Here is a 72089-nt window from a genome sequence, read left to right as displayed (position 1 = left end):
TATGACGTCACGCGACATTTTCGTCTGTGACGTCACAATACATTTCGTATCTAAGCATCGTTGATTGATTGCCTCTTGACTATCATACCGATAAACACACAGAAAGCATTCAAGTACGAAAAAATGGGTTGTAATAACTCGAAGTGGGAGGAAAATACAGAACAAAGGTCGTTTACGTTATGTTGGAGGAAACGGAACAAGGTAATGTTAAATGTTCTTTAGTTGACGAACAATATACAATCATCGGCAACAAGGTAACACAATTGGTAGAGCATCCGGCTAGTGTGCGGAGGTCCCAGATTCGAACCCCGATCTGGCCGTGCATTTTTCCACTCCTACTGCACATGTACCATTTATGTGGCGGGAACGTAGAAAGTTAGTCAATGGATTCAACTATTTTTTTTATCTTTCGTTAAATTAGCGTGATATTGTTAAAAAAACCACGACACTGGACGATTGCCTCTTTTAGTATTCCAAATAAAGTAATATTTTCCCGACAGGTTGCGTCCATCCATGTTCCTGTGGCACACAAAACTGGGCCATCGTACGACTCTGATATTGACAACACCACACGTAAAACTGAACAGACGGTGTTGATGCAGCTTAAGGAGGAGGGAATAGTCCCAAGGAAGGGAGATGGGGGCGTGGCCTTCGTTGTGGAGTTTGACGATTCCGAATCTGACGATTTGACATCTCTTGCTCTCCCCGGTACTCCTGGATACAGAAGGAAATACCCCCAGTACGCCACACACTCCTGGGAGGCATGCAGAGCTGTGATCTATGGACCTCCACGTCGTCTTCCTCCGTTAGACAGGGCAGCTATTGACGACAAACAGACAAAGGCAAAACGGAATCGAGAAAGGAAGGCAGCTGAACGAAAAGCCAAATGGGCCAGAAGCTATGCAAGAGTTCAGGCAACGATGCAGAAGACAGTCGATTGATAATACCCTAAATCGGCAAAAATTCATATATAATGGTGTTTCTACTATTCAAAATAAAACACATTGCGAATGCTATATTTACGTTCTTCATTTTATTTTACATACATTCATAAACCGGTAATGTTATGTGGATGTTGAATCTTCATTAAGATAATTACTTAGAAGATTCACAAGATAAGAACAGTCATGGAACTCGATCTCTTCTGCTTTCCTCTGAACTGCAGGACAGTGTCCATATTTGGAAAGTTTTGCTAATCAACATGGCTCCCAGAATATGACGTAATAGTACATACCCCCTTAAAACCATGTCGCATTGTCCCCATCATTTAATTAAAGTATGCCAACCATAAGATATTAAATGCATTTTAAAACTTACATCAAGAATGTATAAGCAAGACGAATTGGAATGTAAGAAAGATGCACAGACCTTTGACGGAGATACACTTCCATGGTGTTAACAAGACAATTAAATACCAATGATTGGTTAAATCATATCAGATTACAAATGTTTCCGGTAAAGCATTGTTTTATAGAGTTAAAATGTTATTCAGTGGGGCGGAATGACATACCAGTATGTTATCGAAGAATAGATTGGGGACCAGGGAACGAGAAACTTTACATTAATGCTCTATTAAAAAAAAACACAAGCAGAATTAAATCCACAATACATCTTCATCTGTCGTAAAACGTTTGCAATATTTGCTGCTGCTGCTGCTGACGACGACGATGACGACGACGACGATGATGATGATGATGATGATGATGATGATGATGATGATGATGACCACCTCTGTCTCCACTGTCATGTGAATCAAAGAATTTCCATCCTGTCCATTTCACGCGACATCTGGCAAACTGCGCATGGGCCGCAACAGGTCACGGTCAAACAGTCATTACACACTGAACCCTAGGGGGAAAAAATGTAAACTAAATCAAGTCATACTTCCGCCTTGTCAACAATTTTGTTTTTAAATGCTTGAATGGCTGATTTAAGATACATTTTAGTTTTAATTTTTTTTTTTTTTAAAAGGAGTTTATTTTATTCTTGACTTTATATACTTTCTCTGATTTGATTTTTTGCACTCACCCCTATTCCTCCAAGGGTTCGGAGCCTCGATCTGACTATGATAGTGCCACCCGGTACACAATACGGGTGTGCAGCAACACTCGCCTATACGGGAGGCGTTTCTACACTCAACGAGTGGCATACAGCACAATGTCAGCAAGCCTGGTGAAACAATGAATAAACAATTCAGAATAAAAGTCCTGGAATTTGATAATTAAGAAAATATCCCATATATTGCTTATTAAATTGATCTATTGACCCCCTTTTTAAGCGGACGTATATGTCTCGTTTTCTGTAACATGTTGGCCTACGTATTAAAACAAATACAGCTTTAAAAATCACTGTCGAAAAATGTTATCAGGCGTACTATTTCTTAAAATCATTTCATATAACTTAAGACTTTCCCTTAATTAGGTAAACGAAAGGAGTCCGCATCCACGTTTGGGGTTTTGTAAAAACCTAAATCAGAGCAAAACAATGACATGACAATTCCGTAGGTCCTACATGAATGCATATATAAACGTTCGTAGGCAGAACGCCAGCTCCCACGTGACTGCATTCAGCTTTTTCCGTGCTTCCTTCTTTACAAATATCCAATGAGGTAAACAATGTTTTAAAACTAGTAAACATCTATTTATAGAACGTTTGTAGGCTCGGGTATCGCTACTTCCTAATACCACTTCACTATTTATCAGAATGAATCACCGTTTAATGAGTATGAAATCTACAGTTATAGTCGCTTTAATGAGTATTAAATCTACAGTTATAGTCGCTATAATGAATATGAAATCTACAGTTGTAGTCGCTTTAATGAGTATGGAATCTACAGTTATAGTCGCTTTAATGATTATGAAGTCTACAGTTATAGTCGCTTTAATGAGTATTAAATCTACAGTTATAGCCGCTTTAATGAGTTTGAAATCTACAGATAAAGTCGCTTTAATGAGTATTAAATCTACAGTTATAGCCGCTTTAATGAGTATTAAATCTACAGTTATAGTCGCTTTAATGGGTATGAAATCTACAGTTATAGTCGCTTTAATGAGTATGAAATCTACAGATATAATCGCTTTAATGGGTATGAAATCTACAGTTGTAGTCGCTTTAATGGGTATGAAATCTACAGATATAATCGCTTTAATGGGTATGGAATCTACTGATATAATCGCTTTAATGGGTATGAAATCTACAGTTGTAGTCGCTTTAATGAGTATGAAATCTACAGTTGTAGTCGCTTTAATGAGTTTGAAATCTACAGATATAGTCGCTTTAATGAGTTTGAAATCTACAGGTATAGTCGCTTTAATGGGTATGAAATCTACAATTATAGTCGCTTTAATGAGTTTGAAATCTACAGTTATAGTCGCTTTAATGAGTATGAAATCTATAGATATAGTCGCTTTAATGAGTTTGAAATCTACTGTTATAGTCGCTTTAATGAGTAGGAAATCTAAAGTTATAGTCACTTTAATGAGTATGAAATCTACAGATATAGTCGCTTTAATGGGTATGAAATCTACAGTTATAGTCGCTTTAATGAGTATGAAATCTACAGTTATAGTTGCTTTAATGAGTATGAAATCTACAGTTATAGTCACTTTAATGAGACATGGTAAATATTCTAATTTCTTTCGTACATGAACTCTATAACATTCTTTGAAGTCCTATCTTTTCTCATGCTTTTGGATCTGTCAGAGCAACACGGATGTCCACCCCGCGATCATCAAAGAGACCCTTGGATTTTGTAAGAGCTGTGCTCATGCCTATTCAGAAAAAGTCAGATATAGGCTGACCGAAGAGGATTGTTTACAGTATAAGTTAATTACCAGCTGGCCTGGTTCAAATTTCATTTGAGATCATTCAACCCGGACAATATGATGGAAAATGAATACTTCCCCTACTCAACTTACACTCGGGAAGATCGTCAACACAATTGAACAGTCCGGTTGACCATTGCCGGTGTCCGTAGAGAGTAGTGACCATCAGAGGATACCCGGTCGAGCTGGGCTGTGTAATAACCACGTTTGTCGTAGTTACGGTTTGTCCGGTGGCCAGCTGGCTTCCATACTGCAAATGAAGTAAAATGGACAGTTTGTCTGTTTGTTTTTAGTGGTTTCACGTCCTTGCAACAGCTGAGGTCATATGAGTACGGGTAACAAGGAGACACTCAAACACAGAAAGAGGGAGTTGTGAGGGAAAAAGAAATGAAAAAATTAATATCCCAAGTGTTGTAAAGGGGCAGAAAATATATTTTGGTTTCTTCAATATCCTCCAAATATAAAATACGGAAGAAATCTCTAATCCTGCATGGGCATCCCTTTAAGTCGACTCTTACGACATGTAATAAGTCAATCGGACAATCTCGGGCCTTTCCGGCAAGCTCGGAAAAACACGGATTATTCAATCGGAACCCCTCGTCATTTTCCCCGAAACTACGTTCGCAGCAATCGGAACACCTCGTCTCCGTCTAATTTCGAAGAAAAAGACGAGGAGTTCCGATTGCGTTCGCAGACGGAGGCGAGGTGTTCCGACTGGTAGATTATTGAAAATAATACCCGAGGAGTTCCGATTGGTAATAAATTAAAGTAGACATTTTCTCTCCCCGCTCTTGTATGAATACAGACAGATTATCACCAGACAAAAACGCATGCATCCTTCTGAGTGGTGGGTTGATTGGTATAGATAAAGTACTGCTTTAAAATGGAAAGTTGCAAATGTTATTCCAGTTTTCAAAAAGGGTGACTCTTCTTCTGTAAATAATTATAGACCAATATCCCTATTGAGTACACACTAACAGTATATTAACTAAACATCAGTCAGGATTTAGGCACGGCGATTCCACTATAAACCAGTTGGTAGACATAACTAATAGATTCTATTCGGCAATTGATGATGGCAAAGAAATTCGGGTTCTCTTTTTCGACATTAGCAAAGCATTTGATAAGGTATCGCACAGAGGTCTTCTTCATAAATTAGTATCTATAGGTATCACTTACAAAGCCCTACAATTTTTCACAAATTATTTACATGGACGTCAACAATGTGTTGTTATAAATGGTGCTTCTTCATCTCTTAAAACTTTGTATGCTGGAGTTCCCCAGGGGTCTATTCTGGGACCAATTTTATTCTTAGTTTTCATTAATGATATTGTTAATGAAATTACTTGCGATATTCGTCTTTTTGCAGATGACACAACACTTTCCATTGTAGTAGATAATCCCATCGCCGACTCAGAACTTCTCTCTTCTGACATAACAAAAATTTCTAACTGGGCTAGTTCTTGGCTTGTTACATTTAATCCTAATAAAACTGAATCATTGATTATTTCCAAAAAACTTTACAAACCTTTTCATCCAACTTTATATATGCTTAATACCCCTATTTCTGAAGTCGAACACCACAAACACCTAGGTTTAAATTTTAATAATGATGGGATGATCACGTTGATACAATAATTAATAAATCACAGTCAAAACATGGAATTATGAGAAAGCTAAAATTTTTATTAGATATATCTTCTCTTGAAAAAATATTTATATCCTTTATAAGACCCCTCATTGAATACGGGGACGTGGTTTGGTCTAACATCCCACAAAACCTTTCAAATTTATTAGAAAATATCAATATTGAAGCCGCAAGAATCGTCACTGGCTCGACACGTCTAGTTAACACTGACAAACTTTTACGAGACGTAGGTTGGGATACACTTGTGACAAGACGTAGACACCATCGACTGATATTATTTCATAAAATGTATCAAAGCCTAAGCCCTTCTTATTTGTCGAACCTTATTCCTCGTCTTACTGACCATCGCTTTCAGACAAGACAGGCTAGAAATATACCTACAATCCTCTGTAGAACTGCAACATATTTCAACTCATTTCTTCCTTGTGTCATTCGCGAATGGAATGCATTGCCTGAACATGTACAAAACCTAACGGTCCCACATTTTAAATCATATCTGTCTAGAAATAAGGTGCAAGTTCCAAAATATTACAACAGTGGAAGTCGATTGGATCAGATATACCACAGCAGATTACGACTTGGCTGTAGCCCCTGTGGGCTGTAGCAGTCTCTCACAACACCTCTTTCTCAAAAATATTACTGATAATCCTCTTTGTCACTGCGGTGAAGTAGAATCTCCTGAACATTTCCTCTTTCATTGTCCCCAATATACTCGTATTAGAAGAGAAACTATAGATACCCTCCCTTATAATGTTAACTTAAAGTCTGCTCTCTGTGGGGACAGTACTCTTCTTCCATATCAAAATGAAGACATATTCCTTACTGTTCAATGTTTTATTCTAGAAAGCAGACGCTTCTCAAATTGATATCGTATATCAAGAGCTCGATCGGGTGATTCTTGGAGCTTTATCTGTCTTTCAATGGCATCATATCTCTAAATAAAATACATATATAACATGTTTATCATAATAATGTATTAAATAGAATACGCGCCAACATGTATCATGTACATACTGGTACTGACACAGTTGGGACATGGATTAAGATTTTGAATTATGATTTTCATTATTACCTAATTTTTCTGGTTTAGACTTTGTATTAAACTTACCATATCCATGCTCTTTTGACTTACCGTCGCCTGTATATATTTTTCTATTTCTTTTATAAGGAGACGAATTAACATAAGCTTTAGGCTTGTTTTCGAATCCTTACATTCATGTAATGTGTACAACTTTGCTGTTTACAAAATAAAATACTGTTTAAACCAAAGTACTGCTTAAATTTTCAAGTCACGTGGCCCTTTTTCCGTAGCCCGTCCTTCAACAATTCTTGTTATAATTATTTTTTGAGTGAAGTATCTACTGAAAAGTTTAATAAGGAATTGATTCTCCCACGAAAGTGAAGTAAGATATTAATTCATCAAGAAAGTGAAGTAAGATATTAATTCCCCCACGAAAGCGAAATAAGATGTTAACTCATCACGAAAGTGAAATAAGATGTTAATTCCCCCACGAAAGTGAAATAAGGTATTAATTCATCAAGAAAGTGAAGTAAGATATTAATTCCCCCACGAAAGTGAAATAAGATATTAATTCATCAAGAAAGTGAAGTAAGATATTAATTCCCCCACGAAAGTGAAATAAGATGTTAATTCATAACGAAAGTGAAATAAGATGTTAATTCCCCCACGAAAGTGAAAGAAGATGTTAATTCCCCCACGAAAGTGAAATAAGATATTAATTCCCCCTCGAAAGTGAAATAAGATGTTAATTCCCCCACGAAAGTGATATAAGATATTAAATCACACAAGAAAGTGAAATAAGATATTAATTCATCAACGAAAGTGAAATAAGGTATAAATTCACACGTGAAAGCGAAATAAGTATTATAGAAGTTCAAAATATATTTAACCAGTAAATTATACTGACCTGATGTTGCATTCTCTCTTTGCTCTGTGTTTTGGAGAGCAGTGTGTCCTTTTATCGTAAAATGAGATGTTTATAAACAACAGGCTCTCTCTTACTGATATACAGCGTTCAGCACGTGATGTACGTCCGGGGAGGTTGCTAATTATAGATATATGGGAAAACACAAGAGGCGCAGAGCACAGTCATCCTGTCATGTCAGTTTACTCATTTTGTTGTTGTTGTTAAGCATAGATAAATAAATAAATAAATAAATAAATTAATTAATCGATTAATGAATAAATAAATAAATTAATTAATTAATAATAAATTGAAATAAGAGAAAATAATGAAAATACAAATTACATAATAAATCGATGTCATTCACGCGCATGAAATTGAATGAATTGAATTATTAGTTAGGGAACATAAAAAATATTATTGTCACTATGAGTATAAAATAAAGAAACACCCTGGCTGTACACAACATTTGTCCTGAAATTGACATTCCACGTATATATATATATTGTACATTATCTCATTGTCCTTTAGTTGCAGTGTGATTTCGGGAATTATATTGTTCTTGGACTGGTCGCAACTCTCAGCCATCAAATCAATAAAAATGTAGAAACTATTTTTTTTTACCACTATTGGATATATTTTTATTTGACACTTATACGAAATAAGAAACCATATTCACGATATGTATATTATGGAGACTCGATATTGTAGAGCTTGCCAAATGGCATGCTGACGTCACAATTGAAGTGACGTCATACAAGTAATATTGACATACTCTTTATAGGAAGTTCACTTAAGCAATGAACACTGGTTTTAATGTTGTTATCGTCGATATGGCAGCAAGATGTAAGGTGGGAAAATGTAGCAACGGGTTCCCATGCCATTTGCCCACCATTCATCTTGCTGCCATATCGACTATAACAGCATTTAAACCACTGTTCAATACTTATATTTACATTGTCTTACCATTTTCGTCAACTTTGAAAAAACTAAACCAACACAAAAAAAACCCCACCTTTTTAATGTCACATGACCCACTGGGTGTTATAGCCTGAGGCACTGGGTGTTATAGGCGTATGGTGGCAACTGCCTCTTAGCATTGTGTCAATTGAGAAATGCGGAGCAAATGTAAATATAATCCATAGAAAACGGAAGTTTTACTTATATCGAGCACTGGGCAAACAATGTATTTAGAGGCAAATTGTCAGAGGTTAGCCATACAGACGACATGTGTAAAAATGTATCAAAACAGTTAAGTATAAATTCGTAATCTTAAATTTACCCTGTAAGAATCATATTCTATAAGTCATACATTCTTCCATTATTTGTGTACTGTTGTGAGGTTGAATGTGTGTAAGGCCGCCTCCAACTTCAATGATCCAAGTGGCACTCGGGACCAACCAACTAATTATTTTCCCATAGACTTTAGTGTTAACGTTTTGGAGTATATCATTAAAATTCTTGAATTCAGTTTTGCAATTATGGCTTATAACAAAAGTTTAGGGTCTCATATAACACTTAATCAAAAAAAATAAGAATAAAATGTTGGGTCCTTCAGCTCAAACTTTTTCCAGAGTAGCCATTTTGAAAATGGGTGAATTTCGCAGCAAAAATTCTCAAAAGTCTGAAATGTTTACCTGTTAAATATTATGACCTGAAATTTTGAAGAAAAAAAAAATCAATCGGACTTACGAAATTTATATCAACATTTCCTATGGATAGTTACCTACCAGGCTACATTTTTTGTAACTTCATAATATACTGGCCAATCAGTGGCTGCCAGACATTTTATCCTTGGCTCAACTTTCGTTACACAGGGGTCGTTACACAGGGGTTGTTTCAAAGTCTATTTTTTCAATTGGTTGGTTGTTCCCAATACTATTTCCTCAGACAAATCAGCTTTTACAAAAATGCCTGGTTGTCCTGTTCCACCATCTGATGTATATTTGAATATATTATTTATAATACTTCTGTGGTCTGTGTAACACTTGACAATTCAAAATTCTTAAACGTTTTGGAATTTTAGATTTTAGATTTTTGACCAAAAACCTAAAAATATCAAATCACCAAAACTGTTTTGGACGTGTGATAAAATTTAAGTGAATTACTTCCCAAGTTGAGAGACAGCTCATCATAATTGATTTAGACAGGTTGATAAAGTTCCCATATTTTTTCAACTGTGCCTTATATCAAAAAGGTTCAAAAACAAATATTGAAAAATAGTCCTCAAAGCGAATGGTTTCCGCCGTTCTTGTGTCTGCATGGTCATCATATCACCTTTGAACTCTGGCAAATTGATTTTTTTTTGTGATTGGAAAAGACTCTTCATATTTCTTTTTCCTTTATAATGTCAATATACAACTTACAAATATTTGGTCAAATTGTATACTGTATAGCGGCGCAAATTTGTCAGCACAACTTTAACACGTACAGAGAACTTGGTGTATTTTACAAATTTTTACAATGCGTGCGACTTAGTGCACAATTTTTGTTTTTAAATCCAATATATATATATATATTTTTTTGTAATTTAACCCAAGGACAGAAAACTAAAAATACAGGGAAGTATAATTCATACAGGGTAGTCGTGTCCGGTAACAACTTCCAAGGGAGACAAATCTTACAAGCCTTGTTTGTTTGCATACTTTTTATTCGTTATATATCTTCACTCGTTATAAAGAATCGTGTTATTCGCCCAATTTCAATGGCTTCATGTGCGAGATACTGTCACAGGGAATGAAAATAAAAGACAGAAAATTACAAATGAGGACATGTTTTTTCGCATCAAACGATTCCTTTGCTTAAAAATACAATCATCTTTTCGTTTCAAAATACAAATTTCTAGAATATTTTTAGTTTCATAACAAAAAAATAAATAGATAAAAGATTCAAAATTAAATTCTTTAAGCATTTTTGATATTTGTGAAAACAACTTTTTCAAGCTCGATTTTTTTAATAGATGGCAAAAGATGATAAATGATAACAAAGGAGGACAAATGATGAAAAAGGAGGACAAACGATGACAAATGAGGATAAATGGTGACAAAAGAGGATAAACGATGACAAATGAGGACAAGGGTGGACAAATTATGACAAAGGAGGACAAAGGAGGACAAAGGAGGAAAAAGGAGGACAAATGAGGATAAATGATGACAAAGGAGGACAAAAGAGGACAAATGAGGACAAACGAGGATAAATGATGACAAAGGAGGACAAACGAGGACAAAGGAGGACAAAGGAGGAAAAATGATGACAAAGGAGGACAAAAGAGGACAAAGGAGGACAAAGGAGGAAAAATGATGACAAAGGAGGACAAAAGAGGGCAAACGAGGACAAATGATGACAAAGGAGGACAAACGAGGATAAAGGAGGACAAAGGAGGACAAATGATGACAAAGGCGGACAAACGAGGACACATGATGACAAAGAAGGACAAATGAGGATAAATGATGACAAAGGAGGACAAATGATGACAAAGGAGGACAAACGAGGATAAATGAGGACAAAGGAGGACAAACGAGGATAAATGAGGACAAAAGAGGACAAACGAGGATAAATGGGGACGAACGAGGACAAATGATGACAAAGGAGGACAAACGAGGATAAATGATGACAAACGAGGACAAACGATGACAAAGGAGGACAAACGATGATAAATGATGACAGATATTGACATGAGGACAAATGAGAATATTTTTTACCTATTCTTTGGACTTGGCTGAAAGTTGATCTCTATATAGTTGATGGTCAATAGACAGAATTATTCAGACTTTTTACCAACCTTTTTTTATTGGTCTGACGTTGATCGGTTTATCGACACCAGACAGACATTTTTACCTTATTAGCAAATTTGCTACTGACTACAGAACCATAAAGGGCCAGTAAAATGTAAAGGGCCTCGGCCTCACCTAGATAGGGATTGTACAGGCTATCTATGGGTCCATAGTACATGTAGGTCCTGAAACAAACCAAACAACGAATTTATCGGACCAAGGACCTTTTTACACCAGTTTGATACACCCGGGACGTATTTTGTCCTGTTCCATCAGTCTTACTAACGTTCAGGTAGAAAGGGCTTGAAATCTAATCTTCACTTCTCAGACTCTACACCTGTCCATTTTTGACTAAATGAATCTATAACGACATCGCAGACTGGGTCACGCCAGGATAACATTTGTTACCTCAATATTTCACTTTCAGGTCGAATTGTCTCATTTTTTATGTCATCGATCTCACCCATTCGTCACATCATGCATCTGAAGCTTACACTTTCGGTACAGCATACATATAGTTATATGCTTCGCTGGACGAAATGACTTAAAACAGATTCGACAGATTATAGAAGCCATGAACTCTAGTCATGCTATATCGGACATGCTATATCGGACATACGAAATTTACTCCCAAGATTTTGTAAGTAGTAATTTGATTGGGCAATCCAAAAGGTCATCCTGACGTGACCCCTTATGCGATGTTGTTAGATGTTCATGTAACGTAGTGACAAAGACATATATACAGAGATTGGCTACTCTCTATTTGCCCCTATGTCTATGTACGTGGTGGCACCTGACCTTCCCACAATCCTTTGCGGTCGCTCGGTTCAGTCTTCACCTGACGCCATATTGGAGAAAACTTGAAAACCAGACACATAATTATCGTTAAAACATAGCTGTTACTTAACCTTTTGTGTTTGAAATCCAATATATGTCGGTATGTACCATGGATATCCTGTATTACCTGTACCAGTCCAATAAGTTACCTGTAAAAGTCCAATATAAAAAAGATTGGACTGTAATATTGGACAGCTAAATGTAACTGTTAAAAATAACATAGCCACAGATTAGTGTTCAATCAAAATTAATATTTATTTAGTGTACAAATTAATAAACAAATAGTGAGGTAAATCCACCGAAAAATACCCTGAACATCGATACATAGAATTTCTAAACACGTGCACAAGAAGAATTCATTGAATTTTAAGGTGAATGACACATTAACAGCTGTAACACTTATCTCCCTTGCTTTGTCTCCTTTTGGTGATGAAATAGACATACATGGTTTCTTACACACAGAGCCACCTGCAGATGCACACATATTTCCTTGCACAGTATCACTGACATTTTCCATCTGGAAATCACTTGTGCGTTTTAAGATCGTACTGCTAGAGAACGGTGTCCAGTTTTTTCTGACACTAGTTGTTCGTCTAGTCCTGCATTATACAGTCTGGTAGCAGCGGTAGCGCGCAAAGAATGATTTGAATAAAATCCTTTAAATCCAGCTTCCTTGCATAGTTTCCCAACGGTTTGCTGCAGTGTATGGATACCTATCGGAACGTCACAAAATCTTCAAATATATCGGAAAAAAGGTCACTTTTAATCCTGAAATTTTGGTTATTTACCTCATTTTCTATATCGAGAATATCACTTAGAATCCCATCACTATCAGGCTTTGGATTATTTTCCTTAAAACTAGACTGGGTAACAAATACACTGTTGTCACTGTCTGAAGACATGGTGTTGAATGAAATAATATGGTGTAACAGGTAAATAGTTTGCATGAATGGAACAGTTCATTTTAAAAACAGGGATGTAAATATCTTACCTGTAGGTGTCCAATAAGTTAACAAAAGATTATGTGTGCATGGATGGAACAATCTATTTTAATAACAGGGGTGTTGCATGTTAACTATAGGTATCCAATATTTTAACAAAAGAATTGCCAAGAGTCCAATATCAACACAAAGACGGACTATGTTTTAAGTTTGTTATACGCCTCTACAAGTCCAATATGTTAGTAGAAAGAACACTTATCGGCCTAACGGCCTCCAAGTGTTCTTTCTACCAACATATTGGACTTGTATCGGCATATAACCTATACATAATTTCCATTTGAAATCATCACCAGATCCAAGGATATGCTTTAATTGTATTAATATCAATGTGCAGAAGTGTCATCATTATGAAATATATCACAATTTGCTGTCAAAGTGTTTGTATTTTAAGTATGAAAGTCATTCTTTACATTAGAACCAAATCTTGATAAACAAGACCAATGTGTCTTGAACGGTCACACGAGTTCTAATTTATTTCAATCAATTTGACTAATTTTGATCCCGCCCACCAGCAATATCACAGATAAATTCTAACTGAACTTGGAATGGCAAATTAACAAATGTTAAAAGATATGATTTAATCCCTACATAAACTTTAATATGACAACGGACAAAAAGCAATTAGAATACTGTAGTCACATGAGACCATCTCAAATGACCTAAAAATCAAGCACTTAGCTGCAGTATACCGTATTTTACCTCGTATAAGCCCACACCCATTTTCCACATTTTCTCTACATAGGCCCATATTCGGGAATAAGCTCACACACACCCTCTTGAATTTCGTATCGACAACGGAATGTTTTCTTTTAAACGAAAAATAAGTTGTAAAAAATGATCATTTTTCCGGTTAAAACGATCAATTCTTTGAAAAAACAATTATCTTACCCAATGAAAAACTTTTTTTTTTCGATGAAAACAATCATTGTTAGTTTATTTTATTCTGGATAAATAACGGACATTTTCAACTTAAATACATCCAGGGCTCAAAGTGGATTTTTACCCAGATGATCTTTTTGGCTACCAAGTCATAAAATCTAGACGCCAACAAAACAACAAAAAAAACAAAAAAACAACAACATAAAAAAGCAGAATATTGGTGAATGAGAGGAAGAATCAACAACAAATGTGAAATATTAAATAGTTGACTCAAACAACCCATTTTCCATCCACCCCTCAATGGTTACTTCTTAATATTAAATAGCTATAGCAAAATATCATTGAGCTACATTTTTCAATCATATTTGATGCTGTGAAATAAACAAAATGAGTAATTTCATACCTAAGTGCATTTTTTTTTTTTTTGAATTTCCTGTCGTAGTTGTACCGAGAAAAATATATATAATATATGTACAATTCGTATCCATGTATGTAAATACATTGTGATCCAGGTATTCATATCATCTTATAGACGACTTCCACAATGATCATGTCAGGGTATCGGGCCGACCATCACTGCGCCATTGAAACGTTCTTTTTAAGAACGCCGATGTGGCGCAGTGGTATAAGCTGACTGTGGGTATTTCTGGCTAGGCGATTGGGTGCCGTAGATCGTGAGTTCGAGGCAGGTCAGGGCACGAGTCAAAAAGTTGTCTTCCTTCGTCATTTGTGTTGCTAAGTTATATAATTTATATATATATATATATATATATAATAAAATAAAAAGCCAAACACAGATCTGCTGTCTCCCTAGTACTTTCGCGGCTACATCGTGCCGCTCTTCAGAAATTTATATATATATATTGAAATTTAACCCAAAGACAGAACTAAAAATACAGGGAAGTCAGGGTAGTCGTGTCCGGTAACCAACTCCCAAGGGAGACAAATCTTACCAGCCTTGTTCCTTTGCACAATTTTTATTACTTATCTACTTTTTAATATATCTTTACTCTTTATAAAGAATCGTGTTATTCGCCCGATTTCAATGGCTTCATGAGCGAGATACTGTAACAGTGAATGAAAATAAAAGACAGAAAATTACAAATGAGGACATGTTTTTTCGCATCAAAAACGATTCCTTTGCTTAAAAATACAATCATTTTTTCGTTTCAAAATACAAATTTCTAGAATATTTTTAGTTTCATAACAATAAAAATAGATAGATAAAACACTCAAATTTAAATTCTTTAAGCTTTTTTTATATTTGTAAATACAACTTTTTCGGGAGGGGGATATGATACAAGCTCGATTTTTTTAATAGATGGTAAAAGATGATAAATGATGACAAACGAGGATAAATAGTGACAAAGGTGGGTAAATAGTGACAAAGGAGGACAAACGATGACAAAGGAGGATAAACGATGACAAAGGAGGACAAATGTGGATTAATAGGGACAAAGGAGAATAAGCGATGACAAAGGAGGATAAACGACGACAAAGGAGGATAAATGGTGACAAAAGAGGATAAACGATGACAAATGAGGACAAGGGTGGACAAATTCTGACAAAGGAGGACAAATTCTGACAAAGGAGGACAAATGATGACAAAAGAGGACAAACGAGGATAAATGATGACAAAGGAGGACAAATGATGACAAAAGAGGACAAACGAGGATAAATGATGACAAAGGAGGGAAAAGGAGGACAAACGAGGATAAATGATGACAAAGGAGGAAAAAGGAGGACAGATGAAAACAAATGAGGACAAACGATGATAAATGAGGACAAACGATGATAAATGATGACAGATATTGACATGAGGACAAATGAGAATATGTTTTACCTATTCTTTGGACTTGACTGAAAGCTGATCTCTATATAGATGATGGTCAATTGACCGATTTTTTCAGACGTTTAACCAATCTTTTTTTATTGATCTGACGTTGATCGGTTTATCGACAACAGGCAGACATTTTTACCTAATGAGTAAATTTGCTAATGATTACAGAACCATAAAGGGCCAGTAACATGTAAAGGGCCTCGGCCTCACCCCGTTAGGGATTTTACAGGCTATTTATGGGTCCATAGTAGGTCAGAGGCAAACCATATAACGAATTTATCGGACCAAGGACCTTTTTACACCAGTTTGATACACCAGGGACGTATTTTGTCCTGTTCCATCAGTCTTACTAACGTTCAGGTAGAAAGGGCTTGAAATCTAATCTTCACTTCTCAGACTCTACACCGGTCCATTTTTGACTAAATGAATCTACAGAATCTATAACGGCATCGCATAATGGGTCACGTCAGGGTGACATTTGTTACCTCAATATTTCACTTTCAGGTCGAATTGTCTATTTTTGATGTCATCGATCTCACTCATTCGTCACATTAGGTTCGTTATCCTTGCAAGTTATAGCCAATTCATCATATTGTTCCGTGGTCGGGTTATTTTCCTTGAAGGACAGCAATATCTCAACCGTTCTTCCGATCCCGTCTTCGGCGTTTATTTTCTATAGAAATTATCGTTGCCCGGGTGTAAAATTCATCGACGCCCAGGTGATATTACAATAAAGTGCAATACTAGATATCAAAGTGAAATTGTATACATCCTGGAAGAACAGATTTACATTTCAACACTGCACACACAGACATTTCTATCTATTCAAGTTTCAAACGTGTAGCTTATATTTTAATCTTCCCCAGATTACCGAGTGGTATGTCAGATGACGTGTGCTAATCCATGTTGGTGAATAAATCGTGAAATGTTTCATTATCGATGGCCGTGTTAGACATTTGTGCAACTGCGCCCCTATATACACTTACTATCAAAACACCCATATCACATTCTAAAAGTACGCCCGAGGTCGGTTTCTTGTATTATTTATTTTGTTGTGGATCTATATCTCGTCTTCCCTCGTGGTTTCTGTCATCCATGTTTTGTTTTTATCCATCGGAATCAACGAGACTCGTTTTCAAGCGTCTAGGTGTGTTTTAAATAACCGAGAAAAAGAGACAGAAAACGAAAAAAAAAATCGATTATTATGGAGGTGCGCAGCAAATTATTTTTTTTTTCTATATATTTTTTTCTGGACATGGACATTTTAGGAGCGAGATTCCCGATGAACAAATGATTAATTTGGTGTGGCCTTACTGGATTTTCCATTCCTGGCAACGATATTGATTTTTTTCATGCTTTCACAACTTTGATCCGTTTCTACACAGTTGATATATTGTCCAGTTATTTCCAACCAATTCAATGTATAGTTAAAAATCTGTCTAAGGCTGAAAAAAAATTACCTGTGTTTCCTCTAACCATACCGACCTTGTGTGTATGTAGCAAGAGCTTTGTAGAACAGCATACTGGACTCACAATTGTTTGTCAATTAATAATAAAAATATATAAATTGGTATTGCTTTTCATATTGGATAAATAAGATCAGTATGGGTACTTTACAGATTTTGTGGTACCCAAATCTTTAATTCAAATTCATAAATGTCCTAAACATGTCATAAAGCAGGGATTTTCTCTCTAGAAATCCCCTAGTTTGGCTCCCTAAGTGAATATTCTAACCCCACAAGGACCTCAATGTCAAATATCAGTACCCTAGTACAATTATAAAGTGATGTGTTTTAAATGCCTTTCAACACTTGCACCAAAAACTTGGTTGGAAATTTAACGTCAACACCTGGGTGACAACATTAGCTCTCTCTCCCTCTTCAAATAAAAAAAAGGTAAAAACTATTTAAAAATAAAAGATTTTCCTACCATTCTAACTTCATTGTTTTTTCTGGCATATTTGCCGGAACACATGAAATATTATTAGTAGTAGTAGTAGTAAGCCTAATCTGGACCCTCTCAATTATAAAATCCAGAGGCGATTTTCCGCTCTTCCTAATCAGATTTGTCTAAATTTATCCGTCCTTGATTTTGCTTTGCAACCAAAAATCTGGTAACAATTATTTATTTGTGTCCAGCTCTTTTCCTGTCCAGCAGGCTAACCGAAGATAACCTTTCGCAAAGAAAAAATCAAACACGGGTTTAAAGGGACAGGTGATCAAAATTTGAACATTTCGGGACTGATTACTTAAGCCTCAAGTGGTTAATTAATTAGAAAATTTTCATTCAAGACTGATATTTTCTTTCATCTTTTCCATTTTTTCTCTTAACCATTTAAAAGCAATTGGAACCTACATTTGTAATATGAGGGAAAAAAATATCAAGAACTTTCCGAGAAATGAATGCTTACAACTATTTCAAATAAGACAAACTTCAATTGTCAAAATCCAAGATGGCTGCCTGTCAGCCATTTTGTTTTCTCAATCAAATGCAAAATCAAATTGGACTTTCAGTCCCGGAAAATTATACCAATAACCAGGATTGCTTACAGAGAGATGACCACGGAAAACATTATCAAACTCATGATCCTAGGAAAAATCTGTCTTTATCTACATTTTCACACAAAAAAATCTTATCCTTAGCTGAATGACTTGGCACTCATGCTTCTGATGCAGCCAAAGCGTGGAACTCGCACATCGTACTGTATCAGGAAACAAAAATACATCAGTACAAAGTAGCAAAGGAAGGTTTTGGTTAAACCATGTCTTGAAAACACTGCCATCTCCTAACCACTAATACATAAGGGGGAAATAACTCCTAAACCTAAGAAATCGAATCCATTTTGTCTTCAACATGTCCAAAATTTATAAAAACTGAAATTGTTTTCCCAAATAATACATCTGAACAATTCTAATGCACCCAAACTTAAATACATCTCTTTTAATATTGTGACCACAAGATGACAGCTGATTAATTAACTGGGGATAAACCCATAAACGTCGTCATGAAAACACGGTCAACTCCTAACCACTATAAGAGGTGAAATAACTCCTAAAACCAAACCAAATGAAATCATTACATGAAATAAAATCCACATGTCCAAAATTTCTGTAAAATGAAATTGTTTTCCCAAATAAGATCAATGTTGTCCTTATTAGATAACATGAACATCAACACCGAAAATCAGGACAACAGCCCATTATCTGAATTGTAGACAACTGAGGAATTTTAATGTACCCAAACTTTAGAATTAGACATTCACCAACTAATCTACATTACTATAAAAGTATAAGTAAATCCCCACAGAAACCGTGAAACCAAATATTAAATTAAATCACTAGTACAAATTGATGTAGCAATTGGTAGTGAAAAAAGTCTGGAAAACAGGTAACTACAAAAATTTCCTGTGTTCAAAGGGCCATACATGTAACTCCACCAAACAAGTGGATCTTAGCATCAACAATCAAAGGACCTTTACTACATCTCTGTCAGACTGATCTTCTCTCTTCATTTCCCTCTTCCTGATGTGTAGACCACTAAATGAACTTCCCCCTAAACTTGAAACGGACAGACACACTGACAAACAGACACACGGACAACCAGACAGATGGACGAAGAGACACACGGACAACAGACATATGGACAACAGACACACAGACAAACAGACACAAGGACGAACAGACATAAGATAAACAGACAAACAGACACAAGGACGAACTGACACACAGACAACAGACACACAGATAAACAGACAAACAGACACAATGACGGACAGACACACGGACAAAAAGACACTTTACAATACACTGATAGAAGTTTTGACAGTGAAATGAATGTACCATCTCTTATAATTATTGACTGACCTGGAGATGACCTGCGTTTACAAAATGTTTATCATTGATAGGATATTGACTACAGTCTTAAACAAGGCACCACAGACAATAAAAATTACCTCGTACCAGGAACTAATCAGAAATAGACGGGGTGAATTATTTAGCATTTTTAATCAAAACAACCGTTTTACAAAAATCGGCTAGGAAATCGACAAGTCGGTAAAATCAGGACTACAAAAATTTGATTAAAAACTTTATTTTATTTTATTTTAACCCCCATAGGGACCCATATACCATATATTAGTATGCCTTTCAACACTTGCAACAAAACCTTAATACAAAAATGTCCATAATTAAATATTCAAAACAAAAACAAAAAATTCAAAAAGAAAAAAAATCATTTTTTTTCAGTTTTACTCCAGAAAGGCATGGTCTTACTCCAGAGAGACTATTGCCAAATATCAGCACCCTAATACAATTATAAAGTGATGTATTTTATACCCTTGAACACTTGCACCAAAAACGCAAAAAATCTGTTTGTTTTTTTTTCCAAAAAAATCTTTTAGTTTGACCCCGGCAAGGGATAGTTTAACCCTCATGGAGAACCATATTTCCATAAATTACTATGCCTTTCAAACACTTGCACCAAAAACTTGACATTTGAAAAACCGACGCCGGGTTGACAACATAAGCTCTCCCTCTTCTTTGAAGAGACAAGTTAAAACCTAGTACTGTATTAAGTTACAAAAACTAGGGCCTAATGTCAATCCTGAAAATAAAATAATATACTTGATTAATACTTGAAAGTTAAAATCCTTCAATTTGTGACAATAATAAACAAACCAGTTTTGATGTTTGGAAATTTAGGGTTGAAATGTCATTAGACATGTGAGCTGGCAGTAATCTAGTGTAATATTTTCTTAACATATGAACAAATAGCCTGGTTATTTTATATATAAAAATACTAAAAACCATTTTATTAAACATTTATTACCAAATATATCATTAGTATATAAAATAAACCAATTTAAGAAATAGTACCAAACATTTCTTACAAATATTTATACATAACAGTTCTAATTGTTCAAATTATAGACTTAAGAGATAGACATACACCTGAACATTGACTAACAAAAATATTTAAAAGTCTCATTAAAGCTGACAACGCAAGTTAAAAAGCTTTCGCTTTGAAAAAAAACACCAAAAAACATAATTTTTGAAATGGCTTGGAGATGTTCCCTGTGATAAATATATATCTATCACAGGGGATATCTCCAAACCGTTTCAAAATTATTTTTTTTTTATTTCAAAACGAAAGCTTTTTAAACCTGCGTTGTTAGCTTTAATATAAATGTTTGTAAAGATAAAATAATACCTACCAGTATGGGGCCGCGGTGGCCGAGTGGTTAAGGTGTCCCGACACTTTAACACTGGCCCTCCACCTCTGGGTTGCGAGTTCGAAACTTACGTGGGGCAGGTGCCAGGTACTTACCGTAGGCCGGGTTTTTTTCTCCGGGTACTCCAGCTTTCCTATACCTCCAAAACCTGGCACGTCCTTAAATGACCCTGGCTGTTAATAGGTGGCTAAACAAAAACAAACCAAACCTACCAGTACCACTAACAGACTTCCGCCCGTCATGGACCTGAACAGATTAAAGTCTTATTAATTATCATGTCGAGAATTATTTACAATTGAAGCAGCTTTCACCACCAGACTGTCTAATTCTCATATCTGTGAAACGAGATTTGCTAGGTAGACTATCAAAAAAATATTGTCAAATTCAAAGATGGCTGCCTGTCGACCATTTTTTTCCAGTCAAAATCGAAGTTGAATGAGTATAACTATTTTCCTTTGTGGTATAACATTTTTCTTAGCCCGAGTAATCGGCGAGTTTCCACTAGCCCTGACACCACGTGTAGTGTAGGCAACAGACATGCTGTCAGGGCCAGAGGAAACTCGGGCTACATTTTCCTTAAAACTTTGTTTACCTTGATATTCTTTGTTTGATAAAAAAATGCATCAGATGTACGCAATATTGAATACCACAGCGAGTTTATTGATAGTCGCTTTTAAAATGAAAATAACAATAAAATCGGTGAAATGGCAACCGGGTTATTTCCCTTCATTGACGGAGCTAAAAATAGTTTGCTCCTTTAAGATTACAAATAAAATTCACCCCCGAATGCTAGGTCATAATGGCTTTTAATATCTAATACATTGTGATTTGTGAATTTCTTCATAACTATATATTCAAAATTATTGTGTTAAATCCATTCTTGCAATAGCATAATACAAGTGATTGTAATATATTGAATTGTTGTTTTGTTTCAATCTGTTAATGCTTGATATATAGTATTTCTTTATTTCATTAAACTTATTGATCACACAAAAATACTTAATTATCTCCCTTTACTAAGTGGGCAATCAAGATATTTTGCTGATACATGTATTTGACATACATTAGATCTGTATCCTTCTTATCAATTAAAAGATGGACCGGTGTACAGGATGAATGTTCAAATTTTATAAACTGATATAGATAGCAACGAGTGATGAATTCACAAAATATAACACTTTAATTTCAAAACTAATGAAATATTCACAATGCCATTGGAATTTTTTTTTTCTAAATCAAATGAAAGTAAAAATGTTAAAAGAGTTATAAAAAATTAAATAATATAACGGATATAAAAAAGGTTTTTGCTGAAATGTTTTGAAAAAAAGGTTGTCGCTGTTCAATTAAAAGTGTTAAAATCCGTATACAAGGATATTTTCAATCATTTCTGACGGGAAAGAATTTACTAAAATATTTTACTTAAAATGACAAACCATGCATCCTAGACCCGCATTTTTAATCCGTTTTGTTAGTAAACCAAAATAAATGCTCATTCTGATTTTTATTACTCTGAGGGACACATTAGTTTTTACCAAATGTCAATCTGGCTTCACAACAGCAGATGATTATGTTTTTAGGGGTTTAACGTCCTTGGAAAAGCCAGGGTCAAAGGGAGCATCTCGTAGGGTCAAATTTTCTTTGAAATGGCAACAGAGCATACCGACATTCAATTTAACTCCGACTTAAAAAGTCCATGACATTTAATACCAGGGGGTTTGAAAGGTCCTTTTCGCTATCCAATGGATTACAACTTCGTATTCAAAGTTATGAACCCTTGGTTAGCGAAGATAAACAGAAGTTCCTCTTCAATGACGTCATATGCAATGACTGAATTAAACAGCGTCGGCTGTTGCATATATACTTAAACACAGACAGATGTATCTTCTGATGAAGATGCATCTGTATGTGTTTAAGTATATTTGCAATTTATTGTAGCAGTCTTTACGTAATTGGCCGACATGCTTCGATTGATAAAACGAAAAATATGTGCTGATTTGTAAACAAACATAAGAGGTGAAACGTTCTGACTCCTCGAGCAAGAATTGTGCGGCTTTAAGCGTCTCTAGATAACACAACACTACTCCGAAACGTATCTTGGCAGGAATAAGAGATCTAAAATTGATATCGCTTAGTCGGATAATGTACCAAGCTAATTAGATCTGCTGCAACCGCATCCTTATACTTTTACCAACACGCCATCCCTATCTTCATCACATAACGGTTTAAGATTACAATGGATTTCCCGAAGACGGCAATCCTATTAACGTGGTTCAAGTTCAGACTGAAATCTGAAGAGGGAGAAAAATGAGTTGATTTACAGTTGAATGTAGACTAACCTTTATGCGTAACAGTGCTAGGTTTATAGTCTGCAGGTAAACTAATAGTGTACAAGGTTTAAAGTCTACAGGTAAACTAGTAGTACACAAGGTTTATAGTCTACAGGTAAATTAGTAGTACACAAGGTTTATAGTCTACAGGTAAATTAGTAGTACACAAGGTTTATAGTCTACAGGTAAACTAGTAGTACACAAGGTTTATAGTCTACAGGTAAATTAGTAGTACACAATGTTTATAGTCTACAGGTAAATTAGTAGTACACAAGGTTTATAGTCTACAGGTAAACTAGTAGTACACAAGGTTTATAGTCTACAGGTAAACTAGTAGTGTACAAGGTTTAAAGTCTACAGGTAAACTAGTAGTGTACAAGGTTTATAGTCTACAGGTAAACTAGCAGTTCAAAATGTTTACAGTCTACAGGTAAACTAGTAATGTACTAGGTAAACTAGTAGTACACAAGGTTTATAGTCTACAGGTAAACTAGTAATGTACTAGGTAAAATAGTAGTACACAAGGTTTATAGTCTACAGGTAAAATAGTAGTACACAAGGTTTATAGTCTACAGGTAAACTAGTAGTACACAATGTTTATAGTCTACAGGTAAACTAGTAGTGTACTAGGTTTATAGTCTACAGGTAAACTAGTAATGTACTAGGTAAACTAGTAGTACACAAGGTTTATAGTCTACAGGTAAATTAGTAGTACACAAGGTTTAAAGTCTACAGGTAAACTAGTAGTGTACTAGGTTTATAGTCTACAGGTAAACTAGTAGTGTACTAGGTTTATAGTCTACAGGTAAACTAGTAGTGTACTAGGTTTATAGTCTACAGGTAAATTAGTAGTACACAAGGTTTATAGTCTACAGGTAAACTAGTAGTGTACTAGGTTTATAGTCTACAGGTAAACTAGTAGTGTACTAGGTTTATAGTCTACAGGTAAACTAGTAGTACACAATGTTTATAGTCTACAGGTAAACTAGTAGTACACAAGGTTTATAGTCTACAGGTAAACTAGTAGTACACAAGGTTTATAGTCTACAGGTAAACTAGTAGTACACAAGGTTTATAGTCTACAGGTAAACTAGTATTACACAAGGTTTACAGTCTACAGGTAAACTAGTAGTGTACAAGGTTTATAGTCTACAGGTAAACTAGTAGTACACAAGGTTTATAGTCTACAGGTAAACTAGTAGTACACAATGTTTATAGTCTACAGGTAAATTAGTAGTACACAAGGTTTATAGTCTACAGGTAAACTAGTAGTACACAAGGTTTATAGTCTACAGGTAAATTAGTAGTACACAAGGTTTATAGTCTACAGGTAAATTAGTAGTACACAAGGTTTATAGTCTACAGGTAAACTAGTAGTACACAAGGTTTATAGTCTACAGGTAAACTAGTAGTACACAATGTTTATAGTCTACAGGTAAATTAGTAGTACACAAGGTTTATAGTCTACAGGTAAACTAGTAGTGTACAAGGTTTATAGTCTACAGGTAAACTAGTAGTGTACAAGGTTTAAAGTCTACAGGTAAACTAGTTGTGTACAAGGTTTATAGTCTACAGGTAAACTAGTAGTACACATGGTTTATAGTCCACAGGTAAACTAGTAGTACACATGGTTTATAGTCTACAGGTAAACTAGTAGTGTACAAGGTTTAAAGTCTACAGGTAAACTAGTAGTACACATGGTTTATAGTCCACAGGTAAACTAGTAGTACACAAGGTTTATAGTCTACAGGTAAACTAGTAGTGTACAAGGTTTAAAGTCTACAGGTAAACTAGTAGTGTACAAGGTTTATAGTCTACAGGTAAACTAGCAGTTCAAAATGTTTACAGTCTACAGGTAAACTAGTAATGTACTAGGTAAACTAGTAGTACACAAGGTTTATAGTCTACAGGTAAACTAGTAATGTACTAGGTAAAATAGTAGTACACAAGGTTTATAGTCTACAGGTAAACTAGTAGTACACAAGGTTAATAGTCTACAGGTAAATTAGTAGTACACAAGGTTTATAGTCTACAGGTAAATTAGTAGTACACAAGGTTTATAGTCTACAGGTAAACTAGTAGTACACAAGGTTTATAGTCTACAGGTAAACTAGTAGTACACAATGTTTATAGTCTAGATAGGTATAATATTGCCTAATGACCATGATGAAGGATAAAAACCAGATTTAAAGATATTATTGAACAATTGGACTAAGCAAGGCAAAAGTACCTCTTTTCCTTTAATAAAATACTCATTTAATAGTAAGTCTGGCCCACAAGCCTTAGAATTATTCAAGTTTCTGATAGCTTTAAGAACTTCACTATCAGATATCTGATTATCTAATTCATGAAACATATTATTTGGTACATTTATGTCATAATCATTTAAAAAATCATTGACCATTAGATTATCCACAGGTTCTGTTGTTGATAATTCACTAAAATAATTGTAAAAATCTTGTTCGTTAAGATTACCATGAACAATATTTTTCTTTTTCCTGAATTTACTGTAAAAAGCTTTAGGATTACTTTTTCTCAGAAAAGCCATCATATTTCCCTGTTGAGCTACATATTCACGTTTTAATTTAGCTTCGAGTTTTTTATAAATACGCTTTTTAGATGTAAAAATGTTTCTATTTTCTTCTGACTTATCAGAATTGAAAATAAATAAAGCGTTTTTGAAATCAGTATATCTTTTCTTACAAAGTTCATTAAACCATGGCTTGTCCTCTACTCGAGTTTTTCTAGCCCGTCTTGGTGTACCTGTAATAGTATTTAAAGGCAATAACAATTCATTTAGCATATTTGTAAACTTATTGACACTTTCATCTATACATTCTTGGTTATCTCCCCTTATGTTACAAAACTGTAACAGTTCTATACTATGTTCCTCTAAACAATAAAGCGACCTATCTGCATGGTCCTGCAGGTAAACTAGTAGTGTACAAGTTTTACAGTCTACAGGTAAACTAGTAGTACACAAGGTTTAAAGTCTACAGGTAAACTAGCAGTACACAAGGTTTATAGTCTACAGGTAAACTAGTAGTACACTAGGTTTAAAGTCTACAGGTAAACAAGTAGTACACAAGGTTTATAGTCTACAGGTAAACTAGTAGTACACAATGTTTATAGTCTACAGGTAAACTAGTAGTGTACTAGGTTAGTAGTCCACAGGTAAACTAGTAGTACACTAGGTTTAAAGTCTACAGGTAAACTAGTAGTACACAGTGTTTATAGTCTACAGGTAAACTAGTAGTACACAAGGTTTAAAGTCTACAGGTAAACTAGTAGTGTACTAGGTTTATAGTCTACAGGTAAACTAGTAGTGTACTAGGTTAGTAGTCCACAGGTAAACTAGTAGTGTACAAGTTTTACAGTCTACAGGTAAACTAGTAGTACACAAGGTTTATAGTCTACAGGTAAACTAGTAGTACACAAGGTTTAAAGTCTACAGGTAAACTAGCAGTACACAAGGTTTATAGTCTACAGGTAAACTAGTAGTACACAAGGTTTAAAGTCTACAGGTAAACTAGTAGTACACAAGGTTTATAGTCTACAGGTAAACTAGTAGTACACAATGTTTATAGTCTACAGGTAAACTAGTAGTGTACTAGGTTAGTAGTCCACAGGTAAACTAGTAGTACACTAGGTTTAAAGTCTACAGGTAAACTAGTAGTACACAGTGTTTATAGTCTACAGGTAAACTAGTAGTACACAAGGTTTAAAGTCTACAGGTAAACTAGTAGTGTACTAGGTTTATAGTCTACAGGTAAACTAGTAGTGTACTAGGTTAGTAGTCCACAGGTAAACTAGTAGTGTACAAGTTTTACAGTCTACAGGTAAACTAGTAGTACACAAGGTTTATAGTCTACAGGTAAACTAGTAGTACACAAGGTTTAAAGTCTACAGGTAAACTAGCAGTACACAAGGTTTATAGTCTACAGGTAAACTAGTAGTACACAAGGTTTAAAGTCTACAGGTAAACTAGTAGTACACAATGTTTATAGTCTACAGGTAAACTAGTAGTGTACTAGGTTAGTAGTCCACAGGTAAACTAGTAGTACACATGGTTTATAGTCCACAGGTAAACTAGTAGTACACAAGGTTTATAGTCTACAGGTAAACTAGTAGTGTACTAGGTTTATAGTCTACAGGTAAACTAGTAGTGTACAAGGTTAATAGTCTACAGGTAAACCAGAAGTACACAAGGTTAATAGTCTACAGGTAAACTAGTAGTACACAAGGTTAATAGTCTACAGGTAAACTAGTAGTGTACAAGGTTTAAAGTCTACAGGTAAACTAGTAGTGTACTAGGTTTATAGTCTACAGGTAAACTAGTAGTACACAAGGTTTAAAGTCTACAGGTAAACTAGAAGTACACAAAGTTTAAAGTCTACAGGTAAACTAGTAGTACACAAGGTTTAAAGTCTACAGGTAAACTAGTAGTACACAAGGTTTAAAGTCTACAGGTAAACTAGTAGTACACAAGGTTTAAAGTCTACAGGTAAACTAGTTTTACACAAGGTTTAAAATCTACAGGTAAACTAGTAGTACACAATGTTTATAGTCTACAGGTAAACTAGTAGTGTACAAGGTTTATAGTCTACAGGTAAACTAGTAGTACACAAGGTTTAAAGTCTACAGGTAAACTAGTAGTGTACTAGGTTTATAGTCTACAGGTAAACTAGTAGTACACAAGGTTTAAAGTCTACAGGTAAACTAGTAATACACAAGGTTTAAAGTCTACAGGTAAACTAGTAGTGTACAAGGTTTATAGTCTACAGGTAAACTAGTAGTACACAAGGTTTAAAGTCTACAGGTAAACTAGTAGTGTACAAGGTTTATAGTCTACAGGTAAACTAGTAGTACACAAGGTTTAAAGTCTACAGGTAAACTAGTAGTACACAAGGTTTAAAGTCTACAGGTAAACTAGTAATACACAAGATTTAAAGTCTACAGGTAAACTAGAAGTGTACAATGTTTATAGTCTACAGGTAAACTAGTAGTGTACAAGGTTTATAGTCTACAGGTAAACTAGTAGTACACAAGGTTTAAAGTCTACAGGTAAACTGGTAGTGTACAAGGTTTAAAGTCTACAGGTAAACTAGTAGTGTACAAGGTTTAAAGTCTACAGGTAAACTAGTAGTACACAGTGTTTATAGTCTACAGTTAAACTAGTAGTGTACAAGGTTTATAGTCTACAGGTAAACTAGTAGTGTACAAGGTTTATAGTCTACAGGTAAACTAGTAGTACACAGTGTTTATAGTCTACAGGTAAACTAGTAGTGTACAAGGTTTATAGTCTACAGGTAAACTAGTAGTGTACAAGGTTTATAGTCTACAGGTAAACTAGTAGTACACAAGGTTTATAGTCTACAGGTAAACTAGTAGTACACAAGGTTTAAAGTCTACAGGTAAACTAGTAGTACACAAGGTTTAAAGTCTACAGGTAAACTAGTAGTGTACAAGGTTTATAGTCTACAGGTAAACTGGTAGTACACAAGGTTTAAAGTCTACAGGTAAACTAGTAGTGTACTAGGTTTATAGTCTACAGGTAAACTAGTAGTACACAAGGTTTAAAGTCTACAGGTAAACTAGTAGTGTACTAGGTTTATAGTCTACAGGTAAACTAGTACTACACAAGGTTTAAAGTCTACAGGTAAACTAGTAATACACAAGATTTAAAGTCTACAGGTAAACTAGTAGTGTACTAGATTTATAGTCTACAGGTAAACTAGTAGTACACAAGGTTTAAAGTCTACAGGTAAACTAGCAGTACACAAGGTTTATAGTCTACAGGTAAACTAGTAATACACAAGATTTAAAGTCTACAGGTAAACTAGTAGTGTACAAGGTTTAAAGTCTACAGTTAAACTGGTAGTGTACAAGGTTTAAAGTCTACAGGTAAATTAGTATTACAGAAGGTTTAAAGTCTGCAGGTAAATTAGAAGTACATAAGGTTTATAGTCTACAGGTAAATTAGTATTACACAAGGTTTAAAGTCTACAGGTAAACTGGTAGTGTACAAGGTTTAAAGTCTACAGGTAAATTAGTATTACACACGGTTTAAAGTCTACAGGTAAACTAGTAGTGTACTAAGTTTATATTCTACAGGTAAAGTAATAGTGTACTAGGTAGAAATTGGGTATGATAGGGAAACTCATAAGTTGATAACAGATTGAAATGATTTAAATATTGAGCCTCACATAAACCTACTATTTATCAGCCAGCCGGTTAAATGACTACAATCTCCAGAAAAAATGTTTAAAACACTTTAACACAATATAGCAGAAAAAATATTCATAATACTTCATTAATGAACAGGTATTTTACAGCAATATACCTGTGTCCATTGTGTCTACGTGTTAGCTAATTTCAACTATGTATTGATTATTTCTGGAACGCTAAAAGTGGAAGAGAACCAAACGATGAAAAGCTCTAACCTCGCTTGACAGGTAACACACATCAACTATTAGGTTATTCTAGCACGGTGGAAGGATTGCTGTGGCGATCGAATCCGGTGCTAAACAAAATACCATGCAATAGAGAATTTTTCATAGCAACGTGGAAACATTTATTAATAATATATTAATACCTCGCTGCTAAGCGAAAAAAATGTATCAATTTTCGTCTTTTCCTGACGCCAACAGCTATTGGAACGTATCAAGTTGCTTTCTTATTCTTTAGTGAGCAGGTTTCATTTGTGCCGCAGATGGAGTAATTCATAAGCGTAAATTCCAGGTAGGCAGTTATAAGGTGTTCTTCTTCAAAAGCATAGATTCAAGCTAGGCAGTTGTATAGGTGTTCATTCTTCATAAGCGTAGATTCCAAGTAGGAAGTTGTACAGGTGTTCAGTCTTCATAAGCGTAGATTTCAGGTAGATAATTGTACAGGTGTTCAGTCTTCATAAGCGTATATTTCAGGTAGGTAGTTGTACAGGTGTTCTTCTTCATAAGCGTAGATTCCAGGTAGATAGTTGTACAGGTGTATATTCTTCATAAGCGTAGACTCCAGGTAGGCAGTTGTACAGGTGCTTATTTTTCGTAAGCGTAGAATCCAGGTAGGCAGTTGTACAGGTGCTTATTCTTGTGTTATAAAGGTCAAAGTACGAAGCTGTTCGGCTGCCTAGTAGTAATTATATACTGTAACACTGGATCGTTGAGCATGAAAATGGAGAGCTTTAACTTTACATTGGATTTATGATACTAGCAGCATAATTAAGGTAAGTCTATATTTCCATTCAAGTCAGTATAATAATGTAACCGTATTGTACACATTCCTATCAGTATAATAATGTATCCGTATTGTACACATTCCAGTCAGTATAATAATGTATATATAGTGTCCACATTCCAGTCAGTATAATAATGTATCTATATTGTACACATTCCAGTCAGTATGATAATGTATATGTATTGTACACATTCCAGTCAGTATGATAATGTATCTGTATTGTACACATTCCAGTCAGTATAATAATGTATCTATATTGTACACATTCCAGTCAGTATAATAATGTATTTGTATTGTACACATTTCAGTCAGTATAATAATGTATCTATATTGTACACATTTCAGTCAGTATAATAATGTATCCGTATTGTACACATTCCTGTCAGTATGATAATGTAACCGTATTATACACATTCCTGTCAGTATAATAATGTATCTATATTGTACACATTCCAGTCAGTATAATAATGTATCTGTATTGTACACATTTCAGTCAGTATAATAATGTATCTGTATTGTACACATTTCTGTCAGTATAATAATGTATCTGTATTGTACACATTCCAGTCAGTATAATAATATAACTGTATTGTACACATTCCAGTCAGTATAATAATGTATCTATAGTGTCCACATTCCTGTCAGTATAATAATGTATCTGTATTGTACACATTCCTTTCAGTATAATAATGTATCTATATTGTGCACATTCCTGTCAGTATAATAATGTATCTATATTGTACACATTCCAGTCAATATAATAATGTATCTGTATTGTACACATTCCAGTCAGTATGATAATGTATCTATATTGTACACATTTCTGTCGGTATAATAATGTATATGTATTGTACACATTCCTGTCAGTATAATAATGTATCTTTATTGTACATATTCCAGTCAGTATAATAATGTATCTTTATTGTACACATTCCAGTCAGTATAATAATGTATCTATATTGTACACATTCCAGTCAGTATAATAATGTATCTGTATTGTACACATTCCTGTCAGTATAATAATGTATCTGTATTGTACACATTCCAGTCAGTATAATAATGTAACTGTATTGTACACATTCCTGTCAGTATAATAATGTATCTGTATTGTACACATTCCTGTCAGTATGATAATGTAACTGTATTGTATACATTCCTGTCAGTATAATAATGTATCTGTATTGTACACATTTCAGTCAGTATAATAATGTATCTGTATTGTACACATTTCAGTCAGTATAATAATGTATCTGTATTATACACATTCCTGTCAGTATAATAATGTATCTGTATTGTACACATTCCTGTCAGTACAATAATGTATCTTTATTGTACACATTCCAATCATTATAATAATGTATCTATAATGCACACATTCTCGTCCTTATAATAAGGGGAGAGGGAGGGAGGGAAGGGAAGGGAAGGAAAGGGAGGGGAGGGGGGGGGGGGATATCCTTATGTCATACTGGTGACTTTCATAGACTTTGGCTAGCAATCTATATCAAAATGGTTTCTTCGTCTCTTTGTCTAAACAGTCAACCGAAACTTCTTGGACATAAAAGCGCTCTTAGTGGGAGACACAGTTTTATTGCTATGGCAAATGGGAACTACACTATATGTGCAATCATTCCAGTCATCAGCTTACCTTGAATAAGAACCTGATCAAAATAATAATGCTGTCATATTCTCAGTCACACTAGGCGATCAATGGCACATCTGTCCTTAACATAACTTCGAGCAGGGAGCTGCGTGAATCAGCTTCCATAGGTAATGTTAGTCCTGTACTGTAGCAATAAGTCATCATACGTATCATTCTCGCAGAAATGTTCCAAACAACATTTGATAGGGGTAGTTCGACATGAGATACACCGAGGGATTCAGAAGAAAACGCAAACAAAAATCTCTATGTAATTTCACGTAAAATTCTTTAATTGAAATCCTTGTAATAAGAACCATACTACAAAAGCTCAGGGATTTCGTTTAGAACAACTCTGACTAAATGTCATTTGGTAATTATGTGATGTTGACTATTATTTCGTCCTTAGAAACTTAATGTCACAGATGGTTTCTCAATCTGCCAGCTGCCTATGTAATCTTTCGACCAAGTCGAATCATATTTCAGGGGACTGTTATCTTTGGAATTTGAGATAATAGATTAAAGAAGATGATATGACAAAAATAGAATATGGTAATCGAATAGGACGACATATCAAGTGGGTCAAAAAAAAATTTTTTTTTTAAAAATGAATGAATAAATAAATAAATACAAATAAACAAATACAGATAATACCAACATAATGATGCGTGATTATAATTCTTAATCAATAAAATGAGTGCAATCTATGGACAAAAGTTAGATTTGCCTGAAGACTCATGACAAAGTACAAGGAGAAAAAGACCAGGTGTCCCGACGAGTAAACGTCTTCGACGACATACGTCATACAAATCTTAGTCTGGGTAAAGTCTTATTCCCATAATGAAGACTAGGGTAGTGACAACCACAGGCGTCTGCTTCTTGTAAGTATTTATAGAAAAAAAAATGCCAGCCCCTACTCTTACGATATGTCAACAAGGTGTAACACTTGAAGATCAGACGACGCATCGACTGTGGAACGGAAGTAGGCTATTGATTGGTCGACCAGTATAGCTAGTATTGTTTACAGAGCTGTCGACCAGTCAGATGGCCTCTTACAAACCGCTCTTAGATATGCAGACCACTTCCGTTCCAGAGTCGAGGCATCTTCAACTATCACGATCGCTTTTGAATCACTTTCTCTTCTTTGAATCATTGTCATTGTCGACAATACAACAACAACAACAAAACGTGCATTGATATTTAAGGAATCTTAACCAAGGTACGTTACCGAAGTTTGTGTGCATTGATTTTTTAAGTCGGATTGAACTTACTTCAAAGTGATTCGAAGCTCATCCCCCACTTCCGACTTTTGGATTTGTTTGTTTGTTTTTGTTTAACGTCCTATTAACAGCCAGAGTCGTGGAGGAAAGCCGGAGTACCCGGAGAAAAACCACCGGTCTACGGTCAGTTCCGACTTTTCGAGTGTTACACCTTGTTGATATAGTAGGAGTAGGGGGCTAATATATTTTTTCTATTAATACTAACTAGAAGTAAATTAGAAAGAAAATTAGTTGTCCCAGCTTCTTCCGGAGCCAAAGTCGCCGAGTGAAAATCATCAAGACAATTTATATTAATTCCACGTTAAAACAAATTTTGAACCCAGCAAATGGATGCTTGCGCGAATCATTGAATACCAACATACTTTTAACCTTACCTCAACACCAACAACTGTAAGGATATCAATTTGAACAAGCATATATTACATTTAAAAACGACGTTCAACTAGGTGTACTAAGGAGAAACTATGTGCCATGGAAAGATTCTTCCTGAATGGAACGATAATCGGGAATTTGCACGCTCTGTAAAAAGCTAAGCACTTAGATTTCTATGCTGAACCTGTTTTGGAAGAAATAAACAACTGAGTAGAGAAGCTTCAAACGACTTCAATCGATATGAAGGTTGCTTTGGATTGCGAATCCCTATGGATGTTAAGCTTTACCGGATACAGGTCTTTAGATAAGATAATCTGTCGGATGCATTTCAAAGATCACCGTCGGATAGAGATAGGTCGTTTATTTCAATTGATGTCCTTAGAATTCAATTCAGATTACGAAAAATAGCTGTAAATCTGGGTCGACCATTATTAGAACAACGCACAGGATGAAATGGTGTTCTATGACAAACTGATTCCAAGGTACCATAATCTAGAAGACTAGATATCGCCTAACAGGGCCTCTTCACGAGAAATTTGATCTGGAATAGTTGAGATGAACTACAGTATCAAAGGATCACAAAGTAGATATAATATTCTTGCTTTCGTTGTCCGGGTCTAGGACTCCGTAAAGCCAAGACCAGTAATACGGTGTCCAGAGAAATTCAATTTAATTATAATCTAGATGCTCATTCTCACTCCGTTACATGAACATCTAACAACATCCCCTAACAGTCACGTTCTGGTGACCTTTATGATGTGTATTTTATTTTCATGATGAATTGTCAATTTGTCGATGTCATCGAAGCAAACCAGTTCGGCACAACATGTATATAGCTAAATGATTTGTGGGACTAAATGACTTGAAACAAATCGACATATTATGCGAGCTATGCACTCTAGTTATGCTAGTTCTCACATATAAAATTCACTTCCAAGATTCTGAAAGTAGTCATTTGATTGGTTAATCCAAAAGGTCACCATGACGTGACCCTTATAGGATGTTGTTAGATGTCATGTAACAGAGTGAGAGAGAAATTGAGGAAAGTGTCTTGCCCATGAACCAAATCAAGACATGCCATGACCATCCGTTATCTTGGCATCCTTAAAAAAAAAGAAAAAAAAAAAAGGAAAAAAAAGTACATTAAAAACATTGTTCCGAGAGTACATTGTGCTTTTCTATTCTAATGATAAGCAGAGGATCATGAAATATCTGGAAGACATTGATTTTTTATTGATATTATATTAATCCTGACTTCACTTCTGGAATCCCACACTTTGGGCGCCTTGCATTTCTGATGAGTCTCAGAAGGCGGAAACAGCTACACGTCCGTCTCTATATTTATATAATGTACATCTATTGATAAATTCATGTTTGTGTAAGTGATAAAAATGATATCCATACATCTGATTTTCTTATCCAGGAGATGGACACGAACGCCACTGGTGAGAGCCCCGATCTGCTGTCCGATACAGGATACTTATGTGTTGGTATATACCTATCCATACTGGGTGAGTATAGATATTATAGGGTAACAGTCCAGTCAATTTACGGTTTAACCTTGACATAATGGCATCAGAATTTTAGAATTATTTTTTTTGTTTTTTTTTTCATAATTATGGGCTTGTATGATGAAGCAGAGAAATAGTCTACCAAAGCCAACTTTGGGGAAAAAAATTGTACTTAGAAAGGGACAAGAAAATAAAATTTTGATATTTTTGCTTACTTGACCGACTTTGTATAATATATGATTTTTGGATAATTCTTGATATGGGTGGATGGCTATTCAAGACCAATCCATGTATTTGATGTATACAGGTGAGAAAAATATAGAAACTATTCCATCGTTATATTTTGTTGAAACATGTTGAACATATCGACTTTTATTGCATTTTAAGACGTAACGAAAACTAATGATCATTAAAATCAATACTAGTATTGAAATATTGCATATGTACTTAATTTTCGGAAATAAGATATTTTCCCATCATGTCATGAAAATGAATAACCTTCCAAGTTGGCATATGTATCTGATTAGAAACGGTTTCGAACCCATTTTGAACGATCTCATAGTTTATGTAGCTTTCATTTTAATAATATAAGAGGCTAATGCTGAAATGCTTATGAAATGGCATCTTGCTTAAGATAAAAAATTAGGTTGATCAATACCCCCTCTCGTGTGACCGAACCGTTATGAAAGTCCATCATTCTGAACAACAAAATAGGTGTTTACTAGGTTTTCATTTGTTTTTTCATTCTGGTTTGATTTCTAGATATGTTGACATGAATTACTACAATTAAATGATCCTGATGATCATTGGGAATTTAGTTTTAAATACATGTGCTATCTCTTGTTTTAAGCAAATATTTTTTTATCTCCATTATGGTCAATAGTACTGAGTAGGGGATACATGATTTCAAATAAAATCATGAAGTTGTAATAAATGTTGAACTTCAAATTTATCTCTTGAAAATATTTTTTGATGAGTTTCCTGGCAAAGTCATCAGGGTATCGGATAAGTCTTGTTCCAGAAATAAAGATTTTTGTTGTTCGTAGACTTAGCCATTTTAAATGTTCAGGCAAAAATGGATGTAATGATGTTTTCCACCGTTAGACTTTCTACACATATGGTATAGATAAAAGATTATAAGAACTTTTTTTTGCATGTTGCAGAAATATGCACATCAAATGAATGGTAAAAATTATTTAAATCAGCACAAATATACCTGCAGTCACTCACTTGAATTTGTTTGTGCTTCTCCGCTATTAGTCCAAGCAATGAATTTATTTTTGCATTAGAGGTTGGATAAAATTTTTAACAAAGGTTTCTCGACTGAAATAGGTTAAGTAATGGTCCACTAGAACACAGAAAAAAATCCACCCGAATCCCTCCATGGCAAAACCTCGTTTTCGTCCAAAATCCAAGATGGCCGCCATACCATAAGTGCCAATATTCAAATGGACATATCAGGAGGTATAAGGGGATTAGAAATACATTGTAGGTGTCATTTCAGACAAAATTTGAGTTGGTTATTAGTTTGGCGACACATCTGAAGTGATTTAAAATCAAGATTTATTTTCCAGGATGAAAGTCAATTTGAAATTAGATCAAATTTTGACTCAAATTATGGCGAAAATTGTGTATATTGATTCCGTGATATTGTTTGTTTCATTTTCAGGTGCTGATCATGATGCAATCTTTGCTTATTATAATGCATAGATAATTTATAAATCTTATTCATTTGGCATTTTTTATTTTTGTTTCATAAATATAAGTGTATCTACAGTCTTTGTGTGAGATACAGCAATATCTTGCTGCTGCTTGGCACAACAAATACACATAATCCTTGGCTCTCATCATCCCTAAATTGTTTGAACTAGAACGTGCCCACCCGTACATGCAGCTTTCATGAATGGACTCTTTCCTGTCAAGAGAACTGATGGTGTCTGGTCAGGGATATTTACGGATCTCTTCATCGAGCAAGTTCTTATGGCCAGCATCAAGTCAAGTGGGGGTCTGACATGTGGGTTTAGCTTAACTGAAAGTGCTCGCCTACTTTTCCTACACTTCGGACCGATATGTGCAGTGGTTAGCAATACCATCTTCGAGAAAGCAGGATTGTCCTTCTAATACCGCTGACGGGCATCGTTACATTGCAAAATCACGTATCCGACATGACACGTCTGATATTCAGAAGCTGATTGAGGTGGTTATTGGACGGGGGCAAGCGGCAGAAGAATCAGTAAACGCAGCTAATGCCAAATATGTCGGCAACAAGATTTCTGCTTCCATGGGTGGTAAATCTGTGGCAGGTTACAACTTTTCTCAGAAGAATCAAGTGCATACTCTAGCCTCAGCTGTCCATGTAAAATCAGCGTCTGGTGAGCGAATCGAAATGGACCCCCAGCGTCTGTATCAGCTTCTCCTTGTTACAGGTATCAACGATATTTCTCTTTCTGAACTCTTCAAAAACGAGCTCTACTCATACCCTTCGTAACTCTTTGATAACTATTTGTGTATGCAAACAGGGGACAAAGCTGAAATCATAACCATCTCCCGAAGCTTGCTCCTTTCAGAATCACCCGAGACGTGATCGACATGGGATTGCAGTTTGTAATTGATGGGGAAGGCTGCTCCACAAGTTTTCGTGGCCTAAACATGCCAACTACGTCCACGAAAGTTTCGGCCACGCATTGGTGGTATTTGACGAGTACCATAACTCCAGCACCAAGGATGAAGCCCAATGGCGTCGGAAAGGATACGATGTTTGTGTTCCAGTATCAGTGTCTGACAAAATATGCACACTTGCATGTCTTTCTGCGGCTACAAAACCAACAGCTGTCGTTGCTGAAGATCCCGATGTATTGTAGCTCCAGGTACTTCATACAGTTATCAGTGACCACAGCGAAAACCTGTACATGTTGACATCAAGGCAGACGGCTTCTGTCACTAACTTGAAGACTCTGGATTCCTGTCTTGCTGAAGCTTTACTTTTTCTGCACGCATTTAGTGGATGCGATACCACGTCAGGGCCTAATGGATTAGGAAAAGTAACCGTCCTTACCATGTTCAAAAGACTACAACGGTCTTCATCCGTTTCCATGTCTCCATCTTCATCAAAAGATGACATCGAAAGAGCAGGAAAAGATGCATGGCGGCACGAGTGACAAAGTTTCAGCTAAAAGTGGCAACTTCGGCAGGATTCGTTTATCCTAGGAAATCGCCTCCTACCAGCAATGCAACCGCTTATTACAGCCATCGGACATATCATCAGATGCAAGCTTGGCGCTATAAGAACATCTCTTCTGATCACTCTGAGGGATGGCAAAAGTCCCCTACGGCTGGTCTTGTACCAATCCTGGTGACTAAGCCAGCTGCATTTAATTAGATTGGTGGGAAATATACCCAAAAGCATGCACTTGCTGTGATAATGGATTGTTATGATGTATACCAGCATGAGGTCAGAACCGAAGCCTCACATGTTTAAACGGACTACCCTAAGACAGCCAGGACGATGAAGACGTGGAGGTAGACGATGACATCGCGGGATGTTAATCTGGATTGGTGCTTGATTAATAACGAACGCCGATGTTCAAATAGACATCAATAAGTAAATAGTAATGTCTGGAGACCGATAAAGCGTTACAATACTTGAATTTTGATTTATTTTGGTCAAATTTAGCTTGCAACTTCCAAAACAAATATGGTATTGACCTCTGATGACTTTGAAAGTATCATCAAACATTTTTTTACCCTAAAATTAGCTGAAATTGACACCTTAAATGTATTTCTAAGTCACTTAGTTCCAATACTATGACCGTTTGAAAATTGAACCTTCTGTAATGGCGGCCATCTTGGATTTTGGACGAAAACGAGGTTTTGCCATAGGGGGATTCGAGTGGATTTTTTTCTGTGTTCTATTGTACCATTACTTAGCCCGTTTCAGTTGAAAAACCTTTGTTAAAAATTTTGTCCAACCTAAGTCATTCATTGCCTGGACTATATGTTTTCTTAGCCAAGGTGTTTCCTGGATACTCGTCCTGGTTTGACCCTGGCTGTTTCGAGGACGGAAAACCTTAACAACAAACAAGTATCAATTGTCTGTCTTGTTTAGACATGAGGAGATATAATTTGATATATGTATTTGGAAAATATAATCAAACACGTTTTCTTTTTCATGAGTATTTGTGTAAATCTAGGTTATCATCTTGTGTTTCGTTTATGTAACATATTACCTAATACCATTGAAATATTGTCTTTTGTACTCTTGACCTAGATAATGACATTATTATAGGAAATATTCGTATTTATCACCATTAACTACCCGTAATTTATACTGATAATTTCCACTGCTGATAATTGGTCTGAAATTGTACATTGATGTCTATTTCATAATTCTCGAAATAACAGATATACAGCTAAATATGAACGAATTATTATGTTATCGCTGACGATCTTAAAAAAAATACAACTAACAACCAAAAAAAAACCTCGATACATCATGATACATGTAATGTTACCTTTTTTCTTGAAATAATAGGATCAGTGATATTCACCGAAAAATATATATCAAGTCTTCAGGAAAAGACTATCAACGCGAATAATTTGATCTAAAGAAATACTTTATAATGCTTTGTTTGCACTGTCACAATCTTAATTGTTGCGATAATGACATTTGTTTTATACTTTCTCATAATCATTTTACCGATAATAATTACTTAACAATTTTCAACATACAAAAATCACATTTCTTGCAAAATACTCGAGGTAAAGAGCGTTATATAATGATAACAATGAAAACAGGCGATTTTTTAGTGTGAAATATCTTAGATTCTATGTATGTGAATTGCCTGACAGCTTTTCTTGTTTTACTTTTCGTCCTCTAGGGCCTCTCATTTCCTACATTAACAAGTTCAGTTTTTTTTTACTCATGCTCATTTCTTTTGATTCATAATAGGCTTATCATCTATCTGCGTTAATGGATTTGTAATACTAATCCTCCTTAAAGGCAAAGCTAAACATAACGTGATGCACAACATCCTGCTGCTTAATATGGCCGTAACCGATTTCCTGATATCAATCGTCGCCTACCCCTTGTCAGCTTCCTCTAGCCTTCATGGCAGGTAATAACATATTCTCTTCTTAAGGTACACAATACTCCCTCATGCCTCACTACTCGTCAGTAATGCCGAGGAGCACGCCATGCTTCTCTTTCTAGCTATAATGTATTATGTGCCCATTCATTTTATATAAATCCGCTCACCAAGACTTTTGGAGAAAAAGTGATTTGTGAGAAATATTTTCATATATATATAAATGTCATTTCTTTTGACATATTTTATCGTCACCTGGGTATGCATACATTAAGTCCTCAATATTACTGACGAGTCCTAGAAGGATGAAGCTCTATGATACAGTTGAGTTATTTCTAACTCTTCTCTGAAGAGAAAGTGATAATACCTTTTGTGTTTTTCTACATTCCAATATTAATATTAATATTTTCCCTTTAAATATCATCATCATTGCTTCATTCTGAGAAATACGTAATAAGCTACCATGTTGTGTGTGTTTTGTGATGCAAGAACATCAATGATGAAAGAATATTGTGGAAACTTAATTGATTTTTTTTCCAGATGGTTGTACTCTGAGGGAACCTGTATTTTCTATGGTTTCTGGGTTTTCAGTCTCGCTGTTGGGAACATGAACACTCTTGCCGTCATCGCCATTTGCCGCTACATCATTGCTGTCAGACCAGAATACAGTTAGATACTTTGTTTTTGTTTTGATCAGATTAAAGTTAAGATAATTTATTGTTATTTACATATGTGTAGCCCCCTTTGTAACCGATCGCCAAAACCACTTTTCTTATCTCAAATGCATTTCTGGAACATTTTCAATCTACAAATGCTTTAATTAATATATATTTCTAGGACCTCTAAAATAATACTTTTAATTTATTTAAATCTATCAAATCCATCCGCATATGATTTGGCAATATATTTCTGATTTTTTTTCTCTTTATCCATGGATTTACCACCACATACATACAAATATATACTGTCAATATGTCCTATAAATACACAAAAGTACATTGACAAATATATTTTTTGAACTTAAATAAACCATTTTCTACATTTTAGGTTATCTACTAGAGAAGAAAAACGCCAAGTACATCCTGTGTATGATATGGATATATTCATTTATGTGGACTAGTCCGCCGTTAGTAGGCTGGAGTACGTACACATTCGAGGCCTATCGAACGTCCTGTACCATCAACTGGGCTGGTCGGTCTATCCTGGACAAAACTTACAACATTACCATTACAGTAACATGCTTTATAGTCCATGTGTCCATATGCAGTTTCTCCTACTTTCACGTGATTAAAAGACATGCATGGGCAAATAATTCCGACATTGGACTGGCATTACGATCTTCAGGCAGGAATCTTGAAGCCACAGAGAGGACGTTTAATCTAGAGACCGTTGTTTCTTATCATAAAGTAACAACTTCACGCAAAGTCACAATGGTAATATCAATTACAGTTCCAAAGGTTTCTTTTCTATTTTATATAATTTAAGCATTGATGTCATTTATTTTTAGTTTCATCGGGTAATGAAAAATTGTTTGCAAATTGTATGAATCCGCGTAGCGGGTTCTTACAGAAGTTTGCAAACAAAATTTGTTCATACCCCTATGAAACCAAAAAATAATTGACATCAAAGCTTATCATTAATTTTTGAAAATAATTTTCTAATTTAAAACATGTTTTATGTACAATTTTAAATCAATACGCAACGTCAATTGTCGTATTGTGACGTCATATTTTTTGCGCCATTCTCGGATTTTTTTTTTATAGTGGTATGAAAAAAAAAGAATCTCAACCAATCAGAAAGCCGCATTCTGCTGTACAAACAATGGTAAATTAATCATTATTTTGTATATGTGAAACGAAGCTCAAATTCAAGAGTGTAGAGTATTGTCTATTTTTACACTTTTGTTATTAACTTGGATTTTTTCTTTGTTTTCAAGGTAAATACTCAAATGTGATTGGTCGAAAAATTCTTTTCATTCTTCTATGACAGAAATTCCGAGAATGGCGCGAAAAATGTGACGTCACAATACGACAATTGACGTTGCGTATTGATTTGAGAAAAAGAATTGTACATAAAACATGTTTTAAATAAGAAAATCATTTTCAAAAATCAATTATAAGCGTTGATGTCATTTTTTTTAGTTTCATCGGGGTATGAAACAAATTTTGTTTGCAAACTTTTGTAAGAATCCGCTACGCGGATTCATACAGTTTGCAAACAAAATTTGTTTAAGCATTGATGTCATATTTTTTTATAGTTTGCAAACAAAATTTATTTAAGCATTGATGTCATATTTTTTTAGTTTCATCGGGGTATGAAACAAATTTTGTTTACAAAATTTGTTTCATACCCCGATGAAACTAAAAAAATATGACATCAATGCTTAAATAAAATAGACTTTACTTATCGATTAGATTCACTTGATAAGAAAACATTTGTAGATAATGTTATTCCAAGAAAATGAAAGAAGTATGTAAGCCTTCGTGTGTTAGGGATTGTCTTTAATAAGTACTAATGAATTTATCCTGCTACTGCAGTTTTATAAAGTAGTATTTATCATACACACGGTGGGGAATCACGTGATCAGAAGATATGAATTCAAAATGGCGGCCGCTAGTACAGAAAACATAAAATGAGGTAATATATTGAAAATACTCATAACATAGGGTGTTTTTTTTTATTGTAGCGAGCATATGTCATACTATAATCTCGATATATCCATACATCATGTGTGCTGGGACAGTTCGTAGTTATCCGTAACATTCTGACCAATTGAATCGAAAGAATTTCACCGACGAATTCGATTCAAAATTTTTGTCAGAATGTTACGGAAAACTACGAACACATGAGGTATGGATATGTCTAGATTAGAGTATAGAACATGCTCGCTACCATGAAAAGCCTATGTAATGAGTGTTTTTAGTGTCTTACCTCATTTTATGCTTTCTACACTGGAGGCCACCATTTTGAATTCGTATCTTCAGATCACGTGATTCCCCTCCGTGATACAACTGGCATGTTACGTCATATATGTCATACATTTTGTAAAAACTATTGTGACGTAATGATTCGATGGTGATTTGGTGATGACAACTTACCGTCCAAGTCAAAATAAGTCATTTTAAAGGAAATAAATCTGAGAGGTTTTGTTTATTTTCTGAAAAATATTTGATCTCACATTCGTGTAAATGCTGAATATTTTAAAGTCTCGTGATGTAACAGATTATTGTTTAAGATTAAAACATACCAGTACATTATAAATTAGTATTAATAATAATAAGCTATTAAATAATTATTTGTTTAAATAAAATTTGATAAAATTAAATTGTTTGAATAACAAATTACAAATTATTATTAATACATTGGTACAGTGTATGTTACTCGATTAAGATAATAATTATGATCCATTCCCTCTGTTTGCTTTTCTTTGCAGATGTGCTTTGCAATGTTAACGTCATATTTAATAGCATGGACACCGTACACATTCCTCAGCGTATGGATTATGTTTATCGGAGACGTGAAACCATGGGTTCACGTTTTACCAACAATGATGGCCAAATCGTCGACACTAACCAACGCCATTGTATATGGAATATTAAGCAGCAAATTCAGGGAGTCTGTCAAACTGATGTTCAAACGAAATATGAACCGAGTAGCGCCCATGACAACGAACATAAACAGAAACCTATCAGAACCTGTTGCTACCTCCAGCCGAGTACAATCTACAGGGACAACGCTCCAACACAGGCCGCAGGAGTAGGTACTTAATCTCATCACGATTTGTATGTACATGTACTGTGACACCGTAAATTCCATTTTACCTCAACGATCTCATTTGCAAACTCTCTAATATGGTTGATTATTAATCCGACATTTAATCTTTTTTTAATTATAGACTTTCCTATTTGTTCATATTTACTCCGACGAAAATGAAATGAGAACTAATGATGATGATGATAACAGCAACATGTTACAATGGGTACAAATGAGTGGTCGTTTATCAAGTGATCATGTTACAAGTCACAAGTCTGTTATTTGTAATGTATGCTGGAGTGGTCAGAAGCTTTAGTGTCCGTCTATTGGTCAGACAGAAAAATCACGTTTTTCAGAGGTAATCATGCACTCGTTCAAAGTGATAAGGCGCTGATAATTTTCAGAGCATTGGCACAATAGCATTACGTCATATATTTATAACAATACAAACGTGTTATTGTTCATGCGTTATGTATAGATCCCTCCCTTTGTAATTCAAAGAAGATACAATACGTATCGTGAGATTATAACACAATCTGATCACGTGACTGCTAGATGACGTCATGCTTAATCTCATTTTGAAATCACTGACGTTGTTCAGAAAATTTACACATTTTCACTATACAATATTACTCAATTAAGCTTTGAGGTTGATTTTTTTTTTTTATTTTCATCGGGGTATGAAAAGAATTTTTTTTGCGCACCGGATTCTTACAAAGTTTGCAAAAAAAATTCTTTTCATACCCCGATGAAAATTTTTAAAAATCAACCTCAATGCTTATAATTAATTTCAGTTAATTGTCTTTTTCTCATTCAAAACATGTTTTATGTTCAATTTTACGGGTTTTATTTGGGATTCTTTTTTCTCAAATCAATACGCAACGTCAATTGTCGTATTGTGACGTCACATTTTTCGCGCCATTTTCGGAATTTCTTTCATTAAAGAATGAAAAGAATTTTTCGACCAATCACATTTGGGTATTTACCATGAAAACAAAGAAAAATTAAGTATTTAACATTTAATTTCAATCTAGCAGTAATAAATGCAAACACATATGCTGTTATAACCGTATGAAACGCATTGCTATCGCTGCCAACTAACATAAATCCAAGTCATAGCTAAATAATAGAACAAATAGCATCGCAAATCGCAAATGTTACATTGAAATATATGTTTTACTCCACGATATCTTGGTAATCAAAATGATTTTTTTTTCTTACAGTCACAGCAAAAAAGAGCATTATTCGTATAAAACATACAGCGTTCATCTGATCAAGAATGACGTGTACATCGGGAAGAATAATGTCACTCTCCCTAATGAGGAACGAGTCCTTTGATAGTGTATAGAAACACTATAAGTGGAGATATGTATGTCACATTTTTGTCTCAGAAAACAAGATACATTCCCATGTCTCCTCTTCTACAGGAGAAGTTTGTAGCCTTACTCCAAGAGCTTTGAAGAAAAACAATGTGAGCCGTCATTTAGAATGTGTTGCCATTCCTAAGGCAAAAATAGTAATTCGGATCCAATATGGAGAAAGTTTTCTCCTATAAAGGAAAAAAAGTGTGATCCAATATTGAGATTGTGTTGCCTTGTACAGGAAAACAATGAGGTCCAATATTGTGATTGTGTTGTCTTCTACAGGAAAACAATGAGGTCCAATATTGTGATTGTGTTGCCTTGTACAGGAAAACAATGAGGTCCAATATTGAGAATGCGTTCTATTTTACAGGAAACAATCATTGTATTTCAACACTGGAAACATGTTGCAGTTCCATGGAAAACAATCATTGTAATTCTATTTGTCAAGAAAAAAAAACAATGAATGAGACCGAATATTGACAATGCGCCACGTTCTTTATAAAGGCAATGCATGTGATCTTACATTGATAATTGACCATTCTAGAAAGAAAAATATCAATCTGGTATAACATCGAGAATTAGTTTCAATCTATAGGAAGAACTTTCGATGAGATCCAATGTTGAGAATGTATTTTCATTATATGGGAAAAAAATATGGCAATCCAATTTTGAAAATGATCTGCATTTTACAGTAACAAACAAGTGTTTTGCAAATTGTAATTTGGAAGACAACAATTAACAGGAGAAAAAAATTGATATGATATTAATAAAATGAAAGAGACAAGAGGTTTTGACTGAAGGTTTAAAATCTTTATTGGAGAAACAATGTGTAGCTATTACATATCATGAAGTTATCTTATTTCAACATAAGTATTTCATATATATACTTATAGACGCTGCTTCTTGCAATGCATACTGGATTGTTGTTAAATTTCGCTGGGCTGATATTTCGCGGTTGTCCCAGTGAGAACTAGTTAGCAGGTATTAATTTTCGCGCAACATTGACTTGTGAACATTCTATATTAACTATTTTCATACATTTGTATGTATTAACAAATATTTGTTGGGTATTTATTTTCGCACATGGTCTTGAATATAGCGAAAATAAACCCCACGCAAATATAACTATCTTTGCAGTATATAAGTACATACATTGGATTGTGGTTCTCGCAAGAGTATATTATAATCTGTGACGTTTTCGCTCTAAAGAGTTCAATAATTCGTTGTTATTATCAAATGTCAAATATTGTCCTCTCTTGGGCAATTCGATCCTACTTGTTCACTGGACACAGGGTACACTGAAGCGAAGTATAAAAAATAAAACAAGTATTGACAACTTACATTTACTACGATGAAGACAGGAGACCGATATCAAACATATATAATGTATAGTTAGCTTAATGAACTGTTAAATTATCTATATATGTATATATGCATTTTGTGTATAACGTACGTCGTCACAAATACATCATAACATCAGAAATGTTTCAACTTTACACTGGACAAATGACGTGTGTATTTTATAATACAATCAATAGATGTATATTTACATTTTATAGAATATTTGGAATTTTTCTATCGCAGAATAAATACTTTAGCAATATGTTCGTTGTTTGTGTTCTATAAAAGAAGGAAATGATAAAACTTGCATAAGGAATATGACCGAGTTCCGTAGCGGAAATACCACTAAACGAACGGACATGCTAACGTTAGGTAACACATGTATTAGTAGTGAGGGTCCTTTATACAGGAAAATGACTGGTCTGGAATCTCACCGATAAAGCTTGACAAGGGATGACCCACTTGGCAAAATATTTTGGTGAGAACCCCGCAATAGAAGAATTTTTCTAACAACTCAACGCAATGTTTTTTTTAAGCTTTTGCTATCGTCACAAATAAAGTTGTTTTTGATAGGTGAATATTGTATTCTTGGTTAATGGCAAGTTCATTCTTAATCTGAGTGTCTGGTGTTAATGAAAAACATTGTTTTTCGCGAGTTTAAATTTTCGTTGTTACCCCGGGTAATTCATGAATTAATCCATTGATCACGAATGATTTTTTTTTTTTACATTACATTGACGTAGATGATTTCAGGGGGAAATGTTGGTGCTTTTAATCCTCGAAACGATTGATCAACCTTACAAAACAGTTGACATAGGAAGTATTAATGGATACATGATCCGAAAATACATGGATTGGAAACCTTGTATACGTGTGCACCTCTTTGCAAAAAGCTCTGATTGATATGCTCTGCAGGTAGAATTTCAGTCCTCGAGGTTTGCCGTTATCCTGTATCAAATGTCTACATTATCAAGGCTCAGAATATTCTCACGTGTTTGATAATGATATCCCATATCTTAATTTAAATGATTCGCTAATGTATAATTTTGTTTTATTTCATCATTTGTTCAAGCCCATTTTCATTTTTCTCGTGTCCTTCATAGTTTCCTTACCATTGCCCTCTAGATAAATTGTTTAATTGTTTGTTTGCTTGTTTACTGGGTCTAATGCCCCATAAACAGCCAGTTTCCTTTTGAGGCGGAGTTTCCTTGTAGTAGTTGGTGACTACATCACCGACAACATACAGGAAGTCCGTGGCATGCCACAAAAGAAAAAGCATAGGGAAAAGTGTCTTTTACAAGGACACAAGCACAACAACACAGACCAAAATTTCGTATTCATAATATGTATTTATGTTTTGGTATTTTATTCCTTTCCCCAGAAAAAGGGAGGAAGAGAAAATAGCAATCTTTACAGAACTATCACGGTCATTGCTGACCAGTATAGCCATTATACTGATATGCACGTATTGACCGAGTCACCAGCTCTCGTCTGTACATTGTATCATTGTCTAGCCAGCTCCGTTATCTGTGATAACAATTTGTAAATAGCTTACTGGTTTCACGAGCGTGGTCGTATTCTAATGACCAGATGACCATTGACACGAGATAGTCCTATGATCGGCTCAACACCTGCCGGCCGTAACAAATACCGTTGATATCTTGTCGATAGAGTCTGGTAGAGTACTGATTGTACTGGTCAAATAATTTGAGATGACCGATATTAATTAACTTCCTTTGAGAGGCATTGTGTGAGGTACCATTTAAACCTAATTCCATTGTTGAGATATCTGATTTTTATATACTATTGTATACATTACCTCCCCGCCCCTTTTATTTGTTTTCTCCTTGGTAATGGTTTCGAATGTCCTGTCGCGAAGATGTAACAAGAACATTTAAAAAAAAAATATCAAATCATGTCAAAGCATGACAACATCTGTTTTAACACAGCCGTGATATGCGATAAAGATGAATGAAATAAGCTGTCAGCATAGTATATTTGAAATAGACAGACATTTTCTGACACCAACAGTGAAATCAAAGAGCTAATGTACTTAGTAAAATCTAAGAAAACTGTGTCCTTGCGTTTGGCTTGAAGCATGGTAGAAAACACAGAAAAATTCAAATGTTGGGACAAAAAAAAAAAGAGAAAAAAAGAAAGAAAAAGAAGAAACTTAAGGATCAGATAATCTAAGTTTGTAATCATAATTAACTTTGGGGAAAAGGATTTGATGAACAGCTATCAAAATCGTCTTCTAGAAGAATATGTCTCTATGGTTATCGTGAAGAACGTAGCTTTCGAAGTAAGGAGAATATAGTAAAAGCTATTTATTTTGCGCACATCAAGATTACCGCTAAAATAAGGATTACCGCTAAAATATGAACTTTTACAGTATGCAGAGTGTCAAGAGAAAGAGGATTAATTGAAATGCGTGATGCAGCCACACGCGAATCAGGCATTTGGTGACTGGGAATTGGTCGTCGGGGTCAAAATATCGTCGAACACGCATGCTTGTATAATGTTATTATAACAGGGAAGTGTTATCATGGTGATAAATATCTATAAGAAAGTTACTGACGTTGACCCTGTCTAGATGTAGATTAGATATCATATCCATCTCGTCTGACCTATATATGTTTGTGTATACGATCTGGGCTCAGTCGGGTGTCCGGCCGAAGTCCATGATTGACAGCATTATTGACATCATAGGGTAGCACGTGTTTACAGTCCAACGGGACGATTCCGGGCTGTCATACTAAAGTAGATTCGAGGTATGTGACTATTTTTATTTGTGACAATTTGCTGAAAAACATATACACTTGTACTAATAATTTACCCTACAAATTCCATACACCATTTTAATTAAAGGTGCTCGTTGATATATCTGGTGGTTGTTTTGTCCCCACACTTGTTCCCGTTTTGGGACAACCTTGGTTTTAAATCGAGGCTCATGACGGTTAATGATGGTTTTCCCTCAGATCCTGTTGTTGTTTTTCATTTAGCTTTGACGTCTCCCGAGCAAGTTCATATTGTTTTCTTCCTTTTTTGTTTTACTGTCTCCCCAGTTCCTGTTGTTGTCTTTCCTTTTGTTTTGGTGTCTCCCCAGTTCATGTTGTTGTCTTTCCTTTAGTTTTGGTGTCTCCCCAGTTCATGTTGTTGTCTTTCCTTTTGTTTTGGTGTCTCCTCAGTTCCTGTTGTTGTCTTTCCTTTTGTTTTGGTGTCTCCCCAGTTCCTGTTGTTGTCTTTCCTTTTACTTTCTTTTCTCCTCAGTTCCTGTTGTTGTCTTTCCTTTGGTTTCGGTGTCTCCTCAGTTCCTGTTGTTGTCTTTTCTTTTGTTTTGGTGTCTCCACAGTTCCTGTTGTTGTCTTTCCTTTTGTTTTGGTGTCTCCCCAGTTCCTTTTGTTGTCTTCCCTTTTACTTTCTTTTCTCCTCAGTTCCTGTTGTTGTCTTTCCTTTAGTTTTGGTGTCTCCACAGTTCCTGTTGTTGTCTTTCCTTTTGTTTTGGTGTCTCCTCAGTTCCTGTTTTTGTCTTTCCTTTAGTTTTGGTGTCTCCTCAGTTCCTGTTGTTGTCTTTCCTTTAGTTTTGGTGTCTCCTCAGTTCATGTTGTTGTCTTACCTTTTGTTTTGGTGTCTCCACAGTTCCTGTTGTTGTCTTTCCTTTAGTTTTGGTGTCTCCACAGTTCCTGTTGTTGTCTTTCCTTTTGTTTTGGTGTCTCCACAGTTCCTGTTGTTGTCTTTCCTTTCGTTTTGGTGTCTCCTCAGTTCCTGTTGTTGTCTTTCCTTTTGTTTTTGTGTCTCCTCAGTTTCTGTTGTTGTCTTTCCTTTTGTTTTGGTGTCTCCTCAGTTCCTGTTGTTGTCTTTTCTTTTGTTTTGGCGTCTCCTCAGTTCTTGTTGCTGTCTTTCCTTTTGTTTTGGTGTCTCCTCAATTCCTATTGTTGTGTTTCCTTTTGTTTTGATGTCTCCTCAGTTCCTGTTGTTGTCTTTTGTTTTGTTGTCTCCTCAGTTTCTGTTGTTGTCTTTCCTTTTGTTTTGGTGTCTCCTCAATTCCTATTGTTGTGTTTCCTTTTGTTTTGGTGTCTCCTCAGTTCCTGTTGTTGTCTTTCCTTTTGTTTTGATGTGACCTCAGTTCCTGTTGTTGTCTTTCCTTTTGTTTCGGTGTCTCCTCAGTTCCTGTTGTTTTCTTTCCTTTTGTTTCGGTGTCTCCCCAGTTCCTGTTGTTTTCTTTCCTTTTGTTTTGGTGTCTCCTCAGTTCCTGTTGTTTTCTTTCCTTTTGTTTCGGTGTCTCCTCAGTTCCTGTTGTTTTCTTTCCTTTTGTTTCGGTGTCTCCTCAGTTCCTGTTGTTTTCTTTCCTTTTGTTTCGGTGTCTCCCCAGTTCCTGTTGTTTTCTTTCCTTTTGTTTTGGTGTCTCCTCAGTTCATGTTGTCTTTCCTTCTATTTTGGTGTCCATGCAGTTTTTCTCCTCAGTTCTTGTTGTTGTCTTTTCTTTTGTTTTGGTGTCTCCCCAGTTGTCTTTTTGTGTAAGTGTCTCCTCAGACCCTGTCGCTGTCCTCCGGCTTGTACATGTGTCTCTAATCACCAGTTTGTTGTCTTATTTTATTTCACTTAAAAATTCTGTTATACTTTCATCCTCTTACCTTAGACACAGTTGCCTTCACAACCGTAAATCTTTTCAGGTGTAAGTCATAGTCATAGATTTTTTTAACGCTATTATTATTGTCTATTGTCAATTATACAATAATTAAAACATAATGTACACTGATTAATTTCAAATATCAAATATATCAATTTTATCAAAGGGGATGTGTTTTATATTTACACGTTTCATAAATTTTAGTGTGTATTTTTCTTCTTCATCATTACCTTTGTGATAAATGTTTTATTTAATATGTTAACATTCTATTTTTTTTTTACAGAATTGATTAAACGACAGCAGACTATATGGATCTAAAAATAATCCTAATCACTGCTATAATTGTTCTCTATAAAGGTAAGTCTTTATCTATGTCAGAACAATTTATCTCTTTGAAGACAAGATCATAAACATGATATTCTCCTAACATGGTTGTCAGACCCCTTGGCGATCGGTTGCTTAACCCTAAGATGGTCTTACGCTTTTTTAAGGTGCTAATATCTTTTGCGTAACCCTAAGTTGGCATTACTCTTTTAAAAGGTGCTAATATCTTTGTACTTTGGTCGACCATTTTGGATATGACAGTAGATGTAATTTGTTGTGCAGACAAGGTTGTGGCCTTTGTTGTTTTGTTTGTTACAACCGATAAATAATAAACAATAAATACGTATATAGAGAACGTTTAATGTAATTTAGTGATAATAGATATCTCATGAGTTTAGCTTGTGATAGTAGTTTAGAAAAACATTACCACACACGAGTTTCTGTTGTCGTTTTTTTTTTTTTCTTTCTTTGGTTTTTTTTTGTTTTGTTTTGTTTTTTTGTTTTTTTGTTTTTAATAAAGCTAGCAATGCTGATACCGTCCTAGTATTCTTGAATCTGTTTTTTTTTATTGATAATTTTTTTTATATAGTTATTTATTTTCAGCGTTTTATTTATTTATTTAGGCAGTAAAAGTGTCATTTGCACTTGTGCAAACTAACAAAAGAGTTTTTTTTTTTTTTACAATGATTTGAAAACTAAATCTTTGTTTATTTCACGATTTTTGGTATTTCACTGACAAAAAAATGTTATAACAGTTGACATTTCATAACGTTAAGGTAATCGGGAAACATGTCTCATAAATAAAAATTAATTAACATATATATTGTTGCCACCATTGTTCAATGTAGAAGTAGAAGGGTCTAAGTATATAAACAAACAAATAACAAAAATCTGGATGTCATATTTTATTTATGGCTAAGGTCAGGTTTGAAAGTCAAGACGTCATACAATGCAAAAACTGGAAAAACAACGGAGATAGACTGATTTGACTTATTGATTTAAGGGCATTGTTAGTGTCAATATGCCCCCTCCCCCCTCTTTGTTAATTCATATTTACTTAAAGGTTGTTTGTTTATTTTGTTTCACACTCCTCTCATTTTACTTCGACATACCCCCCTTTTTGGGGTTTTTATTTATTTATTTTTTTTTTTTTTGGCTGACACTCTTCTGTCTTTTCTAATATTCTCCATATCGATCTGTTGCCTGTGTAAATGGAGTGGTGTCTGTAGTCTGAATCCCACGTCCTTATCTTACATATATACATTTAATAGTATTTCTATACCTGTAACAATGATCCATGCTTTGTTCTTCTCTAGCTGAAATACAATTCCATCTTATCTTATTTTGGCATAAATGAGTTGTCACCCATTGTTGTATCATTTATATTTGTGACAGTGAGATTTGCATACGCCCGGTCGATCCAGAAGAGGAGCGTGTTCCAGTTGTGTGACCTTATACAGTTCCATAGTCAGATATCCTGTGTTACTGTCAACGATTATGGCTGTTTTTGTGGCTTGGGACAACATGGACATCGTCCGCTTGACAATATAGATAGGTAATTATATGTAGACTTTTTTCGGCATGTATAATAATCTTTTGGCCCCGGATATGACGCGACAGGTGGCGATACTGGTTAAGATGAAGTACATGTATGTGATTGGTCAATGTGGCGGTAAATGCAAAATGCAGATATGCAGTTAAAAACGAAACGAAAAGTTAAGATTGAATGCAAGCTGAATAAGTGGATGTATCTTTACAAATGACACATTAATCAAATTATATTCCTGATTTAAATACAGTCTTTTTATCACCAAAAATGATTCTAAATGATATAATTTTGTTATCCGTGCTAAAACGCATTAGTTTGTTAATTTATTTATCAAGCAGTTTTGCATTATAACCACCAGCATTAAAACTATGACGTTTATCCATTTCTTGTTTATTATTGGTTCATCGATTATATGTTTATGAATAACATATCTTCAAAGTACAAGAGTTCCGCTGTCGTTCTATGTCGCTTTAGATAATTCAAAACAAAAATGAAGTTCCCCCTACGCTTCATCCTTCTGACTGATTTTAGCTGAGTCTGTCTTTTAAAATGTCTTGGTGTGCTGTAGCCCGACCAGGGGGGTTTACATATAGGTAGGTAGGTAGTGCTGAACTTTTTTTTATTTATTTTTTTTTTATTATTCAGTTCTGAAAACAGATTTTCAACTTCAATACAAAAGCAAACCAGGATATAAACTGTTTGGAAACCATTATGTATTTGTGTGATCTTAATCAATAGAAATACAAACTACCCTTATTTGGGTTTACGAGACTTAAATATCCGAAACGGTCAAGTCATTTAAAAAAAAAAAAAAAAAAAAGTATTATTTTTCACAATAAAATTTTCTGAGTAGAACTAGGTACATTTTTCTGGGCCGGGCGGTTTACCCCAAACCAACTATATTTTTGTTTTGGCTTGAACTATTTGGAAGCAGTTGATATAGATAGATACTTATAATAATTTTTGATAAGATAAAAGAAAAGCTCACAGCATAATTGTACTATTTAGCGTCTTAATCTGACAGCTTAGATTCTAATGGCAAAAGGAAAAACATCAATTTAGCAGTTTGTACGGCCTCTGTCCAGATTCTATCAAACGACAAACTGCGATATCGCAATATTATCATATTAAAATATTACATGGAAGATTAGTATATCGGCAGTCAACCGATTATTTTGGTATTTTTTCTCTAGTTTTAGTTTTTTAAACATATATTTATAAAACAATTGTCATTGATGTAGAACTTTTCTCAAATACATTTCTTTGTCGCCAAGCTTTCGATATCGTTGCACATTTTTCAGACAAGTGAATCTTTTTAGGAATTTGAGTTTATAAGTTTGCTAAAACCCTTGTTATTTGAGTATTTCTAATACTTTTTGGTAATAAATGGTTTATTTAAATGAACAGTAAATGTCTGTAAAGAGAACGTTTAAGGATTTATTTTGGTACAAAGGCGGAGCTCGCAATCGCAACAGCTCGGTCGATTCCGTCAAGGCTCGTTCCCTTAACGGAATCAGCCGAAAAGCTACGACGGACATATAGCCCTAGGTTCTAATTCAAAGAGCGTGCATTTTATGTTTGAATCTGCTGAATATCGACAAGGCTCGGAACATTGACGGACTTTTCCGAGTTGTTACGATTGACAAACGCTCAAGCGTTTCATATTTATGATATAATTCTAATAAACCAATACTGCTGTCATTTTACGAGTGCCAATGAATTAAGTAATTCGATGAAGCGAACGTGACATTTGTCAGATTCCTTTTAAGTGTATTATGGGTATGACCTCGCAATTTCATTTCCAGGTGTTGTTACGAACATGATAATTGTTATGGAAACCTGAGCAGGTGTTACTGGTACATCCCACAGCTATTCCACTACTGGTATTCCTGTGACCACGCAATGAACACGTGTTCGTGTACAGGTAATATATATATACTGTTATCTACATTACCACATACACTAGTTTTCAGAATTAATCCCTAGAGATTGTCCTCGCAACAGTCAGAGTCATGTAATCGGATAGGCAGCAACACTTACAATAAAAATTCTCTCATTCATATACAAAAAGTATTATCTTACACATTAAAACAGAAATGGTAATGTTAAACGATTTCCTTTCCTTTTGTTTTGGTGTCTCCACAGTTCCTGTTGTTTTTCCTTTGTTTTGGTGTCTCCACATTTCCTGTTGTTTTTCCTTTTGTTTTGGTGTCTCCTCGGTTCCTGTTGTTGTCTTTCCTTTTGTTTCGGTGTCTCATCAGTTCCTGTTGTTGTCTTTCCTTTCGTTTTGGTGTCTCATCAGTTCATGTTGTTGTCTTTCCTTTCGTTTTGGTGTCTCATCAGTTCCTGTTGTTGTCTTTCCTTTTGTTTCGGTGTCTCATCAGTTCCTGTTGTCTTTCCTTTTGTTTTGGTTTCTCCCCAGTTCCTGTTGTTGTCTTTCCTTTCGTTTTGGTGTCTCACAGTTCCTGTTGTTGTCTTTCCTTTTGTTTTGGTGTCTCATCAGTTCATGTTGTTGTCTTTCCTTTTGTTTTGGTGTCTCATCAGTTCATGTTGTTGTCTTTCCTTTCGTTTTGGTGTCTCATCAGTTCCTGTTGTTGTCTTTCCTTTTGTTTTTGTGCCTCAATTGATGATGTTGTCTTTCCTTTAGTTTTGGTGTCTTCTCAATTAATGATGTTGTCTTTCCTTCAGTTTTGGTGTCTTCTCCATTCAAGGTGTTGCCTTTCCTCTTGTTTTGGTGTCTCTTCAATTTTTCGGTTGTTTTTGCCTTTAAATTTTATTTCTTAAACAGGTCTATAAGGTCCATATGTTCGGCCTTACTGTATACAATAATATATATTATTTGTTCTGTTTCAGATAACTGGCCATGTCAACACGATGTTTGTGAATGCGACCTACAATTCGCTCGATGTTTAAAAGACGCTTTTAATAGTACGGAGTATAACTTAGCTTACAAGAATTATAAGTTATCACGTTGTGTATGACAGTAACCATGGATACGGATTTAAAAATTCGTACTACCTCAAGCCGTGAAGGAGAGATCTTGGATACAGACAAAGATATTGCAACAAATTTGAAGCCGTAAACTGCTCTCTTATTATCAGACTCAGGATTCAAATTGTTCTACATTTTTGCTTAGAATTGGGTACAATTATAAGTTTGTGACAAGGCGGCGTATGTCCTCTATGTAAAACTTGCAGAATCGATTTGACGTCAACCATGCATAGGTTTGACGTCATTCAACCATGTGACGTCATAATTGACCTATATTTATTGAGAGTATCAAAGAATCGAGATTTATGACAAAAATTATCGAGCAACAAAACTCTTTACATTTTGCTACAGGGATAATATAATAAGAACGGTTGAAAAATAATGAACAATGTGTTTTTGTTATTGTTTACATCAAGCAGAATTTCTTTTGTATTGTTGAATAAACAATTGCGTCGCCGAATCTGGCTGCAACAGACAAAACTACACAGTACTATCTGTTTATGATAAGAATCCTTGATGGTTATATGATAACTGAAATACCTTAGACTCTGCTTGACGGGAATCAACATGTTGTTTGTTTATCCTATGAGAAAAAAAACTATTGTTTACTTAACAATGTATGAATATAAACCTAAAATCACTGCCGGGAAGTTATCCGTTGTCTTAAGTGTCAGTTTGGTTCATGTTCATTTTTTGACGACAAGTTTTGTTGTAAATCCTCTGACAACTAATCACATATATACTGTAGTTAACATAGCACCTAACGTATCCTGTCTATCTATAGACAACAGATAGACACGGCTCTTTACAACACAAATTTCAACTGGATTCATGTTATTGACGAGGACAAAAACAAAAAACAAACAAACAAACAAACAAAATGAAAAATCAGAAAAAGCTATTTTAACATGATAATTTTTCTTTTCATAATTTTGGAAAATGAAAAAAACAAACAAACAAAAAAAAAAAAAAAAAATCCCACGTAATTACAGCCAAAGGGAGAGAGCTCGTAGTGTTCACAAGTTAAGCTTTTAACGCTATCAAATAGACCACTATGAATTGAAAAGCTGTGCAAAACCGAATACATTCAGAAGCCTATCCCCAAAAAAAGTTGTAATTATAAAGTGTTTCGTGAAATGCAGAGAAATCTACTTATCTACATGTGTGACAATATGCAACTTTGATACTGATTATTTAGTGACGCGGCAAGCTCTAGGATAAATGACGTCCGATTCAAATGGTGAAAGAGGCGCCTAATGTGGGAACTCCATGTGAAGAAACTTCGTGGTTTTCTGGGGTAATGTAGAACATCAAACAATCACCGTCATCAGATGATGATGCTGACTCAGATGATGATGATGATGATGATAGTGATGGTGTCCTAATGTTAATTTTCTCCCTCTGATTATAAAATAACATAATAATTTAGATTTGTATATACCGCTATGTTATAGCAACATAGCCCCCTCGTTGCGTTTCACAAATTACTATCCGTAGAAACTCGACCTATTGCAACCAGCCAGTGACTTTTTCAACTCCTTGGAGACAAACAGCCGGAGCTGCCATCTCAGTACTAATACAGCTTACACACGACATTTCTTGCACGGCCCTACCACATACTCATTCACAGCCGACTGGAACACATCAGAGTAAAGTATCTCGTTCAAGGATACAACACAGCGCCCGTTCCGGGACTCGAACTAGCGATCCTTCGGTTACGTAGCCAGGCGCCCTACCACTAGACCACGGTGTCCTGATATAATTAGCATACAGCTGCAGATACAAATTCTTGTAATTATCAGATAATGACATTAAACTTCATTTTGCGTGTCACACGTTGTTCATTGATTAGGACAAACTAGCGTGTCTTAGAGATACTAGAGGATTGATACCGGGCTAGGACTAGCCAATGATTATTAGAATACCTTGTTTCTCGGCATAGTCCATACGAGTTTGTGGTTATATTGTAAAACATTGCGACTTCCTGAGTGAGCATGTAAAGGAGAGGTAACTCCTACGAGCTTGAGGTTTATCTGTTGTCGGCCGTAAATACTTCAGCGGATGCTGCATACAGGTGTTTGACTGTCAGTCTAAACATACCACTTTTTTCGTTATAAAGCGGAAAAAAGTAGCTTTGTTGTACAGACGGTACATAATATCAATCATATAACAGACATATCTTGCAATGGCGTTTTTTGCGGGGTTTATCGCCTAATGAACAGCCAGGGTCACTTTGAAGGGCGGGGTCTTCATGTAGCAGTTGGTGACTACCTCAATGAACAACATACAGGAGGCTCGTCGGATGCCGTCCAGAGAAAGTAGGGTAAATTGTCTTGATCAAGGACACAACCACGACAACACAGACCGGTCCGTTTCTCAGATTTCCGAGAAAAATAAACTAGCAAGATTCGAACCACGCACTTGGGATATCCACCTAGAGGTTACGTGTTAAGTGCTCTAACCGACTGAATTATCGCGGACCCTAGTAAGTAAAATAAAATAAAATAGAGGCGATTGTGGTCAAACTTTGTATCACTGGCGCTGAACAAGCATAGCATTTGATTTCAGTTAAGCTTTCAACGTTGAGAGTACAAACAGAAAATAAAAGTGTTAGGAACTGATTTTGGTACGCAAGGATTGGAATAGAACAATGAGGGGTGGGTGCGGGGGATGCTAGGACGAGATGACCATAGATATGTATATTAAAACCAGCTCTGTGTTTGAAATCAATATGTATTTACCTACAAATATTATCAGGAAAAAAAAACTCTTTCGAAGATAGCAGGCACTAACTTTTCTCTAGATAAAATCGTGTATCCAATCTGCCTTTGTACAGATAACACAGTAAAAAGTTAATTTACATTATCCAGAAGGAGGCTCTGCACTTAAAGACCCCAAAATCAGCTGATGTGAAGTCACGTCACATCGAGACTGATACAACCCTGCTTCCGAGAAAATACGTGGTTTGAAACGCCTGCTTTCTGTCGGGGCTGTGGGGTTTCAAGCCATATGTCTACAAATATGTTTTTATTGACACGAACACAGACAAGACTTAAGTACTTAAAAAGCATCTTGTCGATATCCGCGCTGACGTAAGCAAGCAACTGCGTGTAAGCTGTCCAAACTTGTAATGTCGAAACAATTTATGATCCAATCTGCCTTTTTCTCTGTCGTCAGCATTATTTTTGAATACCTAAGCGGTCAGCTAATTAGGACTGGACTACAGGATGTTTACCAGTCTATCTGTAATTCTCAACAATTTTTAGCTTTCCGAAAAGCTAAGATGGCTACCAACTGTGTTATTTATCAGTAAGCAATTATGGTAAAGTTTGATATAGATGGGTATACTGAGGCTCGTGTAGTTATACTGAGAATTTATTCACAAGAGATATAATTTGGTGTGAAGTGTGTCCACAACTGTTAACCTATTGGTCAGGTGGTACTGTATAATTTCTCACACACGCATATCTCTCTGATTTTATCGATTTCCGACCATAAGCAAACAACAGCGCCACCGTGCGTTTAATGGTAGAACAATGTCAAACAATCCTGTATGAACATTCGGATCTCTCTGATTTCATCAATAACATTTTTATTGCAATTGATTTTACCATTTGTACCTCTGTAGTGACATCACAGACAGCAGGTAACCAATCACTGCTTATAAAACATACTAGCGAGCCAATCAAAGTTTATTAAAGATTATTTATATTCACGGGAAACCCCCACAGTATAGCTGGTACCGTGACCAGATATAATGATTGTGATGGTAGCAAACTTGCTTAGACATTTATCGCAAAAACCACAAGTAAATTGGTTACATATTCACGATCCAAGGGTTCTACTCTCTTTAAATCTACTCGTGTCTCAGCAATAGTCCTTTTATTGATTCATATAAACATGGGTAATCGAAAATCGCAAACAGGAAATTCTCTTTGAAGATTACAATGACGTTATATAATATGACGTATACATTTATCTTTGAGTCTCACAGTCTGACATTGATGTAAGTCAGGCGTTATAATGTGTATTGTGTGGGACAATGTATCAGTCTTAAAAACCATACAAGTTATAAATTATTGTTAACGTTTTTATACAGTTCTTTAACTCGGTAACCCACTATCCATTAGGTCAATGTCGTGAGGTCAAGATCGTGAGGTCAAGGTCGTAACGTCAAGGTCGCAAGGTCAAAGCCGTAAGGTCGAGGTCGTAAGGTCGAGGTCGTAAGGTCAAGGTGGTAAAGTCAAGGTTGTAAGGTCAAGGTCGCAAGGTCAAGGTCGTAATGTCAAGATCGTAAGGTCAATGTCTTAAGGCCAAGTTCACAACATTTAGAGCACAATCTCAGACCGTTTTCAGCCTTGACAAGAAGTGATATTAATGTATATTGTCGCATTCGGAATCTGTCACTTGTGTATGTTAGAGTATTGTATCACGTCATTTTGTCCGTCCATCACCGTAAGTTGTTTTTATGTTTAGTTTTGAGTAATAATAAATATAAGCTGGACGCAGCACGTGCTCGACATTGTATACTGTAATACACAGCTACATGTAAGCGATCCCCACATAAAACATGTAAGATTTATATAATGTTCCAACTTCGCACCCCAGGGGCAAGTGCGTAATACCTTATTAATAAGAAATCAACGGGTTTTCGAAATTAGACGTGGGATGCAACTACGATAATGTTCGTACTAAATCAAAGGTTAATGTTCGATATGTAACTATGGATAAACATATTTATATGACGTATTTGCACCAATAAAGCATATATGCTATCCATCCCTATACATACATTGTATAATCTACTTTCTCCCCCCCCCCCCCCCCCCCCCCCCCCCCCACCTCCCCTTTCATAAATATTTAGATACATGTACAATACTTATTAGTAATTTCAATGAAGGGAGTAGCGTTTAAACTAACCGCAAGTTACCACGTGTAAGGTATACGTAGTACACATCCGTATACTGAAATAAATTCTTCCTGTCTTTAAACCTTTTACCATTTTTTACTGTAGTAGACAAATATAGGAGAACATTGGAGAAGTCTATGAGGTGGTATAAGATATCTTTTTAGCAATGGATGTCAGGCGCACTTGAGGCGACGATTTGATATGAGAGATATGTGAGCATCCTATCAAATTAATCTGTTTTGTGTTATTTTCAGCAAAAGTACAAGGTCATAGAACTTGTATGAGGTCACAAAACGGACTTGTCTGATAGCCAAATCTTGAACATATACTAACGTTCCTGGAGGTCACGGGCACTTGTACACTGTGTAAGCTCGCGGACTACATTCTAAGCCGGACGGCCGGGCGTAACAAGATGAGCTATCTCCGTTCCACCTATCTACGAGATCACCGTATACTGTTCATATACATCTCACAGTTTTGACTTTTGATGTTTCCGATCCCTGAGAGCTAGTTAAGGAGTTGTTGACTGCTAATACGATCCATTGAAATTAAAGTTTAATCTGACCTCCGGGGTGTTTAGTTTGTTAAGATGTTAATAAGCTTTAAAGTAAAGAATAAATATATCACATATCCTACACATCAGATAGCGTCAGGATTTAAAAGACGATCCCGTAAAGACAAATACTGAACAAAGGTCAAACAATTTCACAGCTAACCAGCGGCGCTCCTTAGAACTCTCACATCATTGTATTTAATTTAAATAAAAGTATGTAAGAATTCTGATGAATCGGGGATATATTCCAACTTGGTCAATTATATTTGAGATATACAGTTGGCAAAACGTACCTGATAACTAGACAGGCAAAATTCCTTCAAGTGAATTTCACATGAATTTCACATGAATTTCACATGAATGTTTTTCATATGAATTTCACGTGAAAATTTTCATGTGAATTTCATGTGAAAAAAATTACGTGAATTATGTGATATGTATTATTCTGTTTAATGTCCTATAGCAGGCACCGGTTTTGGAAGTGGAGAAAGGCCGGGGTACCCAGTGAAATACCACCGGCCAACGTTCAGTACCAGGGAACTGCTCAACGTGGAATTCGAACTCGTGACCCAGAAATGGGAGACGAGTGAAAAAGTGTCGGGACACCTTAACCAGATCAAAACTGTGTAACTAAGATCAGAATAAAACGGAGGATTCCGTATTTTATTTACACCATTTTTCATGAGCAACTAAATTATTCCCGTAAACAATATTAAAATTTGGAATTTTGAAAAGAAATTTTGTATGCATCTGTAGTATACAACCCCAAATTATGAACCATATATTAATACATGTTATGTCTATATATCATCAGATTACGTGTTACATACGAATGTTCTACTTTTAGGACATGTGCATTTTTAGTTAGTGCAAACGGGGGGGGGGGGGGGGGGGGGGGGGGGGGGGGGGTGCGATGCCTACACTTCACAGTGTAATATGCATTGACATGTGAATATGCAGATGTTAGTTAACGTCATAAACCACCAACAGAAAAAGCAGTTTGTCTAGGGTTCGTAATATAGTCTTTCCATGTCTACAACACGAGCTACAACATAACATGGAGCACGAGCTTGTTTTATTCTTAAAATATCTTTTGAAACCAAACCAAACGTCATAGATATGCGTTTGGTGTTGACAATGATTTGTCTATACGAGAGACGAGAAAGTTTGGCGGGAAAATGGCCGTCTGCCACGAGAAGAACAATGATACGTAGAGAATATGGAATTTAACCAGACAAGATGATGTATGTAAACAAATGACAGCTTACTACTCGTCCGGTTGTAAGTACATAACAAATGGAGAATTCGTATACTTCCGGCACGGTACTGCACGTGAGGTGAGCACATGAACGAATCTTGTCTGATGTTGCAAATGTCGAATTACAGTCATAAAATAGGACTTTGGTGTTGTTTTACTGTTTCAAGAAGACGTAATCATCAAAAATGTATACAAAGAGGGGTAGGAGGTAGGGGAGGGGCGTAGATTCAGCAAAAAGGATTCACGTATCATAAACAATTTTATATACCGTCTGCAATGGAATCTTTTTGAGGGGAAAATTTGTACGAAATTCGTGTCGTTTCAAGTCCGAGATCGCCGATAGATATAATCCAAATATACAAATATACTATGATCGTTTTAAGTTGCATCTTATTGCAAAACGTTTCAGAACAAACAATATAGATTTTGCTATTTTTGTCTTTTCTGGTCGCCATTGCATGCCTCTTCGTTTTGTGATTACGTGCTAGGCAAGAATATCTCAGATTATATTTCTACGTAGACAGATATTTTTAACGTGTGTTATGAGCTCTATCTACACTGATAAGACGAATACGTCTGTCTTAATTCTTGAAAAAATAAAGACATTGATGCCGGATTTTTTTTCTCTTTGGCGTTTTTTTTCTGTAGTCATATAAAACCTGGGTTTCCCGATGCCTTGCTGATAATCATCCATGGTAAACAGCTCGGATGTCCATGTTATTCGTGGCTATGCATTATGTAAAATGAATTGAATTATTTTTTTCTGGGTTTGTTTAAATTCCTTGATAACAATTATACACTGCACTTCTCCGAAAATTTATCTCGGTTGCTAACCTCCGGTTGTCCAAGGACACGGTCAATTATCACGAGTAAACTTGTCTCTATTGTTTTCATCAACCTAAATAGTACTTGAATATTATAAAAATGGCATCAGTACCCTCTTATATATTGCATGTTATTTAAACAACAAAAACTGCCACGAGGTGACACCAAAGCAAAGATAAAGCAAGAACAGGATTTTGGGTGACACTAAAAACAACAGGAAAGACAAAAACAGGAACGTAGGAGACACTAAAACAAAAGGAAAGACAACAACAGGAACTGAGGAGACACTAAAACAAAAGGAAAGACAACAACAGGAACTGAGGAGACATCGAAAGAAAAGGAAAGACAACAACAGGAACTGTGGAGACACCAAAACAAAAGGAAAGACAACAACAGGAACTGTGGAGACACCAAAACAACAGGAAAGACAACAACAGGAACTGAGGAGACACCAAAACTAAAGGAAAGACAACAACAGGAACGTAGGAGACACTAAAACAAAAGGAAAGACAACAACAGGAACTGAGGAGACACCAAAACAAAAGGAAAGACAACAACAGGAACTGGGGAGACACCAAAACTAAAGGAAAGACAACAACAGGAACTGGGGAGACACTAAAACAAAAGGAAAGACAACAACAGGAACTGAGGAGACACCAAAACAAAAGGAAAGACAACAACAGGAACTGAGGAGACACCAAAACCAAAGGAAAGACAACAACAGGAACTGAGGAGACACCAAAAACAACAGGAAAGACAAAAACAGGAACTGGGGAGACACCAAAACGAAAGGAAAGACAACAACAGGAACTGAGGAGACACCGAAACGAAAGGAAAGACAACAACAGGAACTGAGGAGACACTAAAACAAAAGGAAAGACAACAACAGGAACTGGGGAGACACCAAAACTAAAGGAAAGACAACAACAGGAACGTAGGAGACACTAAAACAAAAGGAAAGACAACGACAGGAACTGAGGAGACACCAAAACAAAAGGAAAGACAACAACAGGAACTGAGGAGACACCAAAACAAAAGGAAAGACAACAACAGGAACTGAGGAGACACTAAAAACAGCAGGAAAGACAAAAACAGGAACTGGGGAGACACCAAAACTAAAGGAAAGACAACAACAGGAACTGAGGAGACACCAAAAACAACAGGAAAGACAAAAACAGGAACTGGGGAGACATCAAAACAAAAGGAAAGACAACAACAGGAAGTGTAGAGACACCAAAACAAAAGGAAAGACAACAACAGGAACTGAGGAGACACCGAAACGAAAGGAAAGACAACAACAGGAACTGAGGAGACACTAAAACAAAAGGAAAGACAACAACAGGAACTAAGGAGAGATCAGTTTGTAATCAAGTAGAGGTTAACTTACATTGTTAACAGCCTATCATTCTATTAGGCTATATAGAAATTTGATTCGATGGCATTTGAAGAGTGTCCTCGCTTTTCACATAACGCGAGTCTATGATACAATGACATTAAGAATGTTCCCGAAATATCGTTATCATTAATGACATATAAATAATAATATGATAATACAACAGCATACATATAAAAGAAGGATGAAACGGCAGTACAGTATGATGCATTTTCATAATCATGGTTTGGTAATGTTTGTTTTGCTGGGTTTGTCGCCCCTGAATAGCCAGGTTAAATTTGAGTCGAGGTCGCCTTGTAGTAGTTGGTGACTACCCCACTTAACAACACATGAGAAACCCGTCGCACACCATCTAGAGAAATAAGGATAAAGTATCTTGCCCAAAGACAAACCACGACAGCACAGACCGGTCCGTTTCTCAGCTTTACGAGAAACACAAACCGACACGGGTAGGGATTGTTGAACCACACACCTCGGATCTTCATCCAAGGTTCTGTGGCTGGCACTCTTAACCGTCTGAGCTATTGTGGCCCCTTACCTTAGCTTACTGGCTGATACAAATAAATAAGCATGCTATCATGAACTTCACATGACTCTGACGTAGTACACTACTTCTTTTTCATTGACCTCGGTATATACTGTATGTAAATTATAATTGCATGCTCAAAGATTATACATATCATTACATGTGTGTCGATGGAGCAATCCTTAGGTCAACAAGAATGATGAATTTCGAATGGAAAAGATTAAAATACTGATTCGAGAACGAGCATCATAATGCCATTAGAAGTCTTCGTCATTACCGGCAAGATCGTTGAAAAAAGATTCGGAAAAGGAAAAAAAACTGTTAATTTTATCCAGCGGAAAACATTAGTAGGGGGCGCTACAAAAATTATTGCAAAAAGGGGATGAGGTGGATCGCTCAGATTGTTCCAGGGAATCCGGAGGAAAGAGTGATGTGGTATCGGAATGGAAACCACTTCTTACGAACAATACAGGATCCAGTGTAGGACATAGAGAGCGATAAGGATCGTATCGGCCGGATGGGAGGCGTTAACGCCTGTAATAACGGCATTAATTTTAATATACAAGCATTAGGTCTGACCTTGTAATGGGAAGCCTACATTAGAGTTTACCTCTTCCGGTAACGAGCCCCAAAAAAATCCCAGTATCGTCGCTCCTACCTGGCAAAGGCATGCCTGCCTTACTTTTAAAACCACCCTCTGATTCAAAGGTAATGAGAATTGTTTTTATGACAATTTCCTCCCAAGAATTTTTACAAAACAAAAAACATTAGAATATATACAGTAATTTTACCTACTAAAGTTTCCATTGACGCTCTATGTGGCCGACTCGGCAGGAACATAATCAGAGGTATGTCAGAAACGCTTGTTTATTTATCTACCAAATGTATATATTTGCTTTTTAATCAGCAGGCAATAAAATGGATATTTCCTGCACGTCTAGAGAATAAGTACCATACTTAAATAAACATCAACTCTAATGATTCCGTAAATTCCCAGACCACATATCGTTTCCATTTTTATAGCGCGCAATCAACTTTCTTATAACACAAATAGACAAATTGAGATAAAGTTAACTTGATAAAAATAAATAAATAAAAAATAAATAAAAAAAAATATATAAAAAATTATAAAAATTACGAAATCTTCTTATTTACATTCTTATTTAAAATGCTATAGTTTTTTTTAATCACATAGTAATTATCAACGAAAGAAAAGCGAAAAAATAAAAACAAAAAAAAAAAAAGTTTCTTCGCTCGTTTATCTTCCAGTGCCAAGGCATTTTTATGAGTGCTATAATTAAAACTTAAAATGATTTAAACAATACTGCTTCACGTTCCCCATTTCCACTCCAACGTCCACTACGGACGATGAAAAATAAAAAAAGGGAAATAGTTAACACAGGGAAGTATATATATCGCTATGAAGAAGAGAAGATTATTTTAGATAATATTTAGATATGTTGTCTAAACTGGGGAGCGAATTTGGAGTGCCATATGTGTACTTGCATTGTAGTGTATGTGTGTTGTAAATATGTTATGTACATATACATGTATGTATTGTTTTAAACCGATGAGTCGTATGACTCAATGTAATTAAGAACTTTGAACTACTTATGCGGGAGTAATCCTCCCTACTTTCGAAAGTTCAAAACATTCGTGATCGAACTCATTTCCGCACTGAACCTTTGAAAACCAATACCAAACCAACTATTTCAATCAACGTTGAAAGTATAGTCAACATGGCGTGATTTTGCAGTCATGTTATCCGTGTATGGAGACAATTTACCTGGCCATTTCACTTTTTAAAATGTCTTGTACAGGAACTTCGTTATCGTATCACTTCCGGTCCGTTTTACCGACACCGGAAGTGACCAGTTATGTTTCCGTGAACATGCCTTTTAGCGCGGAACATCGGGCAGGAAGCATCAGTTACATTTTAAATAACTTGCCAAATTATCACAGCCTGGGTTTTCCTCTCCGTCCGTCTTGTACGTACGTATATGTGCGTACGTAACAGAGAAGTTTATTTCAATAATAGCTCACCACCATATAGATAATAGCGTATCGCCTCCGGCAGCCCATAATTTGCATAACAAAAATGAAAATAAATATCCCGTGAGAGGACCCTTAATGCCCGATACGAACGCACCGCGCATGACCCAAAACCTCACTTCCGCTTATGGCAGCCATCATCCCAGAAGGATTTTGACGACAGCTCGTTTTCCCAGGGTTTTTGTTGCATTTAATTAGTTTTTCTTTTGCTTTGCTTTCGTAATTTGTTATTCTCATCTTTGTTGACAAGTTTTTCATTTTCGTTTGAACTGTCAGTCCGTTTGTGTGTCGTATTTCGTCTTTTTTGTCGAGTGGTTACTGCACACGTGGACTGTCTCGCTACGGTACCGCGGTCTAGTAGACCACTTCGGTGTCTATTTTTCTCGCTTTATTTGCTACCGTTTTGCTTTTGTCAACTCAGTTGTTTTATTTCTTTTTCATTTTGTACTTTTCTGTACTTATTTCCAGTTTACGGGACGTTTTTCCGTAATTTTATCGGTGGATTTTTCTTCCGTTTTTTGGCTGGATTTTCTCGTTTGCTGGAAGCTGCCCGCCTAGCAGAATGCGAGGTAAGAGACTTACTTCGGGTCCAAAAACTCGGTCAGGAGACTGCGGTCATGTCATCCTCGATGGGGATGACCATGACACCTGTTCTACCTGCCGAGGCTGCTCCCGGGACAACATGTGTTCCGTCTGTTTGACATGGTCAAACACTTTGTGGGACAGGGTGTTGTCCCATCAGTCTGTCGCCCGTAATAAGGGTGCTAAGTCTGGGGCAGACAGTAAACGTCAACCTAAAGTCCAGTGTGGTGCTGTTGTCAGCCTCCCACCTGGCAGTGAGGCATTTTTACCCCCTGAAGGGGAAGTAATTTTGTCTCACAGTGGTAGGCACTCTTTGGCTACAGAGGAGCCTATTCACACACATATTTCTGGGGCGGTAGGGCCTTTGGGTTCTATCGGTCATCAGAAGGGCACTCACCCGGGAATCTCCTTGGAGGTCGAAGGGAGCGAGTGTCCAGGTACCATCTCCGTTAGCGGAATGGTTACCGAACAGGCCAGTCATGCGACCCGGGCCCCATTGAGGGGTGCCGGCGTACCCACTGACAGTAGGCCGGCTGGTACTGCCAGTTTTTACGGTGGTTCTGGAGAGGCTGCACTAGGAGCTGGGAGTGTCTCTGTTTCACTCCCAGGCGTTGGTTTACCGTATTTTGAGTCTGGTTTGGGTTCCGGGGTTATGCACCCGTCGGTTCCTAGGTCTGCCTTGCCTCTATCTGGTCCTCCTCCAGTTAGAGCTCCTGGCTCAGTGGGGTTTATGGGTGCTCCAGGGCATCCCCCACCTTATCCCTACCCTCATTCTGCACCCTGGTTAGGTGGTAGTTTGCAGTCTCCTGGCAATTTTGGCCATTTTCAGCCATATTGGCCAGGCAGGTCTCCAGTAGGGGGCAATTCATTTCCTGGTCCTGCGGGTGTCGGAATGTTGCCTTCTCCCCAGTATTCTGGCTTCGGCCAACACTGGGGCCCCTCCCAGTCTATGGGATTTCCATACCCTGGGTATGGTCAAACCTTTCCAGGTTACACTGGTCAACCTTGGGTTTCCTCAGCTGTCTATAATCAGTCAGGTGTTGAGTTGGGTCCCCCCCCCCCCCCCCCCCCCCCCCCTTCTCGCTCACGCCTTGTTAAGTCTAAAAGGGTTCACCGTCCCTCGAAGACATTGGCTGAGACTCCCAGGTCATCGCTTCCCAGCAGGGTTAAGCGTAAAGTCAACTTCTCTCATCTTAGTGCTGGCCTTTCTTCTGCTTCTAAGTGTAGGAGAATGGAGGCTCCAGACCAGACTGTGTCTCGGTCAACCTCCAGTTTTGGCCAGTCTCCTCAAACTGATCTTCAGGAGACTGAGGATATGGATTTTGAGGAGTCCGAGACTGAGGATGTTGGTCAGCTGACTTTGCCTGATGATGGGGACACTCTGTCGTTGGATGCTGGGTCTGATGTGGATGCCGAGACTCGCTCATGGCTCCCATCAGTACCTACCGAGGGGTCAGATCATGAGTCTTTTCACTCTGAGGCTGATAACCCCGACTCAGATTTAGGTCTGGCTGCATCTCAGGCAGAGAGGAATCTTGATTCCTTTCGTAGCCTTCGTTTGGAGGTTGCTTCCCTTTTGGGAGTTGAATTTTGTCCCCCTCCCTCTGCTTCTAGCCTCCCAGAAAGGACTTCGACTTTAAGTGCCTTTCTTCCCTCGGAGCCAGAAGCTAAGGCATCAGGTAGGTCTTTGGCTGAAGGGACTATGGTCTCTTCAGCATTGGCCCAAATTGAAAAGGTTCTGCAGGCCAAAGGTTCTTCTAATAGGAAGCAGGATCTTTCTGGTTTGCTTCTGGGGGTTAGCGATATCGAGGGGTTTAGTCCTTCTCGATATTCTGTGCACAATTCCTCAGTTGAACCTACTCCAGCCAAGGTGGATCTTATCTTAGACCATCGCTGGCCTGGGAGATCAAATGATATTGTTCATTTATCTCCTAAGGAGCATAGTCGCATGGAAAGACTGCTTCGTCTTGCCATTCATGTGCTGGCTTATGCAGATTCTTTTTCCTCTGCTTTGTTCGTAGCATCTTCTCATTCTGAGGAGAGCCTACCTAACAAGACTAAGCTTCTGGCTGAACTCAGCAAGGCCATAAACCGGGCCCACATGGATGGAACCGCGCTCATTTTGGCAGTTCTTGCTGATTTTGTTTTGGCCCGCCGTGCAGCAGTTCTGAAGCCCAGACTAGCTGTAGGTGAGCCATTCATTTCCGATCTCATGACTGCTCCCTTGTCTGGCTCAGAAATGTTTGGAGGTATTCTCACCTCTGTCATGGACCGAGTCAACAATGACAAGGCGGCTTCAGCTAGGCTTGAGAAGCTTAGGGCTAAGCCTAAACCTGGCCGGGTGCAGCGTCCAGGTAAGCCTAAGAGGGGTGCTCAGACAACTCAGTCTCAGACTCAGACTCAGCCTCCTGTAGCTTCGGCTGTTCGAGGTGGGCACTCTTCTCGGGGTCGGGGCAGTCAGAGTCACAGAGGGGGAAGGGGTGGAAAGAAGAATCCCAGCAAGAAGGGACAGAGTTCCTGACTCTTTCAGGCCCTCGGTTCCTCATTGTCACTTGTCCTCCCCATTAGACGATCCATGGTCAGGTCTCCAGCTTCCAAAGCCAGATCTGCCCGTCGGGGGTCGTCTATCCTCCTTCCTACCAGAATGGAAGGAGCTCACCAAGGACAAGTGGGCAATTTCGGTGGTTTCCGAGGGTCTAGGTATTCCTCTCTTGAAGGATCCTCCTCTGTCTGTGGACCCTATCTTCTTTCCTCCACCAGGCGATGTAGAGAAGGCTCAAGCCCTCTTAGACGAGGTCAATTCCTTGATAGCCAAGGGTGCTGTGGAGGAGCTTCCAAGGTCACTCTGGACTCCAGGCTTTTACTCCCGGATGTTTCTTGTCAAGAAGAAATCCGGGGCCTGGCGTCCGATTATAGACCTCAGTGCATTCAACAAGCATGTAGTCTCGCCACACTTCAAAATGGAGACACCTCGAAGTATCTTGACTTCGGTAGCTCCAGGTATGTGGGCGACCTCAATCGACCTCAAGGACGCTTATTTCCATATACCGATAAAGAAATCGGTCAGGAAATTCCTGAGATTCACTTCTCAGGGCAGAGTGTTCCAGTTCAAGGCCATGCCCTTCGGTCTGACCACCGCCCCTTTGGTGTTCACCAAGCTACTTCAGGTGGTTGTGGGCTATTTACACAGTCGCGGAGTAGATATCCATATTTATTTCGACGACTCCCTGATGCTGCATATAGACCCAGTCTCTCTGCGTTGCAGCACCAGGTCGGTCTTGACAACTCTTCTACGCCTAGGTTTTATCCCTTCACGGGAGAAATCCGAGGTTCTTCCATCCCAGGACTTCATTTTCCTGGGAAACCGTTTCCTTACGGATCGGGGCCTCGTTCTTCCTCCTCAGTCCAAGTTCCAGAAAGCCAAGGAGTTGGTTATTCTGCTCAACAGTCTGGACTATATTCAGGTCAGGTGGTTTCTGAGGCTTCTCGGATTCCTCAATTCCCTTTCGGATGTCGTACCCCTGGGTCGGCTCCATATTCGCCCTCTTCAGATGTTTCTTCTTTCCAAATGGAAACCTGCATCCCTCGAGTGGGATGCTCGGATTCCATTGGAAGCTTCCGTCAAGGCCTCGGCCATGT

General features: G+C 36.3%; 4 protein-coding genes across 6 annotated transcripts; 3 read left to right on the top strand and 1 right to left on the bottom strand.

Moving 5' to 3' along the window:
• The first annotated feature begins 72 nt into the window (after nucleotides 1-72).
• LOC117326870 lies at nucleotides 73-941 on the top strand. The gene is made up of 2 exons (XM_033883658.1): nucleotides 73-201; nucleotides 501-941. The coding sequence occupies exons 1-2, from the start codon at nucleotides 124-126 to the stop codon at nucleotides 939-941; spliced, it is 519 nt and encodes a 172-aa protein (XP_033739549.1). The 5' UTR covers nucleotides 73-123.
• A 72-nt stretch (nucleotides 942-1013) lies between these two features.
• Nucleotides 1014-7531, bottom strand: LOC117326871 (cornifelin-like). The gene is made up of 4 exons (XM_033883660.1): nucleotides 7401-7531; nucleotides 3918-4074; nucleotides 2029-2169; nucleotides 1014-1848 (listed from the first exon to the last, which is right to left on the bottom strand). The coding sequence occupies exons 1-4, from the start codon at nucleotides 7410-7412 to the stop codon at nucleotides 1835-1837; spliced, it is 324 nt and encodes a 107-aa protein (XP_033739551.1). The 5' UTR covers nucleotides 7413-7531; the 3' UTR covers nucleotides 1014-1834.
• A 22861-nt stretch (nucleotides 7532-30392) lies between these two features.
• LOC117326869 (pinopsin-like) lies at nucleotides 30393-47120 on the top strand. 3 transcript variants are annotated; one of them, XM_033883656.1, is made up of 7 exons: nucleotides 30393-30506; nucleotides 35229-35316; nucleotides 40265-40430; nucleotides 40992-41068; nucleotides 41448-41833; nucleotides 43834-44156; nucleotides 45377-47120. In XM_033883656.1, exons 2-7 carry the CDS (start codon nucleotides 35232-35234, stop codon nucleotides 45489-45491), a joined length of 1152 nt encoding a protein of 383 aa, XP_033739547.1. In that variant the 5' UTR covers nucleotides 30393-30506; nucleotides 35229-35231; the 3' UTR covers nucleotides 45492-47120. The 3 variants fall into 3 exon arrangements, with proteins under 3 accessions (XP_033739547.1, XP_033739546.1, XP_033739548.1); XM_033883655.1 differs by having other exon boundaries at nucleotides 40941-41068; XM_033883657.1 differs by having other exon boundaries at nucleotides 40941-41068; nucleotides 43834-44160; nucleotides 45377-45483.
• Nucleotides 47121-49438: 2318 nt separating this feature from the next.
• LOC117326868 (basic phospholipase A2 3-like) lies at nucleotides 49439-56738 on the top strand. The gene is made up of 5 exons (XM_033883654.1): nucleotides 49439-49629; nucleotides 51772-51845; nucleotides 53208-53367; nucleotides 55167-55285; nucleotides 56215-56738. Exons 2-5 carry the CDS (start codon nucleotides 51797-51799, stop codon nucleotides 56340-56342), a joined length of 456 nt encoding a protein of 151 aa, XP_033739545.1. The 5' UTR covers nucleotides 49439-49629; nucleotides 51772-51796; the 3' UTR covers nucleotides 56343-56738.
• Nucleotides 56739-72089: the final 15351 nt, after the last annotated feature.

The sequence above is a fragment of the Pecten maximus genome, chromosome 5 (assembly GCF_902652985.1).
Source record: "Pecten maximus chromosome 5, xPecMax1.1, whole genome shotgun sequence".
In the NCBI taxonomy this organism is placed as follows: Eukaryota; Metazoa; Mollusca; class Bivalvia; order Pectinida; family Pectinidae; genus Pecten; species Pecten maximus.
The sequence above is the reverse complement of the archived record's forward strand: the minus strand, read 5'-3'. Positions and strand labels throughout refer to the sequence as shown.

Coding starts and splice junctions, on each gene's coding strand:
- LOC117326870 (XM_033883658.1), top strand. CDS start 124: ATGGGTTGTAATAACTCGAAGTGGGAGGAAAATACAGAACAAAGGTCG. Junction 202..500: donor GTTGGAGGAAACGGAACAAG/GTAATGTTAAAT, acceptor TTTTCCCGACAG/GTTGCGTCCATCCATGTTCC.
- LOC117326871 (XM_033883660.1), bottom strand. Junction 2,170..3,917: donor TGTTGACGATCTTCCCGAGT/GTAAGTTGAGTA, acceptor TTGTTTCACCAG/GCTTGCTGACATTGTGCTGT.
- LOC117326869 (XM_033883655.1), top strand. CDS start 35,232: ATGGACACGAACGCCACTGGTGAGAGCCCCGATCTGCTGTCCGATACA. Junction 35,317..40,264: donor TATATACCTATCCATACTGG/GTGAGTATAGAT, acceptor GATTCATAATAG/GCTTATCATCTATCTGCGTT. Junction 41,834..43,833: donor CTTCACGCAAAGTCACAATG/GTAATATCAATT, acceptor TTTTCTTTGCAG/ATGTGCTTTGCAATGTTAAC.
- LOC117326868 (XM_033883654.1), top strand. CDS start 51,797: ATGGATCTAAAAATAATCCTAATCACTGCTATAATTGTTCTCTATAAA. Junction 51,846..53,207: donor TATAATTGTTCTCTATAAAG/GTAAGTCTTTAT, acceptor TATTTGTGACAG/TGAGATTTGCATACGCCCGG. Junction 53,368..55,166: donor CCGCTTGACAATATAGATAG/GTAATTATATGT, acceptor TTTCATTTCCAG/GTGTTGTTACGAACATGATA.